General features: G+C 60.9%; 3 protein-coding genes across 10 annotated transcripts; all 3 read right to left on the bottom strand.

Moving 5' to 3' along the window:
* Positions 1–4,070: 4,070 nt before the first annotated feature.
* Positions 4,071–14,737, bottom strand: TBC1D20 (TBC1 domain family member 20). 6 transcript variants are annotated; one of them, XM_075438369.1, is made up of 9 exons: positions 14,616–14,701; positions 12,815–13,055; positions 11,990–12,175; positions 10,859–10,942; positions 9,295–9,481; positions 8,470–8,571; positions 7,140–7,281; positions 6,295–6,479; positions 4,071–6,186 (listed from the first exon to the last, which is right to left on the bottom strand). In XM_075438369.1, exons 2-9 carry the CDS (start codon positions 12,867–12,869, stop codon positions 5,931–5,933), a joined length of 1,197 nt encoding a protein of 398 aa, XP_075294484.1. In that variant the 5' UTR covers positions 12,870–13,055; positions 14,616–14,701; the 3' UTR covers positions 4,071–5,930. The 6 variants fall into 6 exon arrangements, with proteins under 6 accessions (XP_075294484.1, XP_075294483.1, XP_075294488.1 ...); XM_075438368.1 differs by having other exon boundaries at positions 12,815–13,089; positions 14,616–14,695; XM_075438373.1 differs by having other exon boundaries at positions 7,140–7,209; positions 12,815–13,089; positions 14,616–14,695.
* Positions 14,738–15,957: 1,220 nt separating this feature from the next.
* On the bottom strand, positions 15,958–39,769 carry CSNK2A1 (casein kinase 2 alpha 1). 3 transcript variants are annotated; one of them, XM_075438377.1, is made up of 13 exons: positions 39,663–39,769; positions 26,595–26,794; positions 25,446–25,557; positions 24,440–24,541; positions 23,979–24,029; positions 23,116–23,175; positions 22,353–22,436; positions 21,831–21,941; positions 20,922–21,023; positions 19,979–20,079; positions 19,152–19,300; positions 17,776–17,862; positions 15,958–17,283 (listed from the first exon to the last, which is right to left on the bottom strand). In XM_075438377.1, the coding sequence occupies exons 2-13, from the start codon at positions 26,693–26,695 to the stop codon at positions 17,168–17,170; spliced, it is 1,176 nt and encodes a 391-aa protein (XP_075294492.1). In that variant the 5' UTR covers positions 26,696–26,794; positions 39,663–39,769; the 3' UTR covers positions 15,958–17,167. The 3 variants fall into 3 exon arrangements, with proteins under 3 accessions (XP_075294492.1, XP_075294493.1, XP_075294494.1); XM_075438378.1 differs by lacking the exon at positions 39,663–39,769 and adding an exon at positions 36,345–36,463; XM_075438379.1 differs by lacking the exon at positions 39,663–39,769 and adding an exon at positions 27,850–27,982.
* Positions 39,770–50,269: 10,500 nt separating this feature from the next.
* TCF15 (transcription factor 15) lies at positions 50,270–53,242 on the bottom strand. The gene is made up of 2 exons (XM_075438400.1): positions 52,590–53,242; positions 50,270–50,810 (listed from the first exon to the last, which is right to left on the bottom strand). The coding sequence occupies exons 1-2, from the start codon at positions 53,064–53,066 to the stop codon at positions 50,736–50,738; spliced, it is 552 nt and encodes a 183-aa protein (XP_075294515.1). The 5' UTR covers positions 53,067–53,242; the 3' UTR covers positions 50,270–50,735.
* Positions 53,243–57,128: the final 3,886 nt, after the last annotated feature.

The raw sequence follows: 57,128 nt of genomic DNA, 5'->3' as shown, positions 1-57,128 counted from the left end.
GGGGGTAGTGGGACACCCTCTGCCCGGGGATCGGGGTGCGTGGGAGCCCCTCGGACCCTTCCCAGGGTGCTGGGGTGCAGCAGAGCACCCTCTCCCTGTGTCTTGGGGTGCATGGGAGCCCCTCAGACCCGACTCCCCAGGGTTTGGGGTGCATGGGAGCACCTCAGACCCTTCCTGGGGTGCTGGGGTGCAGCAGAGCACCCTCTCTGCAGGGCTTGGGGTGCACGGGAGCCCCTCGGACCCTTCCCGGGGTTCTGGGGGGCAGTGGAGCACCCTCTCCCTGGGTCTCGGGGTGCGTGGGAGCACCTCAGACCCTTCCTGGGGTGCTGGGGGGCAGCGGGGCACCCTCTCCCCAGGGCTCTGCCTCCCTTTTCGGGGCTGCCGGTTCCCCCGGTCACACGTCACCCCGGGCCTGCCCCGTGCTGTGGGGCCAGATGGAGCCGTGACCAGGGGAAGGGCACCCCCCCACCCCCCCATCCCGGGGCCCTGGCACCCCCCGAGGGGGGCTTGGAAGGGGGGACCCGCCTGGCCCCGCTGCCAGCGGTGCCGGTGGCCCCGGTGACCCCGGCTCAGCCGCGGGGACAGGCAGCGCGGCGCGGGGAGCGGGGCGTCCCCGGGCCCTCGGCAGGGGTGCTGGGTGCCCCCCCGCCTGGGGGGTGCCGGGGTCCCCCCCGGGGTGCGTCGATGTGTCGGTGTGTAGCGGTAGCTGTGCGTGTGCGTGGCGGCGGCGCTGTCGCCGCGGTGTCGGTAGCCCTGGACGCGTGTCGCCCCGTATAGAGCGTGTCCCCGTCCCTGCCCCCCCCCCCGGACCCTGAACCCCCCCGGACCTTGACCCCCCCAGGACCCTGACCCCCCGGACCCAGCCCCACTCGAGGTGCGGAAGCCACGGGAGCACCGGGCCAGCTGCCCGCTCCTGGGGGGCTCTGCCTTGCCCCCCGCCCCAGGAGCCCCCCAAGCCCCTCCCAAGCGTCAGCCGGGGTCGGGGGTCTCCCACCCAGCACCTCGGTGCCTTCTCGGGGTGCGCGGCTGCGCTGAGGCCGCCGGCCGCCCACCCTCGGTCCCCGGCGAAGCTGAAGCCCCCAGGAAGCGGGGTCCCGAGGCCGGGGTGGGGGTCTCGCATCATGCCAGGCCTCGGGGCCGGGGGCTCCCCCACGTGCCGTGGGACCCCCACTCACCGGGTGCTCCGTGATTCCTCAGGAACAGGGTCCGGGTCAGCGCCAGGACCGGAGCCAGAGCTGGGGGGTCCCTGAGGGGGTCCCTGGGGGGGGTCCCTTCTCCCCCCCCCCCCCTGGCTGCAAGCACAACACCCGCTTTGTCCCCCCCGGCCTGGCATGGGGGGGACAGAACCCGGTGGGCAGGGGTGGGTGTCCCTGTGCCGGGTGGGTGTCGTGCTTAGAGCCCCCCCCAGCCTGCGGCCCCCTCCCCGCCGCGCCCCCCGCCCCCCCGCCGCCGGCTGGCGTGCGGGTGCGGCGTCCCGCCATCACGAGACAAAGCGAATAGTAATAATAATAATAATAATAATAATGATAAATGAATAATTAACCGACCCAAACCTCTCTCAGGAAGCAGCGGCCGGGGGCGGGGGGGGGCGCAGCGGGGGCCCCCCCGTAGTGTCGTGTTCGTGCAGGGTCCCCGTAGCTGTAGTCGTAGGCTTTAGCGAGGGGCAGCCGCGACCCCCGCCCGGCCCGCCCCGGGGGGCTGGGGGGGGCTCGGCGGGCGGATATCGTGACTGTCGTGACTGTGGAATAAAGTGTGTTGGTCTGCTGCCCCCGGCTCCGGCTCCTCCCGCGCCGCCGCGCTCCTCCCGGGAGGGGTGCGGGGTCCCCGGAGGGATGAGGGGTCACTGGGGGGTGCGGGGTCCCAAGGTGGTGCGGGGTCCCTGAGGGTTGCAGGGTCCCCGGGGGCGTGCGGGGTCCCCGGAGGGGGTGCGGTGTCCCCGGGGGGGGTGCGGGGTCTCTGGGGGTGTGCGGGGTCTCTGGGGAGGTGTGCGGTCCCGGGGGGGTGCGGGGTCCTGGGGGGGTGCGCGGGGTCCCCGCGGGGGTGCGGGGTCCCCTGGGAACGTCGGGCTTCCAGGGCGGTGCGGGGTCCCGGGGGGGCTGCGGGGTCCCTGGTGGGTGCGGGGTTCCCGGGGAGCAGCTCCCAGCCCGACCCGCGGGCTCCCGCCACCATTCCCGGGTCCCCCCCCACCAGCCCCCCTGCCCCCCCCGGCGTGTGCGCGCGCACGGGCTGCGGGCGCGGTGCGGGGGCGTGTGCGGTACAGGCGCGGGCTCAGGGCACGCGTGTGCTGGGGGGGAGGGGGCTCTGCGCACGCGCAGCCCCACGTCCCCCCCCCCTCCCCCCCGTGGCGACCCCTCCCCCCCCCGCGGCGGCTCAGCCCAGGACCGGGGGGGGAGGGGCGGTAATCCGGCCCCGCACGAGAGCCCGGGGGAGGGGGGCCACGGGGGGCACGCGCCGCTTGCGTCACCCCCCCGCCCCCCCGCCCACATCTGTTGCCACGGCAACAAGGGGAGCCCGGAGCATCCCCGGGTACCATCCCCCCCCCCCCCCGCGCCGGGCCCCGCCCTGCGCCCCGGGCAGCGGGGGGGCGGGGGGGGGGGGGCACAGGGAGCCCCCAGCCCTCTCCTGCCAGCCCGCCGCAGCCTTGGCCACCAACACCTCGGCCCCCCTGGGACCCCCCAGGGACGCCCCCGCACCCCGGTGTGCTGCCGTGTCTCAGCGGGAGGGTCCGGGGGACCCCCGGCGCTGGGGACCCCCCCCCACTGCGGCACCAGAACTGGGGACACAATGGTCCCCCCATCCCGTCCTGCACGGAAGGGCCAGGGGGGCCCAGCCTGGCGCTGCCAGGGTTCGGGGGGGCCCCCGCCGAGGCCGAGCCCAGCTGCCAGGTACGGGCACCCCGCACTCCGAGCCGTGCCCAGGCTGCACCCAGACCCCCCCCGGGAGGGAGCCGGGCGCTCGCACAGCCCCCATTCCCCCTCTGGGCTCTTTTTGGGTCCGTCACCGACGGGGGACGGTTCCCGGGGGGCCCGGCCGCGCATGGGGGGCCCGGTGGCGTGAGCAGCTCCGTGCCGGCGGGCAGCTGAACCGGAGCCGGGCACCACGCTAACGGCACACGGCGCAAGGAAGGGTGCTGTGCTGGCTCCCCTCCGCTGCGAACCCCCAGGCCTGCCCACCCTGCGCCCCCCAACACCCCACTAAGCCCCCCGCAGCCCCTCACAGCCCCCGGGGGCTTTGCCTGCGTGTCCCTGCCACGGGGCTCTGGGTGCTGTTGTGAAAAATTGCCAAGAGAAATAAAAATCGCCGCGGCCCACAGACTCCCAGCATGGCAGGGGTTGGAGGGGACCTCTGTGGGTCACCCAGCCCAACCCCCTGCCCAAGCAGGGTCACCCAGAGCAGGCTGCACAGCACCGCGGCCAGGCGGGGCTGGAATATCTCCAGAGAAGGAGACTCCACAGCCTCCCTGGGCAGCCTGGGCCAGGGCTCCGGCACCCTCAGAGGGAAGAAGTTCTTCCTCGGGTTCAGCTGGAGCTTCCTCTGCTCCAGTTTGTGCCCGTTGCCCCTTGTCCTGTCGCTGGGCACCACTGGAAAGAGTCTGGCCCCGTCCTCCTGACCCCCCCCTGCAGATATTTATGGGCATTTTGAAGGTCCCCTCGCAGCCTTCTCTTCTCCAGGCCCGATGGGGTGAAGATGGTGAACACGGCCGCCAGCCTCGTGTCACCCGGCAAAGCCCGTTCCCAGCCCGGCTGCGTCACCCCGGCTCAGCGGAGCGTGCCCGGGACCTCCTCCTGCAGCCCCGCACCCAGCCCGGGGCGCAGAGGGGTGCGGGAGGTCAGGCTGCTCCCAGCCCCGCCGCTGACGGGGGGCTGCCCGGAGAGCGGGGGGCACGGGCGAGCCCTGGCGCGGAGGCACAGGTTGGCAGAGGGACGGAGAGCGGCAATGGGGACACGCCAGCGCCCTGCGGCCCCGCTCCCGCTGCTCGCCCCGCCGGGAAGGCAGAGCTGGCCAGGCTGTGGGGTGCGGGGGGGGGCACCCCCAGCCCCACGGCCCGGCCGGGCGGAGGGAAGGAGCCGTCTTCGCTAACTGTTTATTTTGCAGTTATGGGGTTCGTACAAATCCGCATTACCGTCTCCTCCCGGGCCCTGCCTCCCCCGGGGACAACGCGAGGGCTAAAGTGCATCGTGGCCAGAGAGCGGGGGGCTGCAGGGGCTTCCCCCAGGGGGGGGCCCAGCCGTAGGGGGCCGGTGGGACCCCCAGCTCACCACAGACTCCCCTGCCCCACGCGTTTCTAAAGTGCTAAAGGAGCCAGCCCTCGCCCCACGCCGCTGCTGCCCGGCGAGGTGCCGACGGCCAGGAACACGCTCGGCCTTCAGCCACGCCGGGGGGCGGACACGCGAGCAGCCCCCCACCCCGCCAGCCCCCCGCCTCGCCGCCCTGCCTCTGCGAGAGCGGACTCACGCCGCCGCCATTCCGACCGCCGAGGCAAAGGACGCTCCGGGGTCACTCAGGCACGGCCCCGCGCGAGCGAGGGCCTTGGAGCACCCCAAAACTCACCCAGGGGGGGTTGCGAACCCCCCCCCGACAGGCAGGGGCTGGGGAGAGGAGGGTGCTGAGCTTGGCAGGGCACACGTTTTCTTCTCGATCCAGAAATCCGCAACTCTTCACCCGCCATCGATCTTTGGGGCGCGGTGCGGATGGCTCGGGGCGCAGGGCAGCGATGGTGGGGGGCTGGGGGGCAGCCGGGGGGGCCAGGTAAGGGCACTTGCGGGGGGTTGAGCAGCTCAGGGGAGAGGTAGAGGCACCCGTGTCGCGGCGGGACACCGAGCTGTCGGGGAGGATCTGCGGCTTAGCTGGGAGGACGGGGGCCGGGACGGTGGGGAGACGGAGCTGCGCGGGGGCTTCTGCGAAACCCCCTCCCTGGCGTTAGTGCGAGGGGCGACGCGGAACTCTGCTCAGCTTGGGGGGGGGGGAGATCTGTGACGGGTTTCCTACCACAACGTGTCCTGTGCCAAGAGTTTCTCAAGGTGGAAAGCGCCTTTCTCCGCCTTGGAGCCTGCTTCCGGAGCTGTCAAAGCTGCGGCGGGCGTTCACGGTGTCGCGACGGCTTGTGGTGACGTGACCTGCCCCACGCACCGTGGTCTCTCGGCTCGGTGGCCCGAGATAGGACCACGCCACTGCCAGCAAACGAGCCCCAGCGACCGAGGGCCGAGCCCCCTGCGGCAGTCCCGCAGGCCTGCTCCCGTCCCCCGCGAGCAGGTCGGGCTGCAGGGATGAGGAGGCAGAAAGAGGCAGGGAGTGCTGCACGCTGGAGAGAGCCCGCCGGCAGGGCGGGGGTCTGCGAAGGGTCTGGCTCTGCGCGGAGGTCGCCCAGGGGAAAGGGAAGGGTGGGCGCACCGGCGAAGCGGAACGCAGACGGCGGGCAGCGCTGCCAGCCCCGCACACGAGAAGGACGCAGAGCCAGAGGGCTGCCCCGTTCCTCCGGAGCGCGACAGCCCCTCGCCCTCACGCTCCCAGGGCAGACCCCGCCGTGATGCTCTCCTCCAGGCGAGGATCTGCCCTCGCCCCCACCAATCGTCCCCAGCACAGAGCGCGGGATCGCCTCGGGACAGCCCACGCAGGGCTCGCCGCTCGCACAGTCACCTGCGCGCAGCCCGCAGAGCCCGACTCGTCCGTACCTCCGGCCCCGCACGCGGCAGCGCCCATCCGCTCACCGCTGCGTGGGGAGGAGAGAACAAGGCGAGCGTCGGTGCTGGGAACAATCCTGCTGGGCCGGTTCCCACCAGTCTCTGTCGCAAAGGCCAAGAGCGTCACCGGAGGCAGCAAGGATAAAAAATAATCTTCAGGCAGGTCGTTTCGGACACGTCCTTTCATCAAACATCGGCCCTTCCCCGCCAGGGAAGGACGCGGCGGCAGGGAACGCCCGTCCTCTGGCTTCAGGGGAAAATCTGCAGCTCAAACTTGGGCGCCCACTCCAGCGCGCTCTTCACCACGGCCAGGGCGGCTGCTCCCAGCGCGACCGTCAGCCCCATCACCGCCAGCTTGACAAAGCGGTTGGTCCTCGGCTTTGTCAAGATGGATTTTGTCCGCTCCTCCGCTCGGGGCCGCTCCCTGAAGCGCTGCCTCAACACAGTGTCCGGCCTCTGCTGCACTGACGCCAGCTCAAAGTCCTTGAAAGTGGAAGCCGCAGTTCTGCAAGGGAAGGAACAGGTCAAGGCGCATCCCCGGCTCGCCCTGGGACCAGCCTCCTGCCAGGGAGGAAGATCTTCACCGGGAAGCACGGGGCCGCCCGGCACTCACCGTTCCGCCTGCTGCTGAGCTGCCTGCTTGGCAAGTTTGGATGGTGGGAACTGGACAAAAAGGTCCCCGGCTCTTCTGATCAGCTTCTCGTAAGGAAGGTCCTGGGGGATCTGGGACAGGAGGTGGTGGACAGAGGCCATGTCGCACTCGCAGTCCAGGACCTCCTGCTGCCGGTGCAGCACGATCTGCGGAGAGGGGCGAGAGCACTGAGGACAGCGGGGAAAGCGGGGACGACTCCTCGTGACTTCGCTTCCAGCTGCGAGTCCAGCCCTTCCTCAAGGGGACACACTGCAGCGAAGCGTTGCCTGTCTGGGAAGAGCAATCCAAACCCTTCCCCAGACCCCGAGGCCACGGAAAAACCCTTCTGGGTAGTTACATCCGTCCTCTGAGCAGAGCCTGCTCCTGGCAGGTCAGAGATGCGGGTGGAACCTCAGTGAGCCTTGACTCCACGACTGGCCCCCAGACAGAGGTTTGTCTGGACCCGCCGCGGGAGCAAGGGCGGATGGGTGCACAGCACAGGGCTGCCCCGGGCCAGCCAGGCACGCCAGCACCCCAGCAAGTCCCCAGCAGCACAGCCAGCACACGAAAGCAAGGAAAAACACCAGGTCACGCTGCCTCCACGGCACCGAACTGGAAGAGCCTGCACACCCCGAGGCTGCCCCGAGCTCTCCCAGATCCCACCCGCCCTCCGCCCCCACCCAGGACATCGCTGGGGGACCCTGCAGAGCGGGGTGCAGCTGGGGACGGCAGCAGCACTGGGTTTGCCAGCCCCCCTCTGCAGCCCCAAATGACCAGCACCTCGCCATGGTTCAATTAACCCCCCCGTCATCCCCGCCAGTACCTACCACCGCAGCGAAATAAATGGGCATCAGCGGATGGCAAGCCAGGAAGAAGTCATATAATCGCACGACGTGCCTGAAATCGGACAAAACGTGCCCAAACCAGGTGATCAGCCAGCTGAGAGCGAAGATGGTGCCCACCTCCGCGCTGCAGAGAGAAAGTGCTGTTAGGGCAGCTGCCGCCAGCGGCTTGGCAACGGCGTGATCCCTGCGCCGCGAGATGGACCGGGCTACCGGCAGAGCGTTCAGAGCTCAGCCCACATCCACGAACTGCTCCCCCGACACAACCCCAAGGCAAAGCGCTGCTCGTCTCACATCCAGGGGGTTCCGTGGTAGAGCCCCAAACGGCAGCTTTCAGGGTGTGACTTCCACGTCCCCACCTGGCACGCTGACTTGAGGACTCCTGAAGTCCTGCAGCACAGTCTGCTCCTCTGACACAACCCCACGAACTGCTCCTCCAACACAACCCCAAGGCAAAGCACTGCTCGTCTCACATCCAGGGGATTCCGTGGTAGAGCCCCAAAAGGCGGCTTTCAGGGTGTGACATTCCATGTCCCTGCCTGGCACGCTGACCTGAGGACTCCTGAAGTCCTGCAGCACAGTCTGCTCCTCTGACACAACCCCACGAACTGCTCCTCCAACACAACCCCAAGGCAAAGCACTGCTCGTCTCACATCCAGGGGGTTCTGTGGTAGAGCCCCAAAAGGCGGCTTTCAGGGTGTGACATTCCATGTCCCTGCCTGGCACACTGACCTGAGGACTCCTGAAGTCCTGCAGCACCGTCAGCTTTCCAGATTCCTTTCTACCCCAAAGGCTTACTAACTTCTGGGAGTTTCTAACCAAGCTGGGTACCCACAGACATCCCGGCCATGACACCTAACAGAGACACTTGCCCAGAAAAAGCCTCTGGACTGCACCTTCCCACTCACCTTCCTGCTTCTGCTTCACTCTGCCTGGACTGGACCTGCGTGTCCCTGCTGCACAGCCGGGGAATCGTCCCCAGAACCAGCAACAAACTACGGCCAGGTGACAGCAGCCACCAAACCGGGCACGTGAAGCACTTGTGGCAGCTTGGTGTGACGCTGCCCACAACCCCCCAGCCTTTCCGATCCGGAGTGCAGACCACCAGGGTGAAGATGACACCGTTCAGAACCCCTCAAGACAGGCAGCAGAGTGCCACACGGCACGGGACCGTCGCCGTTAGCTGTGGGCTGTGTCGACTGACGCCGAGGAAGCCGCTGCGGTGCTGGGGACACGCTGGTGCAAACGGCCCCACCAGCAGCACCACGGGGCTGGCAGGGGAGAGCCAGGAGGCTCCGGGGGAGCGTCCACGTACCTCTGCATGAAGTCATGCACCTCAGGGTTCACCAGGTCTATGATGGGCATCAGGTAATTTAAAATGTGCTTGGTGTTATCCATCGTCGGGTCCATAAAATCCCTGAGGAAAGATTAAAAAGAAGCTCTGTCAAGCAACCACGTCGGGGAGCTCTCCTCCAGGGAGGCAGCCCAGAAGGTAAATAAATGAACTTGCAAGCAAGAGCTTTGCTGGCAGGGTGGCCCCCGGGAGTTCTGCCCCTTTGGGACAGCCCCCTTCCCTCCCATCTGGGACACGCAGGGCTGATCCACGCAGAAAACCCGCACCCAGACAGTCACGCTGCCGGCAGCTGCCGCTTCTTACTCTGCTGCGGTGCATGCGTGAACTGCAAAGGCTTTCCAGCACCCAAAAACTGAACTCCCCACCCGGGAGAGGAGGGAGAATCCCTCCAAACCACTCCCCGGCTGAAGGCCTGCTCTCATCTCGGTGGGAGAGCGGGAGGCACTGTGCTGAGCCAGCCCCCGGCAGCCGGAGAGGCCCCGACAGCAGAGACGGCCGGAGAACCACGAACAACGCGCGTGTGTTGGCTTTTTCAGCTTCAAGAGATGCTACCAATTAACTGACAGTTAATTATCCCCTCCCCGGAGCACAACTCCCTGCAAAGCCACATGGTATCGCGTGGCCACACCGCGCTCTCGCTGCACCCCTCTGGGTACGGACGTGACCGGCAGCCAGCCCGACCCCAGGGCTCTGCCCTCCAGGCTCCCCTGCCAGGCCGGCCCCACCGGCACGGGCGTCCCCCCAGCCCGAGGACACGCAGGTGGCTCCCGCCCTCCCGCTGCGTACCTGAGATGATGCGTCGAGAGCTTTTCCACCAGCGCCGTGGCCAGCCTGTCGCCCACCACCAGGAGGAAGGTGACCACGATGTCATGGTAGCCCTGGTAGTAGTGCAGCTGGGGGTTGCGCTTCAGGACGTGGAGGATGATGTCGATGAGATCCTCCTGCAGCCCTTCCCTCTGGTCATCCGGCATCCCTGCGGGGACAGCAGCAGGCGGCCGTGGGATGGGGCCGTGTCCCCTGCCGGTGCCGGCCACGGGAGCGAGCGTGGCCGCAGTAGGCAAGGAGAGGACCCACGCCTTTACCAAGCTGCTGGCTCGCAAGGCGTGTGGGGCAAAGGGACAAAACTAACAGAAAAAGGATCCCGAGGCCCTAATCCTGCCCCCCAAAACTCGGGTGGCCCAGGGGAAGCCGGGCAGTCGTCACCGTGGAGCGTGGGAGCAGGGTTCACCGGTATTTGTGCCGCGAAGAGCGAATTGCGCCGCGTACCCAGCGCTACCGAGGACATTCCAACCTTTTTGAATTTCCTAAGGGTCCTCAAAAAAAATGAAACGGGACCCATTCTCACAGAAACTGCATCAGACTGCGAGGCCTCCACTGCCACAACTTGATACCGGTCCCCCGCTAACAGCACGTGCTTAGGGCCGGGCTGCTGCAGGAGCAGCCTTGCTCCCGCCACGCGCAGCGGCAGCCGCCTCCCGGCAGTCCCCGTCAACAGATAAAACGCCCAAAGCAGAAATTCCCAGTGGAGACCCCGCAATCACCAAGTCCTCCCTTTCCCCTGCTTCACTGGCGTGTCTAAAAACAGGCAGGAGGCTGCCATGCCAGGGCAAAACCATCCGTACGGGCAGACCCTGCAGGAATCGGCGTGCACGCAGGGCCCGCACTCGAAAGAGAGTTGGAGCGAAGTAAAAGCGGCAGCAGGGGAGGCAGATTCCGGCCGGGAATACTGACTGCTCCGCAGCCAGACAGCTGCTGGATTAACTGTTTCATAAATAGCACAAGAAGGCACCAGCCGCCCACCCGCACTACACAACTGCAGAAACGCTTTGCTCCTACAGGTTCCCAGTTCTCTTAAGCTTGGTGCATGAACCCGATTTTGTGACTGTTTTACCCCAGAAGTCGTTCCAACCACGGACAAACCCGCCTGCCACGTCCCTGCGCTACAGCACGGTCCGAACCGGAGCCAGCAGCGCGCTTCTCCCGCGCTCCGTCGCTCCTGTCCCAGCCCAGCACCACAGGCGAGGGGCACGCAGGACCCGGCCCCTCCGCGCTGCGACGGCTCGGCGGCACCGGCCCCTCGGCGGGGCGGGGGGAGCGTCACGGTGGCAGAGCCACATCAAAACCCAGCCGCAGCACGGGCAGCTGAAGGAAGCCGATGGCTGCAGAACGGCTCCGCTGCACGGAGAAGCCGCCGTGCGTGAGCTCACGAGGAAACGGCTGCCCAGAGAGCCAGGCTCTGGAAGCAACGGAGCGTCACCCACTGCGACCTCCTGCGTGAGGACCGAGCCAGGAGGAGCCCCCCGGCACAGACCTTCCCCCGGAGAGCGGGAAGAGGAGAATCCCCTCTCACCTGGTGGGAAGCGGCGCAGGGATCGCCGCACGTCCAGTAACACCTGCTGGTAATCTTTATTGTCCTCTCGCAGCTCCTTTCCTGCTGAGAAAGAGAGGAACGTGATTAACAGCGAGCAGCGCACAGGGAGGAGAGCTGGGGAGGGGGCTGGGAGAAGCCTGCTGCAGGCCGCAGGCTGAGGCTGCACACCGCCACGCTGCCCACCAGCCCCGTCCCCGCGCTGCCACGCGTTCTGACACCCGCGGCACTCCAGCGCGAGGGGACGAGGCTGTGAACTCCTTGAACAACGTACGTTAAGATGCTTAAACTGACCCCACTCCCAGCGTTCCCCAAAACACCTTTGCTCCACGGTTTTGCCGTGCAATTCACAGAATCACAGAATCACGGAATAGTAGGGGTTGGAAGGGCCCTTTGTGGGTCACCCAGCCCAGCCCCCTGCCCAAGCAGGGTCACCCAGAGCAGGGGGCACAGCACCGCGGCCAGGCGGGGCTGGAATATCTCCAGAGAAGGAGACTCCACAGCCTCCCTGGGCAGCCTGGGCCAGGGCTCCGTCACCCTCAGAGGGAAGAAGTTCTTCCTCATGTTCAGCTGGAGCTTCCTCTGCTCCAGTTTGTGCCCGTTGCCCCTTGTCCTGTCGCTGGGCACCACTGAACAGAGTCTGGCCCCGTCCTCCTGACCCCCACCCTGCAGATATTTATGGGCATTTCGAAGGTCCCCTCGCAGCCTTCTCTTCTCCAGGCTGAACAAGCCCAGCTCCCTCAGCCTCTCCTCGTAGCAGAGATGCTCCAGTCCCCTCCTCATCCTCGCAGCCCTCTGCTGGACTCTCTCCAGTAGCTCTTCATCTTTCCTGAACTGGGGAGCCCAGCACTGGACCCAGCACTGCAGATGGGGCCTCCCCAGGGCAGAGCAGAGGGGGAGGAGAACCTCCCTCGCCCTGCTGCCCACACTCCTCCTCGTGCACCCCAGGATCCCACTGCCCTTCTGGGCACCCAGGGCCCGGCGAGCAACGCAGCGGCGTACACAGGGAAGGAAAAGGCAGGTCAGCAAGCACGCGCTTCAACCTCTGCGACCCCTCCTCACAGAGACCACCCAGCCGTCGGCCCAGCGCACCCGCGTCCAGGTGCTCCCTACCTGGACGGGGGGGCAGGTCGTCTGTATTCACGCTCAGCAGCTTCGGCCACACTTTGCAGCGGATCTCGTCCATCAAGAGCCCCCCCTTGCTGATCGCCATCCGCCTGAGCGCAGCCACGTCGATCGGGTCGCTGTTCAGAGCCTGATAAATCTCCGCCACTTTTCTTTTCTTCTTCGAATCAAAGTCTGCAAGGAGATCACGCAGAGGCAAGCTGACGGGCCAGGGCAGCGCACGGGGAGGCAGCGACTCGGACCGCGGCGGGCAAAATCCGCTCGCAGCGATGTCCCACGCGCAGCAAGGGGGAGGACAGGGGACAGTTGGCACACGCCCTGCCAGGACAGACCGGGGACAGCCCCGGCAGTGACCCCCACTGTCCCCATCGCCGCAGGCTCAGCTCCGGGGACACCCCACGGCTCGCAGCGCAGCCCCACGCTGGGAGGGAACCGCTGCTCCTCCTGACGCTGCCGCCGGAGCGGATCCCTCGGCTCCCGGCCTCCCCGCTGGTCACGGCTCCGTGCAGGACCGCGACGGTCGTGCAAAGCCGCCTGGCAACTGTCTGCCCCGTGACGCAGCCGCCAGCTCGGGTATCGAGTGTTTCCTACGACCAGGACTTTGTGTTCCCACCGACTCCCAGCCAGGCAGCGGCTCCTGGACAGAGCAGTCCCAGGGAGAAGTCTGAGCACTTCCACCGACAGCAACAGTCTCAAGAAAGGGCACAATTATCCCGGTATTAAACAAACCCCGCTGTCCTGGGGAGCGCCGGGGCAGGGGGTAATGCGCAAAGCACGCGCTGCTCTGGTTTCAGACGGGTTAAACCCACTTACAGGGCACGGGAGCGTTTCCTGGGGAGCTGAGCAGGGACGCGGTTTCACGCTGCATCGTGGTATTTGTCACCGCTGCCTCACGCGAGGAAGAAGAGGCGGCCGAAGGCTACTTGATATCCTGCCCCGGAGGAGTTTCCACTAAGGAGGCTTTGCTGGGCAGCCGCGGGGCTGGAGCGCAAACGCTGCCTTTACTTAAGGGCTTTTCCGACAGATCCAACTACTCGTGGGATCCAAACGGGATCTGTTCGACAAGGGACGCCGTGTCCGAATGGGATCTGGGGTGGGCGGAACGAAAAGGCTCCGGATGGAGAAGCAGCCGTTCCCCACCGCCGCGCCCTCCCGGCAGCGACTCGGGGAGCGCGGTGCTCTGCTCACGTGGCACCTCCAGCGTCTCGGCGCGGCCCCGGCCTCTCCCCGCTCCCGGGGAGCTGCGTGCCAGCGCCTGGCTGGAAGCGCTGCTTGCCTGCGGCCTCCGAAGGGGAGACGGCGGGACGGCAGGCTGCTCGGACACACGGACCCTACGCAGGTCAAGCGGTGGATGCCGTCCCTTCCCAAATTACCCTTTTAAAACACTTTTTAGATGAAAATAAGCTGTAACAGCCCACAACAGACCTCCAGCTCCCCTCTAAACACTGAGCTCATGGTAACACCAAAGCTTCTAACGCTCTTCCAGCGACCACAATTCCCTTTTATTTCCTTTCCTGCCGCTTGTGCAAGCGAAGGCGTTTGCAGGCAAACAGGAACCTGCGCCGCTCGGCCGGCCGCTCCCCGTCCCCCGCGACGGGCGGACGCTGGGCTGCCGCACACCAAAGCCTCTGGCAGGAGGGAGAAGAAACTCCCGTCCACACAGGAAGAACTCCAGGAGCAGCAGGAAGGCAGGAGCGCGTACTGCGGGCGCCTCTTCCGACACCGACCGGCAACATTTACGCAGAACCCCAGCATGGCAGGGGTTGGCAGGGACCTCTGGGGTCCCCCAGCCCAACCCCCTGCCCAAGCAGGGTCACCCAGAGCAGGGGGCACAGCACCGCGGCCAGGCGGGGCTGGAATATCTCCAGAGAAGGAGACTCCACAGCCTCCCTGGGCAGCCTGGGCCAGGGCTCCGGCACCCTCAGAGGGAAGAAGTTCTTCCTCGGGTTCAGCTGGAGCTTCCTCTGCTTCAGTTTGTGCCCGTTGCCCCTTGTCCTGTCGCTGGGCACCACTGGACAACGGCTGCCGGTGCTCCCTAAGGATCACGCTTCCAAACCCTCGCCGTGCGCCCACGGAGCCTCAGCTCGCAGGGTCAGGGCTCACCGCCCCCAGCTCAGACCCTGCCGCCCGCCCGGGGGGGTTCCGTTTCCCCCCCCGGGAGCCCCGGAGGGCCCGGCCCGCTGCCCGCCCCGCCGAGGGAACGAGCCCCGCGTTCCCAGCAGCAGAACAGCGCGGGCACCGGCGCTTTGCCAGGCCGGGCCAGCCCCGGCGCTGCGCAGAGCCCCCCCCTCTTCCCGCCCCCCTCTCCCGTTCGTGCCGTGACCGGCGGCCCGGAGAGCGTTAACGGCCGGGCCTCGAGTCGGGCGGCGGCCCCGGCTGCTCCCCGCGGCCCGGCGGGGCAGACGGCTCCGCAACCGGGGGGAGACTGAGCCCGAGCGCAGCGTCTGGGACCCCCCCGGGACCCCTTCCGGACCCACCGGCGGCTCCGGGCGCAGCGCCGAGCCCGCCCCGCCGCCAGGGGGCGCCGCCGCGCCTGCGGGGGCGCTCCAGCCCCCGCCCACCCGCGAGTCACCGTCCCCCCCACCCCGCCCGCCAGGCCCGGCCCAGCCCGTACCGTGGCCGCCGTTGCGCAGCGGGCTCTGCCGGGCCATGTTCCCGGGAGCTGCGGCGCATGCCGGGCCGGAGAGCGGACCGGGCCGCGTTAGAGCTCCGCGCTCCCCGCGCTGTCCCGCCCCCGCCCGCTCCCCCCCCCGCCCCTCCGCCGCCGGCGCGGGAGCGGCACGTCACGGCGGCGCAGTGCGCAGGCGCAGCGCCCTGACGAGGGTCACGCACGCTGCGCATGCGCAGCGGGGAGCGGGGGGCACTCATTTCACCCCGCGCTGGACCGCGTTTCAAGGGTTTTATTTAAAAAATAAATCCCAGAGCTCGACGGCGGAGCCGCTGCCCGGCCGCTCCCGCAACAAAAACACCCTTAAAGCGCCCCCTCCCGCCGGGGGGAGCAGCGAGGGCTCCGGCTCCGCGCGAGGCCTCGTCGCGCCCGGGGCCGTCCCGCCGTGCGCAGGCCCCGCGCGTCCCCGGGTGCTCGGGCAGCGGGGCCGCCCGCAGCCGCTCTCCGCACGAAGCTGCGCGGGAGCAGCCAGCCTCCGCCTCGCGAATGACCGCGGCTGGCCGCGCCCGCGCGCTGCCATGGTGTCACGGCGGGTGCTTCGGCCCCACAGCACATCAAGGTAACAGCCAACACGGTCCCACTGTCGCTTCGTTCTGGGATATAAACGATGAAGTACAGAGCATTTCCACCGGATGAAGGCATGGAGGAGAAAAATGTGAGAATCGTCGTCTTCCCCACCAGCGATCCTCACAGAAAGCGGCCGTGTTTCCGGCTCTCCTGCCCCGTTTCTCCTCAGGCGGTTTATCCCAGCCCACACGCTCCACCCTACCTTCCAAAATCCACTGAAGTGACATGGAAGCAGGCGGTCACCACCCCCCGAGGAAGAAGAAAGGAGGGACGGGCGCTCCGAGGACAGCAGGAGCCCGACACCAGGGCTGAGGAACAGGGAGAGCAGTCAAGGCCCAGGACAAGCACCTGCTGCGATGGCTTTAGGGTGGGAGGTCGGCGAGATGGCCAGGTGCCACAGTGCTTGGAGCCCCACAAGCGGTGTGGGACAGAAAACAAGTCACTGAAAGCCAGGGAATGGCAACACACACAAAAACCAGAGCATCGGGTCAGTGTCTCGGCTCCCCCTCCACCTGGGCTGAGACAGAAGATGGGTTTTCTGTTTTTATGGCAAAAGATCCTTCTCCCAGGAGACACTCTGGCTTGGGACCGCTGTGTCGGCTGCCCGGCCCTGCTCACCATGCCAGGCGTGTGTGGATGGGGACACGGCCTCCCCAGCACGCCGCTCCTGTGCCTTCCACCACCCCCAGGAGGCCTCTACACAGTGAACTTCAATCTAACCTCGATAAATAAAACCAAATGTTTATTTACACCAAAGAATTCCAACACTGGATCTTTCACATATGAAGGACAAAGTATATATACACAGCAAGGGGTAGCAGGGCTGTAACAAGGGTGCTTTTCCGTTGTCAATGATAATATTTGTCCACAATTACTGATCTACCATTTCAGTTTAAGTTAACGTCTGCTCGCTCCTTCCTCTCAGTGCATATTTACAAGACTGTGAGGTAACTGGTATTCTCACCACATGGCACGTGAGGGAGGGGATGGTGGGTGAAGATGTGATATCGGACTTGGCGCAGTCTGATTTTTCCAGCTTTAAGTAGCCACCAGCTTGAAACCTATATAAACAATTTAAAAACAATATACCCAATAACAAACTAATTCCAGAGATCCAAGCCAAGCAACGGCAGGAAGAACCCTCCGCGAGACCGGGGCGGAGCAGGGTACGGCTTACTCTACAGCAGCACCTTTCTCGGGAGGTGGCAAGGACTCCAGTCGGACCAGTAACTTCATCTTTTAAGACTAAAATTACATGCAAGGGGGTGAGTTGGCGTTCTGGTGGGCTCCCAGGGAGACATGATTCAATCCAATTGGGGTTTCAGACATTATCTGCACTTACTTCTTTTAAGCTCAAACCACCTCTCCGTACTGGAATTGTCTCCTCAGTGTACCTCGGCTGAGTCCTACGCAGCACACGGGGTTACAGAGGGCGGTACTTTCGGACCCCCCCTCCCCTGCCCCATGAAGACTTGGCTGGGCAGTCTCTGGAGAACAGCACAATCCCCCAGGGTGTAGGCTTGTGGAGGAGTAATGGTGGGAACATGAAGAGATTTCCAGCAGGATGGAATAGCTTGGAAATGCTGTTGATTCATCTTTGTTCATAAATGAAGAGTACTTTTTTTTTGGGGGGGGTGGGGGGGTGGGGGAGGGAAAAACTGTCCGAGAAATATTCCATCTGTAGGTATTTTCAGGGAATCCCCTGAGTTACGAAAAGTTCAAGTAAAAAAAAGAAAAATCAGCCTATAATAATTTTGTATATAATGACTGAACTACTATAAATCCACAAGCAACAGTTCAGACACGGTGCCTCCAAAGCGTTCATCCCCTCCCTTCCCCTGCCAGGCACGAGCTGCGTCCCGAGGAGAGGCGGAGGGGGAGACCTCTTCCCCACCTGACTCAGCCCAGGCAGCAGGAGACAGAGCCCATCACTACTGCTGAGCGCCTGCGGCAGCCGGCACGGGCATCCCCAGCGTGGTGGCGGCAGAGATGACGGGCGAGCCTGCTAGAGGTCCAAGGGGGGAAGGTGTTGGCACTGAAGAAATCCCTGGAAGAGAGAGACAGGTAAGCAGGAGTTAGGGCGAAACCAGCGCATCGCTATCCAGGACAGATGGGAGGGGCATCTTTGCGGGTCGGTTTGCTGCCGCTTTGTTCCGTTTTCAGAGCTGCCAAAGTAAGCTGAGATACAAGATCTGTCACTGTTCTCCGCAGCCTCTGAGAAGAGCTCGGATTCGTGCAAGTGTCACCGAGGGGCAGACGCGTGGCAGGATCACCGTCCTTCAAAGTGCTGCCAAAAAAACCCCAACTGCAAAGCGCTTTTTCAAACGAGACCAGAAAAGCAGGTCAGGCTGCAGCGAGGCCTGACCTCTGGCGCTCTCCCACCCGCTGGTGCGTAGCCCTCCTTGCCCTTCTCATCGGTCCCAGGAGATGACCTAACGCCCCACCTGCAGGGCTCACCCTCCTGGCTCCTCACCCCCACACAGCGCGTAGAAACGCCTTAAAATGCCACGCAGCAAGAAGAGTCGAGAGCAGAACTGACCTGACATCATACTCGCGCTGCTGACTGGAGTGCTGCCACCCGGCATGTTGGACGTGCCCATCCGAGCTTGGTCTTTCACGATGGGATCTAGGAAGAGCACACTACCCTCAGCGGCCGCGTTGCCAGCCAGCAGCCGACGCACGCTGACTGCCCGCGACCTCCACGCTCAGCCAGTGCTGGCAGGGGACGTCAAATAATATCGACCACCGATACCGGAACGCAGCAGCTTCCACCAGCTCCAGCGGGCAGCACCCAAGAGGGTACCAAGGTAACAGGATCAGTGAGAAGCCGGCTAAATCATGCGCTTTGGAGTTCAGTGGGACTGCTGACAGCAAAAGCTGAAGGAAGTGAAGGTGAAGCTGATCTTCCTCTGCTGAGCAACTGCATAAAGCCAAACCCAGAAAATGGGTGTTGCAAGCAGAAAGGTTATCACGAATGACAATCGTATGCCATGTCTCTACACACATCCCGCAGCAGCCCGCGAGCTGTCATGAGTGTCACTGCAGCTTGTTGTCTTCTGCAAGATGTCCCCAATTTACTCGCTAGCACTTTATTTTCAGCTGCAGGTAAACAATGCTGCCTTCCTAACAGAGATGTCCCCTTCCTGCCTCCCACGCCTACTGCATCAGACCAGGGAATTTCAAATGTCGCCCTTCCTCATGCCCGTATCTCTGCTTGGACACAAGTTAACACAGCTTGCTTGGACACAAGTTAATTTAGCTCTTTGTCCAACCCTCACATTCCAAGCTTCCAGCTTGACTAATGCTCACACTCGCAAAACATTCCACTTGAACATTTGCCACAGGCATAACACAGATCTATTCCGTTTGTTAATTACACAAGTCCATTCAGCAGCAAGAAAAAAAGTAACTGAGCAAATACTCATATTATCCATTGTTACAGCTGTTGCAAAAACCTAAGTATCAAGATTTGTGAAAACCAGCAAGTGTTTAAAAACATTTACTCGTGAAAGTTACATTTTGATTTGCAAACCCAAGCCCCGAATACACCATTCCCCGCGGAGTCAGCAGGGCCCGTTTCCCAACAAACCAGTCACCTGGCTGTATCACGACAGAGGAACCCATGCACCCAGACACCTGCTGAGATTCGCAGGGGTTTCGCAGCAGAGCTTCTTTAGCGCAGCGCTGCTGACTCCCCACCCTGACGCGGGCACGTAGCACTGTTCCCTCGGCTGGTGTAGGTGGCAGTGGCCTACTTTACCCACCACAGAGATAAGAAGCCTCAGCTCCAGCGCAATTATTTGCAAAGGCCAGGCTTATGATGTTGCTGTTCTTAGCTCCTGTCTGTGCAAATGACTGGAACAGAGATTTCCCAAAGGCAGAGGGAGAACTCTCCGGACAGCAGCTGATACTTACAGAAGTAGGGGTGTTCCATGGCTTCTCTCGCTGTGAGTCGTGACTGGTGATCGTATCGCAACAGCTTGTCTAAGAAATCCAGAGCTTCTGGACTCACCAGATGCTGGTTCTCACTGTGAACAAAGCGCTCCCATCTCTTACGGGAGTGTCTGCAGAAAGAGATACCCACATCAGTCTAGGCAGGGGACATCAGCGCCAAACTTCACTTTTTTTTAAAGAGCAAGAACTGTGACAGATGCCCGTCTCCGAGAGGGGCCGCTGCTTGGTGCGGCCGCAACGGGGCTGAGCCGTACCAGAGCACCACGTGGCAGTTCTCCGTCTTTCTGCGCGGTGGCACGGCCACCACAGCCCCGGGCAGCGTGAGGACTCAAGTTCAGAATGGATTTACAGGCCTGAAACCCCAGCTTCCGCTCTGCTATGCCCCCAACGTTAGTGCCTTGTAGTTTTGGTATGTGTCACACAAAATAACTCTGATGGAAAAAAATATGTAAATGCCATCTTCAGCAGCACCTGATTTTCTGCACCGTAATTCTGAGAAATACCACTTTGGCTTTTTTCCCAGAATACTGGAGTGTTTGCCCCTCATGCTGTATGCTCCAGCAGTTCATTTATTGCCTAGGTGACATTTAGAAACCTTTCCTCAAGTCCATTTGCAGATAAAGGACCATGGAAAGCGCTGGCAAAAGGGATCGAAGGCAGGAGTGACAGTTCTCAAGAATCTTGGCTCTGATTTCTCCCATAGGCATAAGCTTTTGTTTACTTCAAGGTCTGCTGACAAAGCAGTAGCTGTCCGGGTCCACCAAGAGCTGCTCTGAACCTCGGCTCACCTGCCCAAGATGTCATTGAAACGCGGATCCAGCTCAATGTTGTATTTGTCAATGTAGTCGTACAGATCTTCTGTTCCCAGCACCTTGGCTATCCTCACCAGCTGGGGACAAAGAGAAGAGTAAGTCACTACTGCGAGGGTATGACAATGCCAGAGCCAGCGGGAAGGTACAGCAGCACATTCCCTTGGGAGCTTGAACTGATCTCAGTGCTCAGCCATCAGGAAGATGCCTCCGCTCACAGGCGGAACTCAGTAAGCCAAGGCAGCCAGGAGAGAGCTGCACACCCTAACATCCCTACAACTCCAGATCTTGCAACACTAACTTCCTTTGCAGCAAGAAAATATTCAAAACCAACAGGGTGGGAAGACAAAAGCAACCGGTCAAAAAAGCAGAAACTCTAACTTGCATGTGAAGGGTGAAGCACCAAGCCCCGAGGGCTCCAGACTGCAGGTCGGAGAACAGCAGGTCACCACGCACGTGGTGTTCTTGCGTGTCTGCACGTTGGTCAGATGCAGAGCATGCGTTAAAGGTTTAAGTATAAAAATTTTGGCCTAATCAAAGATTTCAGAACCTATATAAAACTGTACCAAATTCAGTTTCTATACAGAGGGGAGGGAGGGTGGAGAGTGGCAGGGGCTTTCCACTTAACATAACCTCAGCCACAGTCCATCTACGCACCAGAACACGCCAGCCTTGCTATAATTACTGTTACAACCTTTCCGATACCTACTGAGGAGCTCATAAGTACAAAGCACTATCGATCTATTCCTGCTTAAATTGGTTAGATAATCTTGCACACTTGAGAAAAGGAACATGGCTTCAAACTGAGCAAAGAGGCCATCAGAGAAATGCTTAAATTCTGTGTCGGCTCCCTCGACAGAAGTGTAGGCAGGAAACCCCCACTGTGCCAAGAGAACAGAGACTGTACGTGACCGGCTCTCACCTGGTCGTAGTTGTCATGGCCATGGAAAAAAGGCTCCTTTCGGAATATCATACTAGCCAACATGCAACCCAAGCTCCACATATCCAGACTGTAATCATACATCTGTGCAAAACCAGAAAGACAAGTGAATTTCTAATGAATGAAGCAGAACAGGCTCCCAATACTCCACCCTCCCTCCAGCGATCCAAGCACGGCCCCATTATGCTGGGAACAGGCTGAAATATCTCCATGCGTCTTCATCACTGGATCACTGGATCGCTGTTCAGCTCAGCGTTCCAGTTACTCAACTGGGATATGGCAATTAGCAGAACAGCAGGCACCCTATTTCCATCCTTGCTCACAAAGATATTAAAGACCCGTGCCTCTTTCTGTTTTCACTGCAGACTTAACGTCGTGAATCACTGAGAAACACGGGTCGAGGAGCGAAGCACGACGACAAGTAACAAAAGGAGCGGACTCCACAAGGCACACGGGCAGGTGAGGAAGTGCCTTCGTCACCAGTAACACTGCTATTTCCAGCCCACAGCATTTCCACAATGCAAACTGCATCAGATATGGGGATGTTTTTATAGCTTAATTTAGAAGTTCACGCAGTACCAGCTATTCCTACAAGGGCTTTGTTTCATTCCTGTACCTTAATGCAAACGCAGCCTTGCTAAAGAAAATATAAAAATTCAACATTTGTATTCCAAGAACCACGACGACAGCTCGGCGGCTCTTCCTCGGGCCCCGAGACCCCTCACTAGTTTCTTTAATTTGGTGGCTTTATAGCCACCCCTTTCTGCGACACATTTTAGAACGGACTGTCTTTAGCTTTAGGTCTCTAGACACCTGAATTTCTGGTTTGCTACCTTGCAATGCCACAGACTGTCCATCTAGAAGTCAGTGATAAATCCTGGTAATTCTTACCTGATAATCTACAAGGAGTTCAGGTCCTTTGAAATATCTGGAAGCCACTCTGACATTGTACTCTTGGCCAGGGTGATAGAATTCAGCCAAACCCCAGTCTATTAGTCTAAGCTAGAAATGGTAGAAAACAAAGAAAAAAGGCTGAAGGGACGCTCCAGTTCTCCACTGGCTGAACCACACTACAGGCGAGTCTGAAGCTTCATTTGCAAGTCTTTATTTTCAAATAATTTGGAGCTGATCAGAGTGTCTGTTTAGATATTCTCCCCATACCCATAATGACCAACCAGTCTAAGTAAAACACCTCTCCATACCAACGCTATTTACAGGTTACATGTAACCCATAAAAGCTTAAGAAAAGCAGTGTACAGAGTTTCATTCCACATTTCTCCACACGATGGAAGCACAGCCCCCCCTTGCAGACGTCTGCTAGTACCACTGCACAGGAGTACTCAAAAGGGACCCGAGGTCGCCAAGAGAGAAGCGGGCCCGGCCCCTCCCTGCCCTCCAGCCACCCCACGTTACCTTTCTGTGCTCGTGGTCAATCATGACGTTATGAGGTTTGACATCTCTGTGCATGATTCCCATGCTATGGCAGTAATCTAGAGCCTGCAGGTGACAGAAAGAGACACAGATGCTGGAGTCACAAGAAGCTTTCAAGTTCAATCATATTCAGAAGTATTTCTGCACACCCCAAGTCTAGCTAGATGGCAAGACTTTAGTGCCCAGCGCTGTGGCCCAGGCTAGACTCACAGACCACACAAAACGCCTCCAGAGCCCCCTCTCAAAGGGAGCTCCCAGCAACAGGAGTGTTTTGACTTCACCTCGTGCTTCCTCATAAAAATGGAAGCTCAGAGTCCCTAAGAGCAGAGTTGCTAGGCACTATTGATCAAACAAGCCTCCCCTCCTCCAGACTCCTGAGCAGACAATATCTGATTCAGAAGAATGGAGAAATACATTTGACTCACATTACATTACAGCACAAAACAATCATCAGCAGCTTACAATTTTCTGTTTTCAGAGGCTACACATACTTTTGATTTAGGATCTTAAGTTATCTCGGTGTGCCCAAGGGCTCCGCTATGCTCAGAAAAACAAACGACTAGAATCTGTTGCAGAAACAAGGCTGAACAACTGATACTGACTTGGTATATATTCTTCTACTCAATTCTTCCACAGGCTTTCTCTTCCCTTCCCCCCCCATCCGTGACATGATCACCATCTCTATAGGATTAGCTGAGTGCAAATCCCAGGAATAAACCGATAAAACAGCAAAACTCCAACGTACCTTCAAAATCTCATACATGTAGAATCGAATATCATAATCTGTTAATGTCTGGTATAATTGCTGTGGGACACAAACACACCGTATCAGTGTTCAACACCCAGAAAAATACCACATCCCTGCCAACCCAGAACCACCCAGCCCTGTTCCCCGCTGCTGTGGTTCCCCAAACCCATCTGAAGGAACAGCAGAAGTTTCCCAGGTTACTCTGACCCCACACCTGACTCTGCTCACTCTGCTCCTCTCCCCTCACGAATCACATACACAGTTGACTTCCAGCTCTGCTCAGACAGCGCATTCTGGTTCCTGTCACAAAGTCCCCCAGGCTGCGCTCGTCCACCACCAGCACGAGGCACCATGCCTGCAGACTGGGTCTCAAATAGACCGAGGGTGCTCTGCAACAGTAAGCAGCCATTCCAGATGGCATTGCACAGCCACTCTTCTCCTGAGGCAGGTCAGTAGGGAAGGGGACAAAGCAACATTTAAATCCCTTTCCCCAGAATTATGGAAAGCCACAGAAACAGCTAACCACATATCAAGTGGTTCCAACAAATTGTTACACACTGAACAGACAAGCAAAATGTTTAAGACAGACAGGTCCACAAGAGAACAGATTAATTTGCTCCAAGGGTTAAAACACCACTTGGAATCGGGATTCTCACCTTGCAACTTCTGTGGCAAAATGATAATAAAGGACTGATTATGAACTTCTGTCCCAGGCGTACTTACATTTAGAGACAGTTACTATGTTGGAAGGAAACGACAGAATGACCTGCCTGCCCCCTACGGACTTGCCCTTCCCCAGAAAAACCATTACAGGTGGTTTTCAAATGACAAACACTACAAGTTCACAGCCCACACTGTACCTTAAAGTCTGTGTTGTTTACATGTTCAAAAACCAAAGCGGGTGTCCGAGACTAAAACAGAGAGAAAAGTGTTCAGCCATGTTAAGTTAACATATTTTCATTTAGTATAGTGAATGAAAGCGTTTTTACTCCTAAAACTGCTAGAAGCCCCTCTGCTTGTGATTCCCCTCAGACAGCGAAAGCAGAGCCAAAGCCTGCGGCCCCTGGCAGCACTGTTTGTAGAATGAATTAACTTGTCTCCGTTCGCTGCTATCTCCTCCTTACAGAGCGAGGGGCTGAAGGGACCGGTGGGGGAAGGGCCCTCTGAAAGAAGTTAATCAGATTAAGAGCTGATCTGATTAAGCAATTCAAACGCAGGACTTAAGAGCAGGGGAAAACAAAAAGCCAGATCAGAGCTGAAGTCAAACACAGCAACTTCACCCCTAACCCCAGCGTGCCCTTCAAGTTCCTTCCATACTCACCACAGGATCTTTTACTATATCTGCAAGAGTGATTATATTGGGACCGCCTCGCAGGTTCTCCAAGATCTTGATTTCACGCTTGATTTTCTTCTTTTTAACAGGCTGAAGAATAAAAACCCAAAGCGTAAGACAAAGCACGCCAGTAAGGTGAGGCCAACAGACAGCTCAACACCCAGCTGACAAAGGCAGGTGACTGCACATCAGCAAAATACACTGGAGCCTTTGCAAGTTCAGTGCAAACAGCCGGATCCTGTTGTTACCTGACTATGCATCACTCCAGTTAGGGCTCACACATCTGCAGCCTCCTCTCTAACCATACAAACCTGACAGCTACTAACATCAGTTTCATGTGAGTGAGGGTTAGGAACATGGCATGTATTTTTAAAGCTGTCTGAACATGGCCTGATAGTTAAAAACTTTGTAACTGGCACGTGGTAAATGCTCAACTACGAGAAACCCCTGATCTATCGGAGAGCCACTAAATGAAGTATTTCACCAATCAAAGCTGCGGAATAACCAGCATCCAGGAGACCCTTACTCAATCTGGGATGATATTACATCTGAAATGGAACACGCAGAGCAGAAATTAAAATGTTAGGTTAGCAGTCCATAAATTTCATCAGTGGCTTTAAGGAACAACGATACCATGAGCTCATGGGCCTCTATGCACATGACAGCATGCCAGGGCACTGGTAGTTAGAGGGGGTGAGAATTTTCTAGTCAGCTGCTGAAGTGTTGTTTAGCTCCAAGCAAAAATGTGTTGCACGTCAGTACTTCTTTAAGATAGGGACTAATTCCTTACAGGCAGAGATTTGACTCAATAACCAAGCACAGGGCTTTTATTAGCAGGCTCAAAATGATGGCCCGTTTCACCGGATGACGCTCCCAAGCCAGGCTTTAAGGGCTTTGGTTTCAGAATATTGAACAGTTTAGACCGAACGCTGCACTTTCTGGCCTCGTGATCACCTCAAGATGGATTCTATCTTTTGCCCAATCCCCAGCTCACCTTGAGAATTTTAACAACTACTTTTTCATTATTTGTAATGTTGATGGCTTCAAATACTTCACTGTATTTGCCTCGGCCTAATTTTCGAACTAGCTGGTAGTCATCTTGATTTCTGTGGAGATAAAAAGTTAAGAGTTCCAAAGAGCTCAGTCATTTCCGTCACAATTTACAAATCTCTCCTTAACACTAAATCTCACTGCCTCACCTTCCAGCCAAGGTGGATTAGCTGGTGTCTTACATCTCCTGACCGCAACAACTAAGAATTAGGAGAGAAACAGGGAGCTTCTCCTCGCCCAAGTCAGATTCAGTCCAGAGCTTAACTACTTCTGCAGGAGGTAACATAAGCCAAACCACACATTTCAGCATCAGCAAACTGGAGCTATCCCTTCCACCTGTCTATACATATTTGGAAGCTATATTTCTCCTTGTATAATGTTGTTAAAAATCAACAAAGTCAGGAAGACTGAAAATGTAAGTGCTAACCTGTTTAAAAACAGACTAGGCACCAGGCAGCACTTCGGCTCAGAAGACTGTGTACATTTCAGAAACAAAGCTGAGGGCAGAACTTCGTCTGGGCCCTGCCATACAAAAGCAGGAACGCAGAGCTATGAAGCTGGCATCACTGCTGTCTGATTCTTGGACGGTTTAGTCATGAGCTCAGTTTAGACAGCTCCTTCCTTCAGAAAGGAGCAGACGTCTTTTCCAGTCGCTTGCCGAGAGCTGAGCAACAAGTCACAAAATAGCATGTACCTATTTAACTCTGCTGAGTCTCTTCATCATCCAAGTCAGAAGCAACTTCAGATGTCTTCTCACTTTTTTCAGCTCTGCACCCAGGGCTGGTTAGGTTGTTTCAGAACAAGATTCTCTACCCTCTGAAAGGGGACGTTTCCTGACTACCTGGCAAAAATTTTTCAAACCCAGCTCTTAAGCAAGCTGCTAAAAGTGTTCCTGTACTGCTGGGGATTTAAAATTTTGACAAGAAACAGTTTTCTGAAGAAAAGTTGCAATCCTAACACTGGCCACACACGGAAGGAGCATGAAAAACCTAATGCAGCACAGGTGCCACAAGTCCCCCCATGCACCACTACGCCGGATCCGACAGGGATTGATCCCAGTCCAGGGACATCCACAAGCAGCCCGGAGACTTACCCCCACTCAACAACATGCGACTCATAGTCCCAGTACTCCCGGGGTCTGTGTGTGTTCACATCCGTGTAAACTCTGGCCCTGCTCGGCACGGGTCCCGACATATCAGACAGGTTGGCAGGCGGAAATGACGAGATGCCTGAAATCAGAGGCTACCCGAACGGCAAAGCTGGACAGAAGATAAAGGCCTCGGGTTCTTCCACCTGCCGAGAGGAAACAAACCAGAGGTTAAAATCTCAAGATACTATAAAAATATTTAAGTTAATCATTAAAAGCTGCTGAGGAGGAGAGGCTGGAGCCCAGCCACAGACCTGGGATCATTTGTCAGAGCTCGAAAGCAATTTCTCTGCCCTCCCTCACACAGGACAGGACCACTTGGCCCCGCCAGCAAACGTACACCCCCCCCAGCAACTTGCAGCATGCAGTTTCCAACTTTTGGTGGCACAGGTAACTTTCCAAAAGGGAAGAAATGCAACGTGCTCTGTATCTGCAGACAGACTCCTTCCTCCTTCCTTCCAGCTCAAGAAAAGCAACAGCTGTCGGCTGCAATCTCTCCCCCGTTCAGGAGTAAGTCTTGTGCCAGCCCACGTAACTCCAACATTTCATCCACTCACGGCTGCACAACTATCACCTCTTGCAATGCACTGAGAAACGATGCTGCAAGCAGAGCTGACAGATCAACAAGGTCACCTGTGCAACCTCAATTAAGCACTTTCTGAAGTTTCAGCTTCAAGAAACATCTGCTTTCATTTGAATCAGAACTTTGGGATTTACTTGCAATTCTTAAAAGGACTGAAGCCTTTCATGTGCTCACACACAGGTTTGTGTGGATACGTTGAGACATTCTGTGGAAAGAAAAAAAACAACCCTGAGCTGATCCACCACTCCGCCCTTTCCATCCATGGGAAAATGGCGGCACCAGCTGAAGCGTTTCTGTGCAAAGCAAGGCTGGTCAGCTCCGGAGCAGGTTTCTGGAGGAGAGCAGAGAAATCCAGACACTGTGTCAGAGCATGGATCTTCCCAGTTTGAAGCACCCTCCCACCCATACGTTACTGTACAGGCTCGTACAAAGCCACACCATACCGTGCAATGCCACGAAGTCCTAGCACAAACAGCATCCTCCAGAAGATGGATGACATTTATAGCGATAAGCTACATCCACACTAATTAGACTATCATGAGGAAAAGCACATCCCCAGCTAGCAGCGAGACAAGAAAGGACATCAGGAAGATCTCACATTGCTCACTCACTACGAACCGTTCAGGGATCAAGTGGCTTGAGGATGCTCGGAGGACTTCACAAGAAACCAAGGCAGCGAGAAGAGTTCTGCTGGGATGAGGCACCAGGTTTGGCCATAGCTTTCTACAGTCAGGACATCCAACCCAGCTGTCCAAAAGACAACAGCATTTGGGTGTAAGCACTGCCACTTCTTCCTCCTTGCAACGTGATTTTAGCAAATCTGTTACGTTTTACCAGTTTTGAGACTAGTTAAAATAACTCAAAAGAAAGTTACTGCAGGTCAAAGCCACACATTGTAATTTGTGAATATTTAAGAAAAGAGTAGCTCACTACAATTTCATACCAAAGTATTGTCCTGCCCGAAATAAAAATAGCGCCTTTGAATTTTTCAAATCTTTCACCAGGAGTGAAAATGACACACTTCAAAACATTTAAATACAAGAATCTCTTTCTCAGCCTTCAAAGTAACTCACGTGGAAGGAAGCTGTATTGGAGCACGAAAGAGAATCGCCTGGTGCGCAGCATACGGCAGAGACTGCACAGGCCTGTCTACAGAGAGGTGCTCTACAAGTGGGCGATGCCATCATCCAAAGGAATATAAGGCATTTTTTTGCTATGCTGATCTTATCCCTTCACAGAAAATGGGCAACTGCCAGATTGCAGGAGGAAGCAATAGCCCCACTAATCAGAAATTAATCAGCAAGACCTAGAAATCTGCTCAGAGCAGTGAGCTCAGGCTATTGGGATACGCCACACCAGCAGAAAATTCTAGAAGCAAAATCCTGCTCTGCTGACAGTGTCCTGTCATTTATTTGAGGTCTGCAGTACTTCAGTCTGCTGCGAGGACCACAGCAAGAACCGCTGGCTACGAAGACGGGGGAGGACCTGGGGGACACGGGTCTGATGTCCTTCACCGCGTCACACAACTGGACCAGCAGCTGGCTCTGCGTTCGGAGGCAGAAGCGCACGCGAGGTCTCTTGCCGGCGTGGACTAAGCCTCCTCGGGTGGTACGGACCCGGGCAGCGTGGGTTATTTCTTGACCTACCGACACACAAACAGCGCTGAAGGCAGCTCCTGGTAGACAGGGCTGCAGTAATCCAGCCCCAAGGTTGATAAGGGACAGGGCACTGTTCCAAAGTCCGCAGCAGAGGTGTGACAGAGGCCTCAGCCCAGTAAAGGAAGGACGGGGCACTGCAGCCAGGCGTTCAGCTCAGGGAAGAATACGAAGAATTACTAAATTAAAAGTAGCTACCCCTGGACAAAATGTTAGTCCTCTAACAAAATACACTCTCAGAAGATTAGGCAGCAACCATCCAAGACCTCAAACCATTTCTGTGGCCTGACTCAGACACTTAGAAATTAGATGTATATTCCAAAAAAGTACTCAGGCATTAAGAGAGCATGCAAGTTTACCAAAACACTTTTAGCACTGTGAAATTTATTAGATTTCAAAGTTTAATCACTGCTTTTTTTGTTTCTGCTCATTTCATGTACTTCTGGCAGGAGATGCACTGGCTAATGTCCTCTGCCTAATGCTCCTTGTGTAGGAATTAACTGAACCTATATACATCTAAGATGACTTAGCAATTTTAATTCTTCAGCACAACTCAGTATCAACAAAGAATACGTGACTGCTCCCCTCGCCCAGCTTAGCAAAACCAGTTTCAGCAAGGAAAAAAATAATAAAAAAGAAGAATCGATCACATTGTCTAAAGATAGATCAAATTTCCCAGTGGGTATTTTCTGTCACGTCGCTCTAGCCTAGCACAAGCTGTGTGTTGTAACAGACTGCTCAGAGAAAGGCTTTTTCAGGAAACCATCCACTGTAGCTTCTAAGAATGGCACACAAGGCCTATCTACCACGGCAGGTACTGTTGTTGTCTGCTGTTCTTGAGACAGGAAGAGGACAGAGTCTGCACAGATCGTTTGGTTTTAAAGCAAAGTTCTACACATACAAACTTACCCTGCCTGAGAGCTTCTCTCTCTCTCTGCTTAAAACTGCTAAGGAATTTGTAATTTGTATATATTTTGCTTTCACTGCCCCTAGAGAGGGGTAATTTTGCAGTGGATCCAGCTCTTTGACAGAAGGTACCAACACAAAGAGGGACAAATAACGGGGACAGGTATGGTCACGCGAAAGTCACTTTAGCTTACAGTTTTAAGGCAGAAAATCTACAGCATGAGCAGCAATTACGCCTAAATGAGTGTCCTGAGCTTGTTATAAAGGATGCGTTCTATTTCTGCAGAATCCAAACAGCATATGTCACATATCAATTCCTGCATTAATGACAGAATCATAGAATAATTCATATTGGAACAGACTGCTGAAAGTAACCTAGTCAAAGCAGACCTAATTAGATCAGGTTGCCATGTCCAGCGTAGTCTTGAGCATCTCCACAAAGCACAACGCATCTCTGCAGATTTTAATTTCTCTGGTAGAGAAGTGCTTAACGAGGAGACATAACCGTGAGCTTTGAGGCGATATAGCAGAGAACTCGGAGAGGAAGACAAAGCTTCCAGTCACCACCTGACACACACTGTCCAGCGCTCAGGCTTGCCGGCGTGAGGACAGAAAACAGCTCTTCTGTCCCAGCACTTGCGGTGGCACCCTTGGGCAGACGCTCCCAGCCAGCGCCCACATGGTAGCCACATCAAACGACCACCACGCAAACGCTCCTGTGCTTGGTTTTACCCACACAGGCCTGCCCTTAAAAGTGCCGTTTAAATATTAGCAAACTGATAATTAGCTCATCTCTTACACGACATCTTTATCAAGAGCACCCCACAGGACCCCGTTCACCCTGCGTACAAAAGAAATCCGGAGGACCCCGCCACACACAGCACTGCACGTACTACCGATAATTACTCACAGGAGCACCCGGGAGCCCCAGCCAAGAGACACAAACAACTGTGCTACCACCACACAGGAATTTTGTAACTGGAAGAAAAGAGATCAGTTCCTCAAAGTTTGAATTATTCTCACAGTAGCCTACTGCCTGAGCAGCTTGGTAGGCTAGACTTGTTGTGCCTAAAGTTCAACAAAACAGTAAAAAGCCCCTCAATGTTTACTTTCAGTCCGATATTTAAAACATTTTAATTGAAACCACTGCCACAAACCCCCTCCTCTTTAAATAGGGATTTTATCACCCTTACAGCAGACTAACCCCAACGGCAACCCCAGCCCCCACGGAGGACTTGATTCCTCGTGAAGCATCCCTACTTGCAGCACCCAGACCCAAGCAGCACAGGAACTTCCTACGCCCTCTGCCCTTCTACATGTATCCACTTACAGCAAGCAGCCACAGAACGCAGTGAAGAAATCTATGCAAATTAGTTTCTGAGAAACACACCTCTAGTAAAATGCATCGCTTTTTTTAGTCAAGAATAACTGAGGTACTGGAATCTTTTTTTTTTCTCCTTTTAAATGGAAATGTTTTTGGCACAGAGCTTCTCTCAAGCACACGGTTACTCAGAACCTTAAACCTACGAAGCTGCACCAGTGTGACGCAGCACAGACAGACCCCCAGCGAGCTGGAAGCCAAGAGCTGCCCAGAAGACTGGTGTCCCGTGGAACCTGCAAGCACCATCCAAGCGATGACCTTTGTGGATAAGCTTTGGAGTATAAATAATGCACCCAAGAAGAGGAGCACTGCTTGACGCCGGCCTCCCTGGCTCGCCAGTGCCAGGTAGGTCCAAGTTCATCCAGACAGAGCAGAGCCGAGTGATCTGCGTTCAACACCACATAAACACGATCACTGCCGATGACCCACCTGAACTCCGACTCAGCGAGCAGAGCACAGTCGCAGAGGAGTAAGACAGGCCCCAAACTCCACCAAGCCAAACTCAACGAGCCAAGGAAATACTGCCATCACTTTATCAATTCCAGATAGACCATCGTAGACAACCTCGAGAAAGCGAGATGCGCAGATTGATCAAACAGGTCTAGAGACTTTCCTCTCACTTCTATTTTCCCTGTGTAAGCTCGTTACCAGCTGCGATTGTGGCAGACTAAGACTGTAAACAGGGTAAGACAGACAGAAGCTGGTCATTGCGAAAAAAGAAAAGCCCTCTGTCAGCTGAGAAGAGCAGAATTACACTAAGTAGTCTGGAATCAAAAGGTTATTCCTTTCTTTTATCCGCAACGCGAGACATTACCTTTCGCAGTAAATGGCTCAGACCCAGCCTCTGAAATGACGAGGGTATAATGTGCTTTACCAGCGAGAGGAAGCATTACAATCATCAGATAAAATTGATCACGATTTCCTTCACATAGCCCATTTACCCCTCGCGTCTGAGCCTCCCAGGGAAGGAGCACTCCCTTCTTCCACGTTCAGAGAACGTCTGGTATTGGATAGACACCACTGAAATTAGCAGATTGTGCTTACATACTACACTATAGCCTGCTGGCAGCCAACGTTGATTAAAAACCAGATTATCCATAGAAGAAGAAATAATAGTAACCAGCTTTATAAAAAATACGTTCTATCTCACAAAAGAAATCTGCTCTGCGTATTTGCATGATGCTGGAACTGCAGCAATACAAGTATGGAACAGATGACCTCCAGAAGTCCCTTGCAACCTATATTTTTCTAGGATTCCACAGCTGAAATAGAAACAAGTCTGGATTAACTAAACTGACACTTCACATCCTTTCCTGGAGATCGTTTACCTACTAAAGGGACAACATCAATAGAGGAGCAGATTTTAAAATCTACTTGAGTTAAAAAAAAAGCTGAAGTTCGAAATCAAACTTTTCTCTTGGTATTTTTTTGGAACAGCACAGTCTGCTCTAACTACATTTTTCCACCAAAATTATTTTCCAGATTTCTTTTAAATAGCTAGTTGTGTCCGGCTGTGGAGAAATAGCAAATCACGATACATAACGACCTCAGCATTCTCTTATGAAAGAAACAGGAACAGTTGTGATTAATTCGAAACAAGCCATGACCAGTCACTGGGGAAAACAGTTGACAGGCTTAGTTAAACTGGAAGAAACATCTTGGAGTCATTCTGCACTAGCAACGTCCTAAAATTGAGACTGCTTCTTCCTTCATCAGCTTCACCGATTCCTCCCCTGAATTCCTCGCAGCTCCTGCCAACGAAGAAGTCATCCCTTGTAACACGGATCACAACCTGCAGGGAAGTCACGGGGCCGACCACGAAACAGTCCTGCTGTAACCCTGTATTTTATGATAACCTCCACAGCCTTGGGGAAAGCTGAACGCTCCCACTTCACAAGTGTAGACAGAAAGCAGCGCCTCGCACGTCTGACACTCCAGGCTGCCCTGGCAGTGTCGCGGGTGCCCACACGCTCTCCTAGCAGGAGGTCTGTCACAGTTCGTCTTCATTTTCCTTCAGACCTGTAACAGCCAAATTTTCACGGCGCTTACACAGACTCTACGAGTCTCCAGCATCTCAGCCTAGCTGGACAAGCGTCCTTCGCAGAACTTCAGTGTTGGCAACAGCACCTGCACCTGGGGCAGAACGGCCGGGGCTGTCTCCAGCAGCAGGAAGCTGCCAGTCACGGGAACGCTCCTCACGCCGTCTCCTAAAGGGTTTTACACAGAACAGCCAGCTTTGATAGCTCTTCTCTCCCCACTTCACCTCCAAAATCATGGACTCTCCCTCATGTTTTCAGAGCTAAGCTAGTCCACAGCACACAGAGCAACGGGAAAGCTTTCCCTAACACAAAACCACCAAGACCGATCTTGGCTGAGCCGCGGTGGGCAGCGACACCAGCAAGACACCCAAGCCCGGCAGCCAAGTGCAGGCCCGGCCGCTGTCCCACGCCTGCGGGTTCTGCACTGCTCCCCAGCTCCCACAACTCACAGCGGATATCCCCACTGCCAGCGCTGAAGACTCCTGACACCATCTACTAAAAATGGCTACAAACATAACCAGGAATTGCCAAACCAACCTGCCAGCACGCACCCCCCAACCCAGAAACCAGTGGCAACGCTCCTCTGCTGGCGTCTCCTCCCTGCCCAGGCTGAGCAGGAAGCGCAGGAAAGCCAGCGGGGTTTTTTTGCAGGCACTTCTCTAGGTCTGACCTAAAACCAACTAAGAGCACTTGCAAGGACCTCAACGGGAAGTGGTTCTTTTTCTTCTAAGAGCATTAACAAAACTAAAGCTCCTACTGCTGGAGCTCTGGACAGTATTTTCCAAGCAGTCCATCACCAAAACTACTGTTTCCGAGATCCCGGCAACACCGGGTGACTCCTCCTGAAGGCTGACGAAGGGGAATGCTCCAGCACCACCACAGGCTCTTCACCGCTGACATCAGGTCAGCCAGCAGCGTCCTCTGGAAAGTTCTACTTTCCTAATTACTGCTAAGTGACACAGTTGTTTTCCTCATTAATTAGTAGGCAGAGAGTACTGGCAGGCCAGTCGTTCAGCTGATTTGACTCCTACGGTTCATGTACAGAGCGCGGCTTAGCTAGAACTCCGCCAGCTGAACTGTACCTGCCATCTGTAAAAGTGACATGTTTTTAACGGAGCTGATCCCGCAATTCCTAGAGGCAGGAACAGTTACTAGAGCCAAAGGATAAACCGGCATTCATGGCATGTAACCGCTTCTCCAGGAAATCCCCGCCATCAGCTGCTCCCATCAAGCAGGCAACGCACTGCAAACCATCTTCATCGTTCGGCTGGCATCCAGAAGGCTCAGCAAGAGACACCCGGTGCAAACCCCTGCCAGAAAATATAAGTTCTAACACAATTTTCTAAAAATTCATCATTATTAACACAAGGCAAACCTAGCTACAACCGTTCCAAAAATCAGATGGCAAAAAACAGCTATTAAACTCCAGAAATCAGTATCTGTTTTGCACTGGGTGCCCTAACACAGGGCCCCGAGTGCTGGGTTTGCACAGCTACAGCCAGACAGGCAGTGCTCCCAGACATGGCAGGGGATGTAAATGTATTGACTGAGAGTTTAATGCCCCCCACCAGTGTTTTGGACATTAACCGAAGCCTGGTGACCACGGCATTCATCACTCAGTGTAACCCAGCAGGGACACAAATGCTGAACCCACCCTTGCCATGCCAAAAAAACCCACACCACGCTGACCACGCACAAGGACAAGTCTGTCCCTCTGCCCAGCACCTTTCTTCACACCTTGCAATCACCCAGTAAAGCCCCGGTGCAGCATTAAGTCACGACTTAGGGTGAGGATACATTTCTATGCCTGGTAAGACACTTCAGTTGGACATGTGCCTGGATGCCATACGTTCTAAAATACTGAAACTTGTAACTTCTAATTTGTAAGCTGAGTTGATATGAATCTGGATGCTGCACAACCTCCTCAGTGAGCAAAAAGCCCTCCTTTTCCTTCTGGAGCACAATCAAAGCGCTGCTTGATCTGCAGCAGGCAAGGCTGGAATTTAACAGCACACTGCTAACAGACAGAGAAATCTGTGACACAACTTGTAAGAGGAGGAACGCTGCCGGAGCTCTTGCTTCTCGATACTGGAAATTAATTTGTTGTGTGCATCCACGCTCATCCATTTTCAGAACACTAAAAATAAAGATTTACTGACAACTCACGCACACGTGTGCAAAGAATACCCAAAGCATTCTATGAGTCAAAGATGTGCCAATCAACTGCCCCCTCCCAGGGCTTTGGCCAGAACACGGGAGAGCCACCGTTCCACCCCCCTGGACGCGCGGGAGGACCCTGGGGGAACTTCTTCACAACACGGCAAGACCTCTCCCACCCCGCGAACGCAAGTTCTGGCATGCAATTCTCTAACACCGTGGAACATGCTGGACTCTCCCTACACTTAGCTTAATTAAAAAAAAACCTGCTTTGCCCTTTGGTTGTTCCAGAAGGCACAAGGGCAGAGGACCACTTCTCTGCAAAAACCAGACTCCGTAACTTCATTTTTCTAGGGCTGCTGTTAACACTCGAAGACACGACTATCCAGCTGGCAACCTGCAGCCAGACTCTACCTTGGCCCCAAATTATTCTCCCGTTCCATCTCGTACACACTCTATTTGCCATTCACCTCAAGTAAATCGCCATAAGATAAGCTCGCCATCAGACTAAGCAGGTGGACAGCCTGCTTCAGAACGCGTCTGTCTCCCTGCACAGGGCAGTATTCCTTCAAAATCAGAAACCGGACACAAGAAGGGCATAACCCAACTCTCAGAAATAAACTCGGTGGAAAATGAGAATCATTGAAACCGCAACCTTCCAAATAGGAGTCTGTGGTGGTATTGTCTTGGGTCTGCAAAGAACTCCCAAGGTCTCCCCTCTGCTCTTCAGCCTCCCGAAGCAGCAGCATGAAATGGATAACAAAATCATTCAGTTGAATAAAGCTGTCCAGAACAGCCTGAACAAAGGAGCAGGTAAGACTCGTGTCAGGCTCACGCTGCTGCTGACACCCGACCAACAGCAGATCTCCGTGAACCACCGATCCCATGACCACACCAACAATCCCACTTCTTATCAGCCTCTCCCACGGACAGATAGGTTTGGCACCTTGATGGCAAACCGGGTCCAAAAACCACCTTGTAAAAGCACTCTGCCTTCAGCAACAGCACGAACACCGGTTCAGAGCGCTGCAGTCTCCTCTTCAAGGCAGTTTTTCTAGGTCCAAAGGACAACTCCTTTTCTCCAGTTAGGTTCTGTCAACTCCAGGAAAGTCAGCTCTTGCAGGCCCCTGGAAGGAGAGACCCAAGCTCAAAAGAATTATCCAAGAGTTGTCTTGCAATCAAAACCAGATAATGTTTGCAGCCAGACTGAGTCACGGCAGTCCTCCCTGATCTTAAAATCTGTGGAGTTCATTCTCTCAAGACCCTCCTGGCACAACAAAATCTAAGATGGCATCAATCTTGCCCAGATAGTTTGAAAACCAGATACCTTCATGTAAGCAATGCGATAATGGAGGAACAGTGGAGGTGACGGGTCTGGTAACCCAGAAATACATCCCTGCCTCTTCAGAAATGTGACACGAAATTAATCACACCAGCACAATGTCACCCATTTGCTTCTCCTGTCTGCCTTTCCCCTGTTCCTAAGAGGACATGAGGAAAGGCAAAAGGAGAAAATCAGATCTGTAAGGAGAAAGCGCAGAAAAAGAATTCAAGCAGAAGGTATCAGGGCAGCCGCCATTTAATAAAATTGGGAAAAGTTCCATCCCGGTCCCTTCTACCACAGCAGAAACACAGTTTCCTTCTCCACAGCTCCACAAACCTGTGACCAGCTTTCGGCATCCCATATTCCCAAGATTCCGACCTCGGACCCACCTCATGTCTGTGTCCCTAACCTGCACTACCACAAAATGCCCCAGATCTCAAATACTAAAGTCCTTCCGCGTGGCACCTTCAAGAAATGGTATTTTACCAAGTCTTTCCCCAGTAACCCCCCCTCGCAAGTCTGCACCTTCACTCTCACGTTTCACCAGCCTTTTTCCAGTAAACGAGTACCATTAACCGCCCCTGCGCAAAACGGAACTCTGCTTAACACCATGAAACGTTCCATGATCCCATTCCCTCCACATTTGCTAGAACCCACTGCCAGCTTCACTGTCTCTCTTCCCAACAGCAACATTCCCAACAGAACCCATTTCTCCTCACGCCACGAACCCACGTGCCCTGCCAGACCCAAAGAACCTGTTCCCAATCTCCCACTTGGACATCTCTGCTTTCTCCTCCAGCATCCCACTCTCTCACCACATTTTTCCCATATTCTGTGGCTTAGCCCCACCACAGCACGCTACCTGGCTACCCAGCGCCGCCAGCTTCCCAGCCTTTGCTACAGCCAAGGCCGAGACGACGTCACCTTCCTCAACGCCTTTTCAACTCCTGGTGGGCAGCACCCGACGGGGCGAGCTCACTGGTCCGAGCTGCGTACTCTGAACTCTGCTGCCGCCCACACCGGGAGCCAGAAGGCAGCCAGGTGCCGCTGACACTGCACACCTGGCAGAAATGACATTACCAGGTAACAGAGAAAGGTGAAAAAAGGGAAATCGCTCGCCATCGCCAAGATGACGGGGAAGGATCACTTCCAAACCACCACAGATGCCACCGAGGACCCACAGCACCTTCACGCTACACGGGAGCGGACACTTCTGCCAGCAGCGGCCGCGTCCTAGCCTGGTGTCTTTTGCCAGCTGCAGACACCGTGTCTGTCCCCACAGAGGACGTACTGCTGTCAGTGGTTTACCCAGGCACGGCACTGCGCTCTAAGAACTGCAACATTACCCCAGTCCTAGTTTCAGGACTAACTACGGAGTTGATCAAGCTTCACACTTTCCCCAAATCCTGCCTAAAGCCTTCCCAAACTCCGTCTCCCCTCTCCTGCCGCAAGCTTTGCCCATTTCTACATCACACCGACAGGAACAGCGCGCAGGACGAGCGACTTCTCTGCGCCTACCTATGCTACACCCGGAATCTGCGCTGGCAGCCACATCCAACACCCAGGTCGAGTGGCAACACGGTGCCAACACCAACCCTGGTTGAGTCTGAGCATTTTGAGCAACTATCATGCTTTTGAAAAGAGAGAATGTTCAAAGAGCAAACCAAATGGCTACCTGCCCCCAGGCAGAAACGCTGCCTTCTCCACGTGCTTCTCTCTGGAAGGGTGTGTCGCCCAGTCACCCGCACCGGGCGCCGACCCTCCGACGCAGAACGAGCTGCTCCTCCCGAGCAGTTTGCGGCGCACGCCGAGGACTGAGCTGGCGGGAGCCAGGTGAGTGCGTGTGGAGCACACAGCACCCCGTTCCGCAGCCTGGCATCGACCGTCGGCGCAGGAGCAGCTCTCCAAGACCCCAACCCGGGGGCAGGTTGGACCGGGGCAAACCCCGCACCATCGCAGCCTTCTCTCACAGGTACCAGGGCTCGGCACGGGCACGAAGGACCAAAACACCAAACAACACGGGCTCAGGATCCATAAATTTAGCTTGCAGAAGCGAGGCACATGCTCTCATAAGTCTCTGGATAGATCAACCACTGCTGTCAGCAGAAAATATACCGATGACTGAGTGTTCATAATCCAAACTTTATTGGTGTACCCAAAGCCCTCAGTAAGAAGGAATAAAGTAATCTGACAACCACCACGCATGGGGTTTCATAATCTTATCTCTCCTCTCATTTACAACGCATATTTTACCACCAGCCACACGGTGCCTTGCCCCAGGGCCCGATTACCTAAATTACAGCAGGGGCGAGACTGACCACCGCTGTTTTCAGAACAGAAGAGTGGCTGCTGTGGAAATCTGTGAAAACCACCTTCCCCTCCTCCCAGAAAGGCCCAGAAGGGAGTCCCTGCGCGGCTGGGGGTGGGGGCAAGCAGAAGCAGGCCTCTCCTGCCCCTCCGCGCGCCTCGCATCCCCCTGCTTTTCCGGGCAGGGCGGGGAAGAAGCGAGACAGAGACTTTTCAATAAATAACACCCACACGGCCCGAACATGCGAACTCGGAGCGCTGGGGGAAGGGGCAGGCTCCCCTCCGCAGGGCCCGGCCCCTCCTGCGCGCCCGGGCCGGGGGCAGCCGAGGCGGCCCCCCCCCAGCGCCCTGCCCGGCTGCAGGCCCTGGGGGCACCGAGGCGCCGGGCCCTGCCCCTCCCCGCCGCGCCGGGCCCGCCCGTTCCCCCCCACCCCGCCGTCACCGCCCGTTTCCCCTCAGAAGCACCGTCCCGGGCCCCCCCGCCGCGGCCCAGCTCTCTCGAGGGGCGGCCCCGGCCCCTCAGCCCGCACCGGAGCTGGGGGGGGGGGGGGGCGGTGGGGGGCGCGGGAGACACGGTGGCGCCTCCCCCCCGCAGCACCCACCGCCCGCCCCCGCCGCAGGGCCCCGGGAGGGGAGCCGGAGCCGCCGGGGCCCGCCGGTACCTGCCGCGGCCGCCCGCTCGCCGCCCGCCCGCCGGCCGCACACAGACAATATGGCGGAGGCACAAGGCTCGGCCGCCAGCCGCAGGGACCAGAGCGAGGCACGCCGGAAGCGGAAACCCCGCCGCCCGCTGGCGCGCCACTCGCCGCGGGGAGGGGCGCGGCGCGCATGCGCGGGGGGGAAGAGGGGAAGCGTGCCGCGGGGGGTTATGGGGGATGTAGTCCGCGGCCGTGGAGGCCTCGGCGGCGCGGGGGGCACCGGGGGGGCCTCGGGCCTCACCCCGACCCCGGGCCGCGTCCCGGTGAGGGCAGCTTGGGCCGAACCCTCCAGGCCAGCCCTGACGATGCGAGGCGGCGGGGCCGGTACCCCAGCGCGGCCCGCCCGCTTCGGCCTCGCCCGCCCCGCGTCCCCCGGCGGGCGGCCTGACCCCTGCGCAGCGGCGGCGCGACCGGTCCCAGTCCCGGTCCCCCTTCCGCGGGGCTCCCGCCGGGCCGCCCCCCCCCCCCCCCAGCCGCGGGGCCGTGCGCGGGGACGCCGCCAGGTGGCAACTGCGGCCCGCGAAGGGGAGCCGGGCTCGGCCGTGATCCCCCCCCCCCGCGGCCCCGGGGCCGCTACCGAGCGACGGGAGGGGCCGGGGGGGCTCACCCCCCCCGCCGGCGGCAGCGCTGGGCCCCGGGGCTGCCCCCTGAGCCCCCTTCCCCGGGGCCCTCGGCTCGGTGCCTGCCGGGCAGCGCGGGGGCTGCCGTTACCCCGGCTAAGTGAGAAAAAGGCAGCAAGACTTGGGCAGGCTGGAGAGGTGGGCAGAGAGGAACCTGATGAGGTTCAACCAGGGCAAGGGCAGGGTCCTGCGCCTGGGGAGGAACAACCCCAGGCACCAGCACAGGCTGGGGCGGCCCTGCTGGAGAGCAGCTCTGCGGAGAGGGACTGGGAGTGCTGGGGGACGACAGGGTGACCATGAGCCAGCAGCGTGCCCTGGGTGTCAAGAAGGGCAATGGGATCCTGGGGTGCATGAGGAGGAGTGTGGGCAGCAGGGCGAGGGAGGTTCTCCTCCCCCTCTGCTCTGCCCTGGGGAGGCCCCATCTGCAGTGCTGGGTCCAGTGCTGGGCTCCCCAGTTCAAGAAAGATGAGGAGCTACTGGAGAGAGTCCAGCAGAGGGCTGTGAGGATGAGGAGGGGACTGGAGCATCTCTCCCACGAGGAGAGGCTGAGGGAGCTGGGCTTGTTCAGCCTGGAGAAGAGAAGGCTGAGAGGGGACCTTAGAAGTGCCCATAAATATCTGCAGGGGGGGGGTCAGGAGGAGGGGGCCAGACTCTTTCCAGTGGTGCCCAGCGACAGGACAAGGGGCAACGGGCACAAACTGGAGCAGAGGAAGCTCCAGCTGAACCCGAGGAAGAACTTCTTCCCTCTGAGGGTGACGGAGCCCTGGCCCAGGCTGCCCAGGGAGGCTGTGGAGTCTCCTTCTCTGGAGATATTCCAGCCCCGCCTGGCCGCGGTGCTGTGCCCCCTGCTCTGGGTGACCCTGCTTGGGCAGAGGGTTGGGCTGGGTGACCCCAGAGGTCCCCTCCAACCCCGACCATTCTGTGAGATGCTGATGCTGCAACACAAGGGCCTGGGATGCCATCTGACAAGCCCCTAGCACCAGCGAGATGCCGCAATCTGAATCCAGAAATACCAGAGAGTTCGCGTACGTTCTTCCCGCCGGCCATCTGTTCCCTTCAGGAGGGGACACGCTCTCTCCGTGCCATGTTACAATCGGTGGCAGGCGGCTTTGTGACTTTGGGGTGGGGGGGGAGGAATGAAAGCAAACTGCCAGATTATCTTGGAATGAGCTGGTGGGGTCGGTGCGGTCTGCGTCTGCCGGCACGGCAATGGCTGAGCCACCTCCAGCCCCCCGCAGCCCCCCGTGCCCGCAGCCCCCCGTGCCCAGCCCCCCGTGCCCTCCAGCAGTGGGGTGTGTGGCACGAGCAGGCAGGAGCCAGCCCCCCCCAGGGTCCCCCCCAGCCACGGCCTCACGGGAAGGCGAGCAGGGTCCCACTTCACCCCGGGGTCTCGCTTCACCCCAGGGTCCCGCTTCACTCCGGGGTCCCACTTCACTCCGGGGTCCCGCTTCACTCCGGGGTCCCACTTCACTCCAGGGTCCCGCTTCACCCTTGGGTCCCACTTCACCCCGGGGTCCCGCTTCACCCCAGGGTCCCACTTCACCCTGGGGTCCTGCTTCACCCCAGTGTCCCGCTTCACCCCAGGGTCCCACTTCACCCCGGGGTCCCGCTTCACCCCAGGGTCCCACTTCACCCCGGGGTCTCGCTTCACCCCGGGGTCCCGCTTCACTCCGGGGTCCCACTTCACTCCGGGGTCCCGCTTCACTCCGGGGTCCCACTTCACTCCAGGGTCCTGCTTCGCCCCAGGGTCCCACTTCGCCCCAGGGTCCCGCTTCACCCCAGGGTCCCGCTTCACCCCGGGGTCCCGCTTCACCCCAGGGTCCCGCTTCACCCCGGGGTCCCACTTCACCCCAGGGTCCCGCTTCACCCCGGGGTCCCACTTCACCCCGGGGTCCCGCTTCACCCCGGGGTCCTGCTTCACCCCAGTGTCCCACTTCACCCCGGGGTCCCGATTCACCCCGGGGTCCTGCTTCACCCCAGGGTCCCACTTCACCCCAGGGTCCCGCTTCACCCCGGGGTCCCACTTCACTCCGGGGTCCCGCTTCACCCCGGGGTCCTGCTTCACCCCAGGGTCCCGCTTCACCCCAGGGTCCCGCTTCACCCCGGGGTCCCACTTCACCCCAGGGTCCCGCTTCACCCTGGGGTCCTGCTTCACCCCAGTGTCCCACTTCGCCCCAGGGTCCCGCTTCACCCTGGGGTCCCGCTTCACCCCACGGCCCTGCTTCATCCCGCTTCCCCCCCCTGGTGTGGGAGTCTCCCCCCGTGGGAAGGGGCCCCTGGCCCCAGTCTGGCAGCCCCTCGCCCCGGGTCACTCCCATTAGGTAAAGGAGCAGCTCTCCTTGGCGGGGGTATCTCCCGCTCGTGCTTTCCTTGTATTGTACGGGCCTGGGTCATCGAGGAAATCTTCCAGGTCCTTCTGCTGCCGAGCGGTCACGGGGGAAGCCCGGCCCCCTTCCCGCCATTGTCAGCGGCCTGGCCGTATCCTCGCTCCGAGCCCCGGCCCCTAAAAATAGCTCTTTGTCAGGCGATTGTTCCGACACCTTCGCGGCGGCATTGACGTGGGCCGGAGCGGGAGAGCGGTGGGGTAGGTGGAGGGGAAGGGCTGGAGGTCCCCCCCGGGACCGCTCCGAGGATTCGCTGCTGATAACGGTCCCCGTGGTGGGGAAACGGGCTCCTGGTGCGTGGCTGCGTGCCGAAGGCCTTCCCGTGCCCGCTGCCCACCCGTCGCCTCTGCCCGACCTGCCCCGGCACTCCTGCCAGCTCCGCACCGGACCCCCGCCCTGGGGGTCTCCATGTGGGGAGAGCCCTGTACCCACCCTGGGGACCCCACTTGGGGAGAGCCCTCTGCCCACCCTGGGGACCCCACTTGGGGAGAGCCCTCTGCCCACCCTGGGGGTCCTCACGTGGGGAGAGCCCTCTGCCCACCCTGGGGGTCCTCACGTGGGGAGAGCCCTCTGCCCACCCTGGGGGTCCTCACGTGGGGAGAGCCCTCTGCCCACCCTGGGGGTCCTCACGTGGGGAGAGCCCTCTGCACACCCTGGGGGTCCTCACGTGGGGAGAGCCCTCTGCCCACCCTGGGGGTCCTCACGTGGGGAGAGCCCTCTGCACACCCTGGGGGTCCTCACATAGGGAGAGCCCTCTGCCCACCCTGGGGGTCCTCAGGTGGGGAGAGCCCTCTGCCCACCCTGGGGACCCCACTTGGGGAGAGCCCTCTGCCCACCCTGGGGGTCCTCATGTGGGGAGAGCCCTCTGCCCACCCTGGGGACCCCACTTGGGGAGAGCCCTTTGCCCACCCTGGGGACCCCACTTGGGGAGAGCCCTCTGCCCACCCTGGGGGTCCTCACGTGGGGAGAGCCCTCTGCCCACCCTGGGGGTCCTCACGTGGGGAGAGCCCTCTGCCCACCCTGGGGGTCCTCACATGGGGAGAGCCCTCTGCACACCCTGGGGTCCTCACATAGGGAGAGCCCTCTGCCCACCCTGGGGGTCCTCAGGTGGGGAGAGCCCTCTGCCCACCCTGGGGGTCCTCAGGTGGGGAGAGCCCTCTGCCCACCCTGGGGACCCCACTTGGGGAGAGCCCTCTGCCCACCCTGGGGACCCCACTTGGGGAGAGCCCTCTGCCCACCCTGGGGGTCCTCACGTGGGGAGAGCCCTCTGCCCACCCTGGGGGTCCTCACGTGGGGAGAGCCCTCTGCCCACCCTGGGGGTCCTCACGTGGGGAGAGCCCTCTGCCTAGGGCACACGGAGGTCACGGAGCCCTCCCGAGCCCCCAGCTCAGACCCCTCAGCGTGGGTGCAGCCCCTCACCCCCAGCCAGCACCCCGGGGCTGCCCGCGAGCCTCTGCCCTGCTCACTGCCACGGGGCTGGGGCAGGCAGGGGTCTGTCCCCGAGGGTGGGAAGGCAGCCCGGACCCCCGCCACGGTCCCAGGGGTTGAGCCCAGCCCTGCAGAGCTGTCCCTGCCCTGGGCAGCCACGGGGGTGACGGCAGTACAGCCCTCCCCCAGCCCCCAGCGAGACCCCCAGGAACACGGCCCTGGCTCTGCCGACGGTGCCCGTGGGCAGAGGAGCCCTGCAGGGCTGGCTCTGGGGAAGGGGCTGTGTGGTGGCAGGACGGGGCTCAGCCCTCCCCCAGACTCCCCTTCCCCAGGGCCGATCCCGAATAGCTCCGGGAAGCTGCGGTGCCTGTGGCCCCCCCAGACCCGCTGAGAGGGTCTCTCACCCCAGGGAGAGCCCCCTCCGCTTGTCACCCCCTGCCACCCCGACCACTGTCAGCTGGAGGTGACTGTCCCCCCCCAGGCCCCTCTCCTGCCTGGCCATCCCAGCTGCAGAAAGAGGATTTTTTATTTCCCACGAGCGAGAGCAGGTCCGGATTAAAATAAACTCCTGGCCCAGCTCCCTCGCCTGGTGTCGCGGGAGATGCGGTGTTTGCTGCGAGCGCTGCCCGCAGCCCCGCTGAGCGCTGGGGAGGCTGTGGAGTCTCCTTCTCTGGAGATATTCCAGCCCTGCCTGGACGCGGTGCTGTGCCCCCTGCTCTGGGTGACCCTGCTTGGGCAGGGGTTTGGGCTGGGGGACCCCCAGAGGTCCCTGCCAACCCCAACCATTCTGGGATTCTGTGACCCTCCGGGCTGCGCATCCCCAGTGTGGCGACGTGCCCGTCCCCTGCCCTTGGGGACATCTCCCAGCCTGGCCGTGCCGGCTCTCAGGCACGCTGGCCCTGCTCGGCGACCGTCCCCAGGCTGGGCTGAGCCCCCCGGGACCGCTGGCCGTGGGGCAGGGCGCGGGGCCAGCCCCGCTCTGATTACCCCCAGCGCTTTTTCCTTCTTCTTCCTTAATTTACTGAGTGCTAAATCCAAATATTACAACTTCCCCTCCGCGCCGCTGGTTACGCAGGCGGCCCCCGGCCGGGCATTGTCTTATTGTTTGCGGAGGGAAGCTCCAGCGGGAGATTAACCTGGCGTTCACCCCACGCCGCGGCCTCACACCCTGTCCCTGCTGCTGGGCCCACGTCCCCGGGGACCGGGGCTGGCACGGGGTCCCGGCAGGGCGGGCAGCTCCCAGGGGTCCGGCGCATGGGGGGACGCGGCGGGGCGGTGGTACTGTGGGTGCCCGTGGAGGGGCTGGGGGGTGTCCTGGGGGTCTCGGGCGGACTCTGTGTCGTGCCTTGCCCTTGGACCCTGGCAGGGTGCTGGTGGGGTCGGTACGGGATGTGTCTGCCGGCACGGGGAGGCTGGGACTGCCCTGCTCCCCAGCCGGGGGCCGTCACACTGACCCCCAGTCTGCCCATCCCATCCCATCCCACCCCATCCCATCCCACCCCATCTCATCCCATCCCACCCCACCCCATCCCATCCCATCCCATCCATCCCATCCCATCCCATCCCATCCCACCCCATCCCACCCCATCCCATCCATCCCATCCCATCCCATCCCATCCCATCCCATCCCATCCCATCCCATCCCATCCCACCCCATCCCATCCCATCCATCCCACCCCACCCCATCCCATCCCATCCATCCCACCCCACCCCACCCCATCCCATCCCATCCTATCCCATTTCATCCCATCCTATCCCATCCCATCCCATCCCATCCCATCCCATCCCATCCCATCCCATCCCATCCCATCCCATCCCATCCCACCCCATCCCATCCATCCCATCCCATCCCACCCCACCCCATCCCATCCCATCCTATCCCATCCCATCCCATCCCATTTCATCCCATCCTATCCCATCCCATCCCGTCCCATCCCATCCCACCCCACCCCACCCCACCCCATCCCATCCCATCCCTTCCCATCTCTTGGCATGCCCATCCCTCCCCGCTCCTTCCCCCAGCCCTGCCCCAGGCCGCAGAGCTTTGTCCCCCTGTTGTCCTCCTCCTCCCCTCTCCCCACATCTCCACCCGCTGCCCTCTAGACCTTGGGGGCTGCTTCCCAGTCCTTGGCCCCCAGGTCTGAGGGGGCTGGGGGTGGCCTGCGCTGCTCGGTCCATTGGTGCTGTTGCTGCCACAGGGAGGTTTCCCCAGCAGTGAGCAGCTGAGCTTTGCTGCGGTACCAGTGCGGGACATGTCGGGGTGTTTGTCCTGAGCCTCACCGAATCCCAGACTCCCAGCATGGCAGGGGTTGGCAGGGACCTCTGGGGTCACCCAGCCCAACCCCCTGCCCAAGCAGGGTCACCCACAGCAGGGGGCACAGCACCACGGCCAGGCGGGGCTGGAATATCTCCAGAGAAGGAGACTCCACAGCCTCCCTGGGCAGCCTGGGCCAGGGCTCCGGCACCCTCAGAGGGAAGAAGTTCTTCGTCGGGTTCAGCTGGAGCTTCCTCTGCTTCAGTTTGTGCCCGTTGCCCCTTGTCCTGTCGCTGGGCACCACTGGAAAGAGTCTGGCCCCGTCCTCCTGACCCCCACCCTGCAGATATTTATGGGCATTTCGAAGGTCCCCTCTCAGCCTTCTCTTCTCCAGGCTGAACAAGCCCAGCTCCCTCAGCCTCTCCTCGTAGGAGAGATGCTCCCGTCCCCTCCTCATCCTCGCAGCCCTGTGCTGGACTCTCTCCAGTAGCTCCTCATCTTTCTTGAACTGGGGAGCCCAGAACTGGGCAGGACTCCAGATGGGGCCCCACCAGGGCAGAGCAGAGGGGGAGGAGAACCTCCCTCGCCCTGCTGCCCACACTCCTCCTCATGCACCCCAGGATGCCATTGGCCTTCTTGGCACCCAGGGCACGCTGCTGGCTCATGGTCACCCTGTCGTCCCCCAGCACTCCCAGTCCCTCTCCGCAGAGCTGCTCTCCAGCAGGGCCGCCCCAGCCTGCACTGGTGCCTGGGGTTGTTCCTCTGCTCTGGGAGGAGCCCGGCGGGGCCAGGCAGCACCCAAAGGTGTTGCCACAGGACGGGGCACGAGGAGGGCTGGATCCTGGGGCTGAGATCCACCTCCGTGTCCCACATCCCCAGCTGGTTACGCTTGCTCAGCTGGCCCAGGCTCAAGCACAGGCTGAGGCTCAAGGCACAGCCTGACCCCGCTGCCCCATCCCGGGGGCCATGGGTCGGGAGGGCAGCACCGACCGCAGGCTCTGCCGGACCCCTCTGCCATGGCGGCTCCATCCTCCCACGTCCCCGTGCCCCCCCAGACCTTCCCCACGAGGCCACGAATCCTTTTCCACCGGCCCTGGTGCTCGGTGGTGCTGGGAGCTATGGGGTCCCAGCCCCCCGTCAGCAGAGATGGAGCCCCTGTCCGAGCCCCCTGCCCAGGGCTCCCGCAGCTCCTGCCCGGCCGGACCCGGCCTCGCCGTCCCACCAGCGCGGCAGCTCCCGGGGCTCCGGCTGCGGGTGCAGCCCTGCTGCATTCCAGCCTCGCCGGCCCGGCAAGGTTAAACTGCCGAGAGGCCGAAATATTTGGGAGGGGAATGGAGAAGGGAAAGGGGAAAAAAAAAAAAAAAAAGAAATAAAATCTATAAAAAGAAAGTTTAAAAACACAAGTTAAAGAAAAAAAAAAAATACCAGGCGCAGAGTGCAGCTGCGGTTCTGGTTCCAGTTCCCAGGTGATGTCAGGCCTGGAGCCCCTCCAGCCCCGGCCCCTCGGAGACGGTCTTGGTGGGTTCAGCGCTGAGTGTTTTTCCTTCCTGAGACTCGGGGACACCTTCCTGTCCCAGAGAACGCGGCCAAGGGCCCTTCCAAGGGTGTCCGCGCGCGGGAAGGGGAGAGGGTGGGAGAGGAGCGCGAGGAGCCGTGGGGCTGGGCTCGGCGTGGGGCTGTGGTGGCCGCGGAGCCGGGAGCACCCATGGGCGATCGGCCGGGGCGGCCGCGGCGTTCGGTCCGCGCGGGGCCATGGGGCGTCCGGCTCCCACCGGCCCCGCAGCCTCCGACGCCTCTGAGTCACCGTTTCCCTCTCGCCGTGTTGGGAGGGGCTGGAATGTACTGGGACCCACGGGCTTGGCACCGGCATGCGCTGGGACCCGTGGGCTTGGCACTGGGATATGCTGCGAGCCATGGCTCCAGTGCTGGGACATGCTGGGATACACCGACCCAGCACTGGGACGTGCTGGAATCCACATCCCCAGCACTGGGATGAACTGGGTGCACAGCCCCAGCACTGGGACTTAACTGGGATCCATGGCTGTTGCACTGGGGCTCGCTGGGGCTCTAGTCCCTCGCACTGGGACGTACTGGGACCCACGGCCACAGCACTGGGACGTGCTGGGATCCACATCCCCAGCACTGGAATGAACTGGGTGCACAGCCCCAGCGCTGGGACTTAACTGGGATCCATGGCTATTACACCATGGCTCACTGGGGCTCTAGTCCTTGGCACTGGGACGTGCTGGGACCCATGGCCCCAGCACTGGGACATACTGGGGTCCACAGCCCCAGCACTGGGACTTACTGGAATCCACAGCCCCAGCACTGGAACATACTGTGATCCCTGGCCTTTGCACTGGGGCTTGCTGGGGCCCCAGTCCCTGATGCTGGGACATACTGGATGCATGGCTCCTGCACTGGAACTTGCTGGGACCCGTGGCCTTTATGCTGGGGCTTGCTGGGGCCCTAGCTGCTGGCACTGGGACATACTGGGACACTCGTGCTCAGCCCTGTGACATGCTTGGACCCACGACCCAGCGGCTGGGACATACTGGGACCCACACCCTCAGTGCTGGGACACGCTGGGACCCACACCCTTGGCCCTGGGACACGCTGGGACACCCCGGGCCCCCCGCCCCGGCGCTGGGACCTGCTGTGCTGCAGCACTGGGACCACCAGCCCTCGCTGGCCCCCCCGGGGGCTCCGAAGCCGCCGCTTCAAGGGGCCGTTCCCCTTTCATGTGCGGGTCGGGCTGTTTGCAGACCCCCCCCCGCCGCCCCTGCCCCCCGATAAACCCGGGGGCAGGGGTTGGGTGTCCGGGGCTGTTTGGAGAATCTCATGGCTGTCGGTGGGGGCCTGGGACGCATTAGCCACGCTGAGAACAAACCTCTCCCACCCACCCCGCTCCCCGCCTGGGACCGGCTCTCACAGCTGCGCCGCGCTGGCAGCTCCATAAATCAACCCCGGGGGGGGGGGACGGGGGACCAGGGGCCCCCCGCCTTCGCCCCCTGCCCGGGGTGGGCTGCGAGAGGCTCCCACGGGACCCCCGGGGGCTGCCCCCGCGCCCCGCTGGCTCCAGAGCCCGGGCACACGGGGCAGGTCTGGCCCCGCAGCCCTCGGGGGGCTGCCCCGGGACCCCCCGACCGCCCCGGCCGCAGCTGCCTCTGCTCCCCGGGGAGCCCCCGGCCCCGGCACGGCACCTTTCCCAGGCTCGGCGCTCCCTGCCGCCTGGCCCCCCAGCAGGGACCCGGGGGGGCCCGGCCTGGAGCCCCCCGCGTCCCCGCCTGACCCCACGCAGGTGCTGCTGCCGGCAGCCCCGCCATGCGCGGCCCTGGGTGGCCGTTGTGGTGACGGTGGCAGTCGCGGCGATGGCAGCAGTCGTGACGATGGCAGCAACGGCAGCAGTGGTGGCACTCACGGTGCCGGTGGCACTCACGGCACTGGTGGCAGTCATGGTGACAGTGGCACTCATGGTGACAGTGGCACTCATGGCACCGGTGGCAGTCATAGTGACGGTGGCAGTCATGGTGACAGTGGCACTCACAGCACCGGTGGCAGTCATGGTGACAGTGGCAGTCATGGCGGTGGTGGCAGTCACAGTCTCGGTGGCAGCGGTGGTGGCAGCCGCGGTGGCGATGGCAGTCGCGGGAAGCCATGACGCGCCAGGCGTAAGGGAAGGCACAGAAGCCACGATGCCAACCCCAACTCGCCGCCCGGGCGCTCGTGGCCGTGGCACGGGGCTGGCCGTGCTGTCCCCATCCCACAGCGCGGTGCGGACCGTGTCGGGGGGTCCCGCGTCCCTCGCGGGGTCAGAGCTGCCGGCAGGGCTTGGGGACGCGGAGACAGCGTGTGCCGGGGGTCTGTCCCTGCGTGGGTCCCTCGGGCGGATGGTCACGCCGGCTCCAGCGTCACCGAGCAGCCGCGGGCGCAGGGCCGGGGGGCTGGGGCCATCTTGCAGCCCCCTTTGTGCCCCCCACCTTGCCCCCCCCCGGGGCAGCAGCCAGCCACCGGCCCATCAGAAAAATAAGGTTTATTTTCCAAGCGGCTGCACGTGCACAACCAGCGCCCGCGCGGGGCCGTGACACCGTGTCCCCTCCCCCCGGAGCGCCTCGACGCCGGCCGCGCACGGGCCCCCTCCAGTCCAGCCCCGGGGCGCGGGGACCCCCCTCCCCGACCCTGCTCAGCCACGGGAGCGTCCTCCCGCCCCGCTGCCGGTGCCGGTGCCGGTGTCGGTGCCGCCGTCTCGGGCAGGCGGCTCCCTCCCTCCCCGCTCCGGTCTCCGGGGCTGGCGCGCGCGGGCTCCGGCCGGCTCGGCCGCTGTCTCAGGCGGGTGCTGCCGGACCCCGGCTCATCTCCGCGACACTCGCAGGGGGGTCACCCCACGCACCTTCAGGCAGTTGCCACCGAGGTCCCTCCGGCCGCCCTGCAGAGAGAGGAGGGGAGAGCTGCAGGCGCCGGACGGGGGGGGTCCCGGCTGGGGGGGGTCCCCATTCCTGCCCACTCCCACCCTGTGCTGGGTCTGCACGCAGTCGTCGCTCCGAAACGGCCGGCGCCGCAGGCTGGGGGTGGCTCGGTGCTGCCGGGATGGACAGACGGACGGGGCTGTGCCCGGCGAGCGGCTGGGTGGGCGGCTGGGGGGTGGGTGCTGAGGTGGGACCCCTGAGGTGGGTCCCCGTGGCCCTGTCACCCTGCAGGGACACAGCCCCCGTGGCTGCTCGGACCGGCGGCCAGGGCTGGTGTGGCCCCAGGACAGAGCCACGGCCCTTGGACAGACCCACAGCTCTGGGACAGACCCACAGCTCCAGGACAGACCCACAGCCCCAGGACAGACCCACGGCCCTTGGACAGACCCACAGCTCCAGGACAGACCCACGGCCCCTGGACAGACCCACGGCCCCGGGACAGACCCACAGCCCTTGGACAGACCCACGGACCCGGGACAGACCCACGGCCCCGGGACAGACCCACGGCCCCGCTGGGGGTGAGGTGGCTCAGCCGTGCCTCCCAGTGCACCAGCACAACTTCAGCCCAGTACTGCCCAGTATAACCCAGCACAGACCAGCACGGCCCAGGTCTAGCCCAGAACATCCCAGTGTCTCCCAGCACCGCTCGGCAGAGCCCAGCCCAGTTCCAGCCCAGCCCCGTTCCAGCCCAACCCAACCCAGTTCCAGCCTAGCACAGCCCAGCAATGGCCCAGTACAGCCCATCCCAAGCCCAACCCATTTCCAGCCCAGTACAGCCCAGTACAGCTCCCATCCAGCCCAGCCCCGGAGCCGGGAGGTGCAGAGCTGGGTCCCAGCCCAGCTCCCGCTGTTGTCCCTGGGGTCCCGGGTGCTGCAGGAGGTCCCGGTGCCCCCGAGGGGTCCCCTGGGGGGTCCAGCGCCGTGCCAGCCCCCCGGCTCTGCCCTGGGGGAGCAGCCCAGGGACACAGCTCAGCCCTGGCTGGGGGGTCCCAGCTGGGGGCAGCTCTGCCAGGGACCGGGGGTCCCCGGGGAGGGCTGGGGAGGCTGCAGAGTGTGGCCAGCACAAGGAGGGGGGGGACAGGGGCACCGGGATGGCTTGGGGGTCTTGTGGGGACGGTGGTGGGTCCGGCAGCCCCCACCCACGGCCCTGCCAGGGGTCGGGAAGCTGCCAGCCCCCCACCCTGAACCCCCATCCCCACCCAGGACCCTGGCGCAGGGAGAGGAACGGGGTCACCTTGAGAAAGGTGCCCCCGAGGTGCAGGGTGCTGGGGGGGGGGGGGTCAGCCAGGCGGGCAGGGGTCCCTCACCCTGGCCCAGCTCATCCCCCCGCCCCGTGGGAGCCGTGCAGTGCCTGCTGACAGACCCTGCGTGGGGCCATGGGATGGAGACCCCTGCCCACCCCCCCCCCCCGCCTCCATCACCCAAGGGAGCTGTGGCAGCGCCCGGGGGGCTGTGCCTCGGGGACCGGGATGGGGACAGGGACATGGGCAGCCAGTGAGCTCCGAATTCCCCCCTCCCCTCCAGTGCAGCCAAGTGCCCCCCGCAGCGGGGTGACTGTTTAACCCCCCCGAGACCTCCCGGCCCGGACGGACGCGGGGGAGCAGCCCAGCCCTCTGACGCGAGCGGGAGCTGTGGGCGTGCGGCTCCGAGCAGGATTTGGCCGCCGGCAGCCAAAAACCTCCGGCGGGGGCTGAAGCCAGAGCCTCCTGCCCCCCCACCCCATCCCCCCCCCCGCTCACCCCCTTCCTCTGGTTGCTGAGGCAGAAGGTGCAGATGCTGCGCGGCTGCTTGCCGTCCAGGTCGCCCTTGGCACCGTAGATGGCACTGAAGCAGGGCTGCCCGTCCTGGCAGCCCTCGCCCAGCAGCAGCACGTTGGCCAGGTGGGAGATGTAGCTGGAAGCCAGGCGGAGGGTCTCGATCTTGGACAGCTTCCGATCCACCGGCTCGGTGGGGATGAGGGTCCGCAGGGCGGTGAACGCCGTGTTGACGCTCTGGGTCCGGTCCCGCTCCCGCGCGTTGGCCGCTTGCCTCTGCTTCACCATCACCATCGGCCCCGGCTTCCGCGGCAGCTTGCGGCGAGCCTCGGCGCCCTCGCAGCAGCCGAACGACCGCTCGGACGCGTCGCTCTCGCTCCGGTTCTCCTCGTCCTCCGAGAGGATGCCCAGGTCGGGGTACAGCACGCGGGCGGCCACGGGGCGCAGCATGGTGAAGGCCATGGCGGGACCCCCGCCCGCGGCCCCCGGCCGTGCTGGGGGGACCCCCCGGGCTGCGGGGAGCTTTCCCGCGCCGACACGGCTGCGACGCCCGGTGCCGGACGCCTTCTTCCCGCTGCTGCTCCGCTCCGGCGGCCGAGCGGGGCTGGGACGGCTGTCTGCGGGGGGAATCCGGATTTATAGGGCCGGGGAGGGGCTGGGGATGGAGCCCACCCCCAGCCGGCCCCCCGGCCAGCGGCCAGCGGCCAGCGTCCTCGCCCCAGCCCGCGGGAGCCAGCGCTGGCTCCGGCCACCGGCCTGGCCCTGCTCCGGCACGCCGGCCTGGCCGCAGGCACCCGGCACCCAGCGTGGGGCTCCGGGTCGTGGCGCGGTGGTACCGGACCCCGGCAGTGTCCCCAAGGTCACCGCAGGGCCACCTCCTCCGTGCCACAGCCCTTGGTCCCCGTCGGCTGCGGAGTGATGCCACAGGCGGTGCCAGCCGGCAGGCAGTGTGTCCCCAGCCCTGCTCCGCTGTCCCTGCCAGCGATGCCACACGTGTCCCCAGCCCCATCCTGCTGTCCCCCGCCAGCGATGCCACACGCGGTGCCAGCCCGCGGGCAGTGTGTCCCCAGCCCCGTCCCGCTGTCCCCCGCCAGCAATGCCACACGTGTCCCCAGGCCTCATCCCGCTGTCCCCCACCAGCGATGCCACAGGCGGTGCCAGCCTGCGGGCAGCGTGTCCCCAGGCCCCGTCCCGCTGTCCCCTGCCAGCGATGCCACATGCAGTGCCAGCCTGCAGGCAGCGTGTCCCCAGCCCTGTCCCGCTGTCCCCCGCCAGCAATGCCACACATGTCCCCAGACCTCATCCCGCTGTCCCCCACCAGCAATGCCACACGTGGTGCCAGCCTGTGGGCAGTGTGTCCCCAGCCCTGCCCCGCTGTCCCTGCCAGCGATGCCACATGCACTGCCAGCCCGCGGGCAGCGTGTCCCCAGCCCCAACCCACTGTCCCCCGCCAGCGATGCCACATGCAGTGCCAGCCTGTGGGCAGCGTGTCCCCAGGCCCCGTCCCGCTGTCCCCCACCAGCGATGCCACACGTGGTGCCAGCCCGCGGGCAGTGTGTCCCCAGGCCCCGTCCCGCTGTCCCCCGCCAGCGATGCCACATGCAGTGCCAGCCTGCAGGCAGTGTGTCCCCAGCCCTGCTCCGCTGTCCCTGCCAGCGATGCCACACGTGTCCCCAGCCCCATCCTGCTGTCCCCCCAGCGATGCCACGTGTCCCCAGCCCCGTCCCGCTGTCCCCCACCAGCGATGCCACGCGCAGTGCCAGCCTGCAGGCAGCCTGTCCCCAGGCCCCATCCCGCTGTCCCCCACGAGCAATGCCGCACGTGTCCCCAGGCCTCATCCCACTGTCCCCCACCAGTGATGCCACACGCGGTGCCAGCCCGTGGGCAGCGTGTCCCCAGCCCTGTCCCACTGTCCCCCGCCAGCGATGCCACATGCAGTGCCAACCTGCAGGCAGCCTGTCCCCAGCCCTGTCCCGCTGTCCCCCACCAGCCCCAGCTCCTGCGCAGGGTGGCACGGGGTGAAGACGGGGCACGGGAGCTGGCGTGGGGCAGGTACCCGGGACCGGGTGGCACCGGTGGAGTCCCCAGGGTGTTTAACGGGGGGGATGCCAGTGGGGGACACACCGCTCCCGACACCCCACCGTGCCCCGCTGGAACGGGGTCTGTGCCCGGGAGGATGCCCGGGGCGGGCAGGGAGCGACGAGGGCAGGCAGCCCTGCAGGGATGCTCCGCTCCCCTCGCCCCCCCGGGCCTGGCACCCCGCCTGCCCACCGCGGGAGGGGACAGGGGACATGGGCAGGGGACGGGCAGCGGTGCCAGGCCCCGGAGCAGAGGTGTGTGCCAGCAGTGGGATCGCGGAGGCTCTTCCTGCGAGGGGAGAGCTGAGCTGGCAGCAGCCGGGGTCCCGGGGGGGGCTGGGGGTACCCCATGGTCGGCTCCCGGTCCTTCCCAGGCACCCGATGCCACAGGCGATGGCCACCCTCTGCTCCTCCTCGCTGCGGGGGTCTGTGCGGGTCTCTGCTGTCACCCCCTCGGCCCTGAGCCTGGCACCCCCGAGAGCGGGCAGCGAGCCGAGGTTGGCGGCTCGGCGATGCTCCGGGCACGGAGCAGCAACGGCGAACGGAGGGCAGGACCCGGCTGCCGGCCGATGGTCCCGGGGCTGGCAGAGCTGTGGCCGCTGGGGACGTGGCACCGGGGCTGGCAGAGCCTGCGGAGCTGGCTCCCGCCCGCGGTGGTCCCCGTCCGGCCCCGCAGCGGGAGGGGGATGCTGGGGGGATCTCAGACTAACTGGGACGGTGGCTGCGGGGTGCAGCGGGCACGTCGCAACCCCCAGAGCAAGGTGGTCGACGGGTGGGGGGGCTGGGTGCCACGGGACGGGGTGGCATCGTGTCCCACCACGTCCCGCAGCCAAAGCGCTGGGGCTGCGGGACTGGAGCTCGCGGTGCGGCTCCCCGGGGGTCTCCCGGTGCGTGCCAGGGCTCGTCGCTGCCGGGACCGTGGCGGGGGCAGCTGTGCTGCCCACCACCGGCACCGGCACCGGCACCGGCACCGCTCCGCTGCCCGCCCATGAGCAAACGGCCCCCCAGCCCCCGCGGAGCCCCTCGCCGGCGGGACCCCCCCTGCCCTGTTTTCCTTCGCCATTTGCCTGCGCAGAGCCCGTAAATCACGCAGCGGGGGGCAGAGGGCTGCGCCGGGGGCCGGGGATCCCGCTGGGGCTGGGGGCTGCGCCAGGCCTCCGCGCTGCCGTGGGGACGTGTCCCTTCCCGGCTCCATCCCTGCTGCGCAGCGGTCCCCTGAGGGACCCCCGACCCTCTCCGGGCCCTGGCAGCCGGGGGGCTTTTTGCACCCCTGCAGAGGTGCCCGGGGCAGAGCTGGGGCTGGGCAACCCCCCGGGGCAGAGGGCAGCGAGCAGGCAGGTGCCCGCGCGGAGAGGGGACCCCCACTCTCCCCCAGTGCCCCGCTGGGCTGCAGCTGGGGGGGCTGAGCAGCCCCCCAGCCCTGACAGGCAGCAAGACGGATGGCGGGGGCTGTGTACTCAGCTGCGGCCGCCCCACACATGGCCGCCAGCTGATGGGGAGACCCCAGCCGAGCTGCCCCAGGGGGGGGTTTCTGGGGGGGCACGGCCACGCGGGGGGGGTGCGGGTGGCCTGCGCTGCTGCGGCGGGGGACGGGGGCAGGGAAGGAGCAGCGGGGTTCAGAGCCGGCTCGGTGTGGAGCGGGGGGCAGCCCACGCGTGTGCACGCGTGTGCGCGCAGGCGTGACGTTCAGGCGCATCCGTGCGTGTTTGAGCACGTGGATGTGTACGTCCATGCGTGTGTGTGCGTGGATATATGTGAGCATGCGTGTGTCTGCACGTGTGTACGCGGTTGTACATGTGTGTGAGCACGGGCACGGCACGCGTGTGCATGCGTGTGCGCTGGCGTGTGCAGCGGGTCTGTGTGTGCAGGCTAACACGTCTACCCCGGCTCCCAGAACCTCCTGCTGCAGACCCCAGGCTGGCACACGCGTGTGCGCACGCGTGACCGTCGCCCCGCCAGACCCCGCACACGGGAGGACGGACGGACGGACAGCAGGAGCCGTCAGTCCTGCCCGGGGGAGCAACGGAAGCCGCGGGAAGCAGCGAACGCTGCCGGCTCCCTGCGGATGCTGCGGCCGCCGGCCCGGGGGGACGCGTGGCTGCCGCCGGGTTTTCCTGCGCTGCCCGGCGGGCGCGTGGGACAGGACGTGCGTCCCCGTGCCTGGACCCCCCCCGGCCCCCCCCAGCACCGAGCACCTTGGGTCTGACTCAGCCGGGGGCTGCGGCATCGCAAACCTCACGGCGTGGCCGGCTTGAGCGGGTGCCAGGTCGTGTCTGGCATCGCGGCTCTCCCAGCTGAGCCGGCCAGGGGCATCCCTGGGGTCGGGGTGCTGGGCACCCCGAGGGCTGGGTCCTGCCTCCGCTGCCCCCCGCTCCGGGCAGTGTTTATCTGCGAGGTGATACTTAAGTGTAAGAAAATAAACAGGGAGCAGATGGGCCGGGGGGCC

Source organism: Opisthocomus hoazin, chromosome 18, assembly GCF_030867145.1.
Source record: "Opisthocomus hoazin isolate bOpiHoa1 chromosome 18, bOpiHoa1.hap1, whole genome shotgun sequence".
NCBI classification, from domain to species: Eukaryota; Metazoa; Chordata; class Aves; order Opisthocomiformes; family Opisthocomidae; genus Opisthocomus; species Opisthocomus hoazin.
This window is presented reverse-complemented; position numbering and strand designations above follow the sequence as displayed.

What these genes read in the sequence shown, in the direction of transcription:
- TBC1D20 (XM_075438369.1), bottom strand. Translation starts at nt 12,869, where the DNA reads ATGCAGCGTGAAACCGCGTCCCTGCTCAGCTCCCCAGGAAACGCTCCC. An exon ending in AGGAAACGCTCCCGTGCCCT is followed by an intron (nt 12,176 to 12,814) that starts GTAAGTGGGTTT and finishes ATCTCCTTGCAG; the next exon opens with ACTTTGATTCGAAGAAGAAA. An exon ending in GTGCATGACTTCATGCAGAG is followed by an intron (nt 7,282 to 8,469) that starts GTACGTGGACGC and finishes TTCTCTCTGCAG; the next exon opens with CGCGGAGGTGGGCACCATCT.
- CSNK2A1 (XM_075438377.1), bottom strand. Translation starts at nt 26,695, where the DNA reads ATGTCGGGACCCGTGCCGAGCAGGGCCAGAGTTTACACGGATGTGAAC. An exon ending in AACTCCTTGTAGATTATCAG is followed by an intron (nt 21,024 to 21,830) that starts GTAAGAATTACC and finishes GGTTTTGCACAG; the next exon opens with ATGTATGATTACAGTCTGGA. An exon ending in TTCAATGACATCTTGGGCAG is followed by an intron (nt 19,301 to 19,978) that starts GTGAGCCGAGGT and finishes CTCTTTCTGCAG; the next exon opens with ACACTCCCGTAAGAGATGGG.
- TCF15 (XM_075438400.1), bottom strand. Translation starts at nt 53,066, where the DNA reads ATGGCCTTCACCATGCTGCGCCCCGTGGCCGCCCGCGTGCTGTACCCC. An exon ending in TCAGCAACCAGAGGAAGGGG is followed by an intron (nt 50,811 to 52,589) that starts GTGAGCGGGGGG and finishes CTCTCTCTGCAG; the next exon opens with GGCGGCCGGAGGGACCTCGG.